At 41.2% G+C, this 72,089-nt stretch overlaps 1 protein-coding gene and 2 non-coding genes across 6 annotated transcripts; all 3 read right to left on the bottom strand.

Moving 5' to 3' along the window:
- Positions 1-4,959: 4,959 nt before the first annotated feature.
- On the bottom strand, positions 4,960-5,041 carry TRNAL-UAA (transfer RNA leucine (anticodon UAA)). The gene has a single exon. It is a non-coding gene; the product is annotated as a tRNA-Leu (tRNA).
- An 18,943-nt stretch (positions 5,042-23,984) lies between these two features.
- STX11 (syntaxin 11) lies at positions 23,985-68,807 on the bottom strand. 4 transcript variants are annotated; one of them, XM_049653034.1, is made up of 4 exons: positions 68,550-68,807; positions 68,283-68,463; positions 64,503-64,794; positions 23,985-26,719 (listed from the first exon to the last, which is right to left on the bottom strand). In XM_049653034.1, the coding sequence occupies exon 4, from the start codon at positions 26,712-26,714 to the stop codon at positions 25,851-25,853; it is 864 nt and encodes a 287-aa protein (XP_049508991.1). In that variant the 5' UTR covers positions 26,715-26,719; positions 64,503-64,794; positions 68,283-68,463; positions 68,550-68,807; the 3' UTR covers positions 23,985-25,850. The 4 variants fall into 4 exon arrangements, with proteins under 4 accessions (XP_049508991.1, XP_049508990.1, XP_049508993.1 ...); XM_049653033.1 differs by lacking the exon at positions 64,503-64,794 and having other exon boundaries at positions 68,550-68,806; XM_049653036.1 differs by lacking the exons at positions 64,503-64,794; positions 68,283-68,463; positions 68,550-68,807 and adding an exon at positions 60,400-60,494.
- On the bottom strand, positions 41,213-41,316 carry LOC125939238 (small nucleolar RNA U13). The gene has a single exon (XR_007462989.1). It is a non-coding gene; the product is annotated as a small nucleolar RNA U13 (small nucleolar RNA).
- Positions 68,808-72,089: the final 3,282 nt, after the last annotated feature.

Raw genomic sequence — 72,089 nt, 5'->3', positions numbered from 1 at the left:
ATAGATGAACAGTGAAATATACTCCAGTGGGTTTCAAGGTTGGTTGTTTCTTTCATGGGCATTTATATAGTGCATCCAACGTGCTAGAGCTACACTGTTAGGCACAGTTTGTGCTTCAGTAAGGATCCGGTACAATCACTGCCTCTCTGCTCAGCATTCCGATAAGTGGTTCAGAGACATCAAAATCTATTTAGATGAAAATGAAACCAGGTAGTTCACAAATGGACCATGTGGGTCATAATGGCCTTCTATCCAGCAGTAGCGAAGATACAGAGAACCTGGAATTATGTTCTCTGACTCTTACATGGCATCTTTGTAACGGAACAGACTCATGAAAATTCAAGGCATTGTCAGTTATCTCATCCGAACAATTAGCAAATGTGCATTCAACTTGTTCATTAATTAGCTGCAATTGTATCTAAAAGCAAAATGTGACACAAAAGGAATAATCAAGATCTCCAAATTCCAACTTGGTACTAAGGACAAAGAAAGCTTCTTGTTCAGGATTTCTCAAATTGGGCATGACTTCTGTGTTTTAAAGTTAGTGGCCAACCCAAATCTTTATTCCTCTTCAACTTCATAGTTTCTGAGTTTGAAAATAAATATTATATTGAACTAAATATGATGGATATGATGAGATAAAGGCCATATTCACACAATGAAAATAATGAATGGCTCATGCAAATTGTGTCAGTGATTCGCGAATCTTTTCAGTGGAAGATTTATTATCAATGATTGAAAGAGAAAAAAGAAAGTCAGAATACTGGCTGGATTAGACATAGCCTTAATGTGCTCCTAAACACAGTGACTATGAACAACAATTTATCAGGATTTTATAGTCCCTATAAGGCAGACAGAATTTAACACATAAATGTGCCTCAAATTAACCAGTAGGTGTCACTGTTTAAATATATTGGCAACAGTCTTCCACAGAGTTCTGTGTTAAGCCCAAAAGGAAATAATCAGTTTTGAATAAGTTACAACTAGTTCAAACCAATAAAGAGAATGCTTACAAATCCATACCCTTAATTTATAACCCAAATTAAGTAATGACTTAATTTCTTATTATTAAAATAATTATTGGAAAATCAGTCTAGGCTTAGTGGTGGTAAACCTACAAATTGTTCAAATTTAAATTCAAAATCTTTTAAGAATTAAAAAAAAAAGAGTCTAATATAACAAGGCTATGTTTCAAAGGAAAGTAAAGATTTTGCTACATTGTAAGACAGGATTTCAATTTTTAAGAGCTACTGATGTTCTCTGGCTCTATATGTGTAATTTTGAGTGAAAGAAAACATTACTTTTTTACATCTGTTGAAGAAGCTGGTGTATAATTGTATCTACCACCTAGGTACAATGAGTCTTGTATGATCTTGTCTGTCAAAGGAGATTGTGAATGTAAAAGTGTTTTTGAAAAATTGTAAAGTGGTCTTCACATGCAAGGTAAGACTCCTTCCAACTTGCACAATGTAGTTCTTCTGTACCTCCCACAGTGGATGGCTTCAGAAAAGGGAAGACAACTGAGAGATGTGAAACACCTACTTCTGTGAGAAGGCAATATTATGAGAACAATATTAACTAACATTAGTAATATTATTAATAATACTTATTATGATTATTATAATTAATAAGCCATTATTATAGTTAATTCAGCCTTACAACTATCCAGTGGGGGTAAATATTATCTTCCCAATTTTGAATGAGAAAAGGGAGACTAGTACCCTAAGAAAATTGGCAAACCTGTCTTACCCCAAAGCCCCGATTCTTTCTACTGAGTCACCACACGATTTGAACTTTTATAAATCGAATCGCATTCTCCATGTCTGCTGCATTAAATCAAAATTCAGTTAGTGGGGCGCCTGGGTGGCTCAGGTGGTTACGTGTCTGATGATTTCGGCTCAGTCCATGATCTCACGTTTCATGAGATTGAGCCCCGAGTCCGGCTCTGTGCTCAGCACGGAGCCTGCTTGGGATTCTCTTTCTCCCTTTCCCACAGCTCCTCCCCACCCCCTCAAAATAAATAAATAGATAAACATTAAAACAAAATTTTAAATTCAGTTAGAGAATCCTGCTAATCAGAGAAAACCAGTGATAAAACATTTTGTAGAGAAGAAAATAGTAAAGCAAAAGATTCCATCTAAATTGGCATGTGAAGATCATGGCTAAGTAGGCCATACAACTAATCAGTAGAAAACTTGTGCAGTGCGCTAGGATCTATCTGATAGATTCTCTTGTTTCTAGACCAGCAGTCTTTCAACATCCTTTCATCCATCTTTGTGGCATCTCAGAGTAATCTGGCAGAATCTCAGCAGTCTCATAGAAGAATATTCACGAGTTTTTTACCATCTCAGCTAATGCACAGTAACTGGTTAATACAAACTAGAAGCCTGACCTACAATATAGTTTTAAAGAAACAAAGTAAACTCCACACTGCTTTTTGCCTATTCTTGCCAGTAGTGTTCTATATTTGTGCTTGAACATAGTAATACAAGCACTTAAATAAGCACAGGTCCTTATGTTCAGGCTGGAAAAGTTTCAAATCAATATAGTTTATCTCTTGCTTGGCCTTTATGGTGGAAGAAAGAGGTAGACTGAGTTCAGCTGACCTGGCTATTGACTGAATTAAATAATTTTCACCCAAAAATATTCCTTCCAATTCAATATGCCCCCCTCTCCCAAACCTATATAGATGGACCAAGAGTTTCCATGTTGATAGAGATACTTCCAAAGGCAACACTAATCAGGTTGCTTCTTGTTTCGAATCCTTCAGTGGACTGCAGAGACCATACTTAGCACGGTTTCAAGATGGCTTACCCCACCTGCACCTCTCTCCTTCCCCTCCCAGAGCCCTACTTCTCTTCCTTCAGTTCCCAACTAAAGCTGACTCTTCTGGTAAAGAGTTCGGGCTTCCCACACTGCTCCTTTAGCATCGGACATAATTCATGTTTTCTCATTATAAGCGTGATTCATTAAAATCTCTCTCTCACTAACTGAGCTCCTTGAGACAGATGCTGAGTTATTTATCTGCACATCCCAGGTGTCTAACAGTGACTGGTTTATAGCCAGTTCTCAGATGCTGGCAGGATGCTCATTTCTAAACTACTTAGACACTCTTTTCCTCTTTCCTTCCCTTCTTGAACAATTCAATCTAAAGCTGTTGATAGGCTCAAGCAAGGTAAATTTTACTTTGGCAGGTGGCAAGTTTAGGGAATTACAAATATGGATAGAAAAACTAAAACAAAATCTGTAATGTTGCATCAGAATTGGAGGTATTAGTATAAACTCCTGGCTGTAAATAGACAAATATAGATGTGTATACACACATACTTCCTAATTCTGTCCACTCAGAGGGCCTGGGAACAGTAACACATCAAAACAATGAGCTTGTCTAGCACTAAGATCTTGGTTTCTAATGACTTTTCTCCTGGGAAAAGGGAATCAGGGATCTTTTGAAAAGGGCTGACTCTGGGCCTGGGTCACAGAAAATAGAAGGTAAGCATGGAATATCTTGGACCAGGAAGGATGCAAGTGCTAAAGAATGATGCAGACATGTTAAAGGTCAGCTCCGATGGATTTCCACTGGCCAAATCTGGGACACTGATCATTGAACAAATATAGAATGGATTGCAACCATTTATTAAAATAGTATGCACCATAAGTGCATACTTACATTACTTATGATTCCAGAAATAACTGAATCAAATGGAAAGTTTGATGAGTAAGAGGATATTTTTATAGCTTCAAAACATTTCCCCCAAATATATATTAATTACAAAGGGGGAAAGAGTGAATTTATAGTGGTGAAAGTTGGCAGAGAGGCTTAATCAAGTGAATTCAGTTCAGTTAACAGGACACATCAAAATCACTCCCCCCCTGATGGGAGTGTGAACACCGCATCACTTCCGCCATACTCTTGCTACAGAAGCACAACCTGAATCTAATCCGACAAACCCAAGCTGACAAAGGGACATTCTCCACAGTGATTGGCCTGTCATCTTCACAAGTGTCAAGATCATGGCAGTCGGGAGACACTGAGAAATTGTTACAGATTCAAGAAGCCTAAGGAGGTGTGACAAGTAAATTCAGTACATTACTCTGAACAGGAGAATTTACTATACACGCCAACTGGTGACTGAAAGAGGTTCGGGAACTAGATGTAGTAAATTATCAATATTAATTTCCTTATTTTAATGGTTGTATTGGAGCATCTAGTCGGTATCTTACTAACCAATGATTTTTTTTTAAGTGTTCTTTGCACTGTAGTTGCAACTTTTTCCTCTAGGTTTTAGATTACTTTAATCTACTTTAATTTACTTTAAATCTAGGTTTGAGATTATTTTAAAAAGTCTTGAAAAAAAAAAAAAAAGGAAGGAAGAAAACAACGAGACCATGCCATTGGTATTTTAAAATTCTAAGCCGGATGCAAGCTAGAGTCCATTTTAGAGCTGGGGTGCCCACTGTCTCCGCCTTCAAGGAGCTAATGGAAGAGTTGTGCGCACACAATTCATTTTGGCGAAACGGGAAAAGGTGGTTTAGCCTTGACTTTTCGGCGGAGGGGGCTAACTGTGCTCTCCCATCGGAGGCGCCCACCCCGCCCGGCCGGCCCCGGCTCCGCAGCGGGGAAGCGGGGCCCGCTCCGCAGCCGAGTCCCGAGTCCCGAGTCCCGACCCCGCCTCGGCCCCGCGAGCCTCTGACGCCGCGCAGCCCCGGCCGGGGAGACGCCCTCCGGCCCCCGCCCGCGCTCCCGCCCAGCCCCCGCCCACCCCGCGCGCGAAGTCGTCTTCCGCCCGCGGGAAGCGACGCCGAGCGTTATGCGAGTCGGAGGGAGGTGGGAGAAGGGTGCGTCTCTCCCAGCCAGAAGACAGAATTCTTGGGCCCCAGGCGTGGTGTGCTCAGTGAAATGTATACTTTAAAAAGAAATAAAATTTTTAAGTTAAAAAAACCGTAAAAGCAAACATCTACCAGGAGTGGGGTTCGAACCCACGCGGACATTGTCCATTGGATCTTAAGTCCAACGCCTTAACCACTCGGCCATCCTGGTACAGGCGAACGGTCTGCATTTCACTCTTCCTACAAGCCGTATTCCACCGTCCTCGAACCCTCCCGGAAGAGTTTCTGAGGAGACTTTGCCGCTGTTTTCCCGGTTTTCCCACCCCGAGCTGGAGCGACCTCCCCGCCAGGGCCTCGGTTTCCCGCCGCCGCCGCCGCCGCAGCTCACTGTTGCCCCCGGCCCGGCGCGGCAGGGAAGGCAACTGCATCCGAGTTCGGCGCGCTGGCGGCGGGGACGCTCGGCTGGTAGCTCCGAGCAGGACTCGGGCCCAGCCAGTGGTGCTTTCGGTTTCGAGGTGCGCGGGCGCGGGAAACAAACACACTAGTAAACTTCTGGTTTCCCAGGAGCACATTTTGGAGGCGCGGGGGCCTGGCGGGGCAGGGATGGAGCCCACAGGGTGGGGTTTCGTTCGTTTTATTCCAAAGTGAATAAACTTCAAGGAATGAGTTGCACGGGCAGCAGCAGAGTTCTCGGACCCCTGTGCTTGTGGGCCGCGTTTCTTCTTAACAAGTCACACAGGAAGGAAGTTTTGTAGAAATTTGTGTCTGTACCACAGGCGGGGAGTGTGGCACAAGTGGCCCTCCCCGCTGGCTGCCGGCACCAAGGCCGCTGGGCCTCTGAGGGCCCTCCCTCTGTTCCCACGACCCACCCGTGCGCTTGGAAGTTTGCGTTCTCCTCACTGTTCACTGCTCTCCCTTCGTTCTGTGCACAGGAGATTCGGCTTGTCCTCTCACTTCCTTTACCAGGACGGCCATTGCATTCCCCGAGCCACCCCAGGACCTCGAAACTACCACAGAGCCACGGCTCGGGAGCCTGGGAATCGAGGACCGTCTGGCAGCCACGCCCTTGCTCCTGCAGTGCAGGCAGCTGTCTTTGCCCGAGAACTCCTATCAGCCTGGAGACTGCGCAGACTCACCTGTGTGGGACCTCACCGACTGGCTCTTCACCGGCTAGGTCACATTGTAAGAAACGCATTGTCCTGCTATCTCCTGGAATTCCCGTGAGCCCCCCGGGGACATTGCCGTGACCTGGGGAGGCTCTCCCCCAGCCTCTGAGTCCCAGTCGAGAACCCTGACTGCCCCTGAGAGGCCCTGAGGGTAACGACTGGTGGAACTGCCCCCTCCGCACTTTGCCACATAACCCTTGGCATTGCTCTAAGCTCTTTACATATATTATCTAGTTTGATTTAAAACAAAAAACAAAAACAACTCTATATGGCAAGCGTTTGTATCACCATTTTCAAGTTGAGAGGCCCAGTTACAAACTCACTCCAATGTAAGAGGCCTCCTAGACTTACAGCCTGCACCTCAAGGGCATTACAGAGCTTTCTTACCACCAATCTAGCCATCAAATCCTCCACGATCTTCTGGAACATGGCAGTATACTATCTGAATGATATTTTCATTCAACCCCAGACTTAGCCTCCCAACGACCTCTAGTATAAAACCGTTCTGAACTGTTTTCATTACAGGGTACCCCTCAGCAGTGCCTCTTCTGCAGCCTCAAGACTGTATTAAATTTCTGTGGCCACTGTTTAAGGATGGGCCTGGAACACAAGTTAGTCTAGTCAGAGTTACAGATCACTCAGAGCTATTGGAGAAGAGAAAATTTCAGTCTGCGGTGGGACACACGGTATTTTTCCAAAGAGGACCACGACAGTACCTCCCATCCCACGTGTTATTTTATCTTCCTCCACTGTGATTTTGACACCCGTACCATCAATACACGGAGTCTGTGTTCTTCCTCGCTAAATCAGGGAAGCCTTGTGTCTGTGGCAGACAGATGCTAGTGACTTCTGAGGTCATTCACCTTGTTCTCTTACGATGCTTGCTCTGGGAACCCAGCCGCCATACTGTGACAAAGCCCAAGTAGCCACATGTAGTTTTTCCAGCCAACAGCCCCAACCAACGGTCAATATTAATTGCTGCAAATAGAAGCGAGCAAGCCTTCAGTTGATTTCAGCACCTAACCATCAAGTGACCTCGCCATTGAATCTTCCCAGCTAAGCACTGAGATCGTGGAGCAGGAACAAGCTATCCCTACTGTATCCTTTCCCAATTTCTGACTCACAAAATCTATGGGCAGAATAAACATGTTACTGTTTAAGTGTGGGGTTTTTTTTCTTTTAATGAATAGTTAATAGTTAATAATTAATAGTTAATAAAAAATAGTTAATAAAAATAGTTAATAGTTAATAAATAGTTAATAAAAAGCCTGAGACTAATAAACTGGAATACTGTTATGGAGCACTAGGAGCACTACACAGAGATAGGCTGTCTGGGAATAAAGCCAACACAAGAAAGCAGAATCCCGAGATGAGGAGCCCAAGGTGTGAGTCCATCATTGAAGTCCTTTCCTACCCCCTTACTGGAAACTAGATTCTGGGCTGTGCTGCCCCTTTGCCAAATTGACATCCTACATGGGGCTCTCTGGGTAGAGGACAAGTTCCAGTCCCCAAATCCTAGCCACAAGGGAGGTTAAGAAGGAAAGTTCTAGCTTCTACCTTAGGAAGCAAGTCTTAAAATGGAGGAAATTCCCCAAACATGAGAAGGGTGTTCAAAAGATGCTGGCATCTGCAAGGCATGACAAATACCCACTTGAGCGTTGGAACAAAATGTGAAAAGCACTGTGCAGTGATGTCTGTAATAACTGAATATTAGAGAGCAAGTGACAATATTAAGGCAAATTTTGCAACACTGAAGTGGCTTCATGTTCAGGAAATTGCATTTGACATACTTCTTATGGGCAAATGTTTCAGTGTGCATGTGTTTATTTATGCCATGATATTCTTTACGTGTTTTTTGATGTTCAAAAATAACGTTCACAAATGTTTCAACACTCCTCCCTTCAAGAGATGGAGCTTAAGTCCCTTCCCTTTCAGTGTGGGCTGAATCTACCGACTCATTTCTAACAAATAGAATAAAACAGAAGAGGTTTTATATGCAACCTCAGAGACTAGGTCATCAAAAGTCACTGCTGCCGTTGTCTTGGTTTCTTTCTCTTGGATCAGTCCCTTTGGAGGAAACCAGCTGTCGTGTCATGAGCCGCCCTTTGAAAGGCAGCAGCCAGCAAGGTACTGAAGTCCCACACGAGTGAGCTTAGAAATGGATACCCCCCACCCAGTCGAACCTTTCGATAACTGCAGTCCTGCCAACATCTTGACTACAACTTTATGAGAGACCCTGAACCGGAACCACCAGCCAAGCCCTCATTTCCTGACCCTTGGAAACTATGTAATATAATAAATATTTATTGCTTTCAGCAGCTACGTTTTATGTTATTTTTATGCAGGTATAGATGTCTAATAGACTACCCAAAGTTAGTTTTTCTGGCTTTGATGACGTATTCATGAGCATATATTTTGTTTTTACATAGATATTGTAAAAGAATAATCTTGCTGACCCCTATGCAAACACTGCAGTTGGAGTTCCTTTTCCCATTTGTTCTTAACCTCTTGCATGGGATCACCCGTACTTGCCAAGGGCACCCATTTACTTTCCCTTTTCCCCAGAGTCCTGACATGTGGCTTCTACTCTTACTTCTCTCTTTCTATTTCTCTTTTCAGAATGAAGATATCATGCCTAAAACAGACTCACATTGTAAAAGTTAAAGTTAAAACCCCTTTCCACAACCTTTGAAATCCCAGTCATACTAAGTTGGGACCCCTTGTCCTTTGACGATGCTAAGCCATTTTCTGTCTCTCTCCTGCCTTTCCCATGCTGCTTTTATCTGCCTTATTCTCCTCCATGGCTCCACATAACTCCTCCCTTCCCACCGCACATATAATTGTAAAGTGAAATGAGTAAGTATAAGTTAGACTTACCTGCAAACATGAGTGTACAAAATTTGGGAAGTTCCAAATTAGACTTTAAAAGCATCCTTCTCACCCCGTCTGATCTTGTTTATTTTAATGAAAACTAAGGTATGTTTTTAGGAATAGATTATTCTTGGTGACAAGATTTTCTGGTTTTTTTTTTTTAATGTTTATTTATTTTTGAGAGAGAGAGAGAGAGAGAGAGAGACAGAGTGGGAGCGGAGGAGGGGCAGAGAGAGAGGAAGATACAGAATCTGAAGAAGGTTTCAGGCTCTGAGGTGTCAGCACAGGAGCCCGATGCAGGGCTTGAACTCAGGAGCCCTGAGACCATGACCTGAGCTGAAGTCAGACGCTTAACCAACTGAGCCACCCAGGCGTCCCCAGGATTTTCTAAGTACTCATACATTTAAATTTTTGCCTCAAATTTCATGAAATATAGTACACATATATTCTATATAGTAAGCAGAATATAAAATAGCTTTTTTTTTTTTTTTGTCCATAAGCAAGTGTTGTCATTATGACAGCAACAATTTATCTGAGTCTTAGATAAAACAAGAGTTAGCAGGACATCATAACGTAAAGGTACTGTTTAGACTGTGGAATCAATAGACCTAGTTCAAATTCTAATTTTTTCTTAGCTATGTAGGCAAAATACTTAACCTCATCAAGTCTTAGTTTCCTCACCTGTAAAATGAGAATAATAATGTCTACTTCAGAGAAATGTGAGAATTCAGTGAATTAATATATGCAAAATATCTAGCAGTGTGATTGGCTGGAGGTAGGCTCCTGTGGTATGGTAGTCCATATTTGCTACTTTTTGAACAGCCATTCCCATTTTGAATTCAGGCAAAGTAGACATTGCCCCCATCCCAGGGGACAAATTATTATTTGTCAATTATTATTTGTCAAATTAGTATTTGTCATCCATTACACCAAGAATGAATCTGGAACAGGGTGAGGGGGAGAGTGGGTAAGTGATCCAGTTCTGGCCAATGAGAGATAAGAAAAGTTGCTTGGGAGTTCTGAAAAAGATGCTCTTTCTGGATAAAAAAACACGAAGGTTGGGAAGTGAAAACTTGTGCTATTTCTTCCCTTTGCCTCTGTGCCTTCAATGAGATGGTGTGAAGGTGAAATTATTGGGGCTGCGGTAGCCACTCTGTGACCATGAGGAGACAAGCCTAGGGATAAGCAGCTAATGCCCAAAGATGTCAGAGGGACAAATTAGAAAGCGACCTTGCCCTTAAAGACCTTATGAGCCACAGCCAACCAGAAATCCGCTTCTTATACAAGAAAATTAACATGTCTTTAAATATAAGCCAGTGGTTCTCAGAGAGTCAGAACCACTGGGAACTTGTTGGAAATGCAAATTCTGGAGCCTCACCCCAACTTCTCCTTGAATGCACACCTGAATTGGGTAATCTGAGGCAGGCTAGGGTTTTAGAGTCTCCTTTATCACAGTAGGGTTTCTGCCAAAGCATCCCTGAAGGTTCACACAGTATGTGTGGGATGGATGAAGGGCTCCACGGTTTTCCCTGGAAGTCGCTTCCTCAATTGATTCCCCACTGTCGGCTTGATTTCTTATTATCTACCTCTTTCTCTTAAGTAAGTCGTTCTCCTGAGGGTGTACTTGCTGTATTCCTGTATTTAAAAAGGTGTATAAATTAATTGTGTGGAAACCTACAGCTGCCTTCTCCTAAGGTGTGTCATCCTTAATAGAATCTTTACTTTGACTTTACCAGAAATCTCTCACTTCCTAGCATCATGCTAACACCCTTTTATTTCGACATCAGTTGAATGCTTCAACGTCCAGGTTACTTCTTCTTTTTTTCAAGTTTATTAATTTATTTTGAAAGACAGTGTGGGGGAGGGGCAGGGAGAGGGAGAGGGAGAATCCCAAGCTGCACACTCAGCACAGAGCCCAACATGGGGCTTGATCCCATGAACCATGAGGTATGACCAGAGCCAAAACCGAGTCAAATGCTTAACTGACTGAGCCACTCAGGCACCCCTCCGGGTTACTTCTAAACACATTCTTTTTTTTTCCTTTTATTTCTTTTATTTTCTTTTCTCTTATTTCATGTTTTATTGAAGTATAATTAACATGCAGTGATATTAGCTGAATAATGAGTCAACAATTCTATATGTTACTCAGTGCTCATCATGATAGGTGTACTCTTAATCTCTTTCATCTATTCCACCCGTTCCCCCATCCACCACCCCTCTGGCAGCTACCAGTTAGTCCTCCATATTTAAGAATCTGCTTTTTTGTTTGTCTCTTTTTAAATTTCTTTGTTCATTTGTTTTGTTTCTTAAATGCCACATATAAGTGAAATCATACAGTATTTATCTTTCTCTGACTTCCTTCCTTTAGCATTATACCTCTAGATCCATCCATGCTGTTGTGGCAAGATCTCATTCTCTTTTATGGCTGAGCAATATTGCATTGTATGTATACTCCATCTTTATCCATTCATCTATGGGTTGCTTCTATATCCTGGCTATTGTAAATCATGCTGCAATAAACATAGGGGTGCATGTATCTTTTCAAATTAGTGTTTTCATATTCTTTGGGTAAATACCCAGTAGCAGAATTACTGGATCCTATGGTAATTCTATTTTTAATTTTTTGAGGAAGCTCTAAACTGTTTTCCACAGTGGCTGTACCAGTTTACATTCCCACCAACAGCACACAAGAGTTCCTTTTTCTTCACATCCTTGCCGACACTTCATTTATTATCTTCTTGATTTTGGCCATTCTGACAGGTGTGAAGGGATATGTCATTGTGATTTGGATTTGCATTTCTCTGATGACTAGTGATATTGAGCAACTTTTCATGCATCTGTTGACCATTTTTATGTTTTCTTTGGAAAAATGTCTATTCAGTTCTTCTGCTCATTCTTCATTAGATTATTTGAGTTATTTGGCATTAAGTTGTAGACGTTCTTTATATATTTTGGATATTAACCCCTTATTGAATATGTCATTTGCAAATATCTTCTCCCATTCAGCAGATTGCCTTGTCATTTTGTTGGTGGTTTCCTTCACTATGCAAAGGCTTTTAATTTCGGTATAGTCACAATAGTTGAATTTTGCTTTGGTTTCCCTGCCCGAGAAGACATATCTAGAAAAGTGTCTCCACGGCCAATGTCAGAGAAATGATAGCCTATGTTTTCTTCTAGGAGTTTTATAAATTCAGGTCTCACATTTGGACCTTTAATCCATTTTGAGTTTACTTTTTGTGTGTGGTGTGAGAAAGTGGTTCAGTTTTAGTCTTTTGCATGTAGTTGTCCAGCTTTACCAGCACTATTTGTTGAACAGACTGTCTTTTTCCCATTGCCTACTCTTGCCTCCTTTGTCATAGATTAATTGACCAAATATTCATGGGTTTATTTCTGGGCTTTTTATTCTGTTCCACTGATCTATGTGTCTGTTTTTGTGCCAGTGCCAAACTGTTTTGATTACATACCATTGTCCTAATACCCTTTAAGTTGAGTTAGATGCTTCAACATCCAGTTTACTTTTAAACCCATTCGTTGTCTCAATTAGATTATTAAGAAATAGAGATTTTCATTATTATTTAAATTAGTGATCATAAAATGTTATCACTAAACACCATCAGCACTAGGATATTTTTCTCATCTAAAGGTAAGAATGAAAAGCCATCTGTTTGCTTACATTGGGGATTACCAACTGAACAGTTTTAGATACCTAAGCCTGCTATTCTTCTGGATTCCAAAGAACAGACTGGCTGTGCAGGTGTGAAGTCAACGCCAAAACTGACTCTCTCCCAAAATTGTTTGTGGTGAGGCTTTTCGGACAGCTCTGGGTCAAAGTTACCACAAAGACATGTGAGTTGACAGGGAACATGGCACAAGGAGCAGGGGGAAAGGAGCTTGTGTTGGCTGTACCTCCTATTTCCCAGTGAACCGGAAGTCAACTACTGAGAAGTCTCTGGGGGAATTTTGCCAAAGACTCGTATCTTGCTTTCAGTGGGGCTCTTTACTCCTTCTCCTCTTTTGCACCTCATCTTTTGTTTTCCAACTTTATTATTAGAGACAAATTTTGTTTTAGGGAGTGATGTCTCAACCTCATGTCATTATGAGAAGCACTTTACATGTGTTACCTCATTTAATTCATTTTATCTAATGTCCCCATTCCTAGTTTAGTTCTTCATTCTTTACGTGTTCAGCCTCTATCTTGTTTGCCTTCCAGTGTCTTTATTTTATATTTCCTTTTAAAAATATTATTATTTTTACGTCCTTTAGAATTTATACTTATTTCTAGTTTAGTTGAGAATTGTTTTTACAGCTGTGTTCATATTTTTATTTTACTTTACATATTGTAGCTTCTCATTTTTGTTTTGTAATTAAATGTGATCATTGGATCTTCTAACAGATTGTTTTAATTACATTTGTATTTTAACCCTTATATTTTAATTTTGACATTTTCATTTATTTTTCTCTCTTTCTTGTGTTATTTTACTTCAAATTTTTTACTGTCCTTAGGAATATTTATTTTACTTTGCGTTTTTGGCTAGTAAGAAATATGGCCTCGGGAAGAGGCAGTGAAGAAAGAAAGGACACATCCTCAGTCTCCATGGGCTTCACATCAAGGAGAGGGACAATCTTACAAAAGGCAGGGTCTTCCAGCAGCCGCTCAGGATGAGGGCTCAGACTAGATTGGTTAGATATTACAGGGCAGAACAAGCTTAGAAAATGTTAAACAACGGTACACCCGAAGTATACATAACATATGTGTTGGGTGACCATATAATTTATCATCCAAACCCAGACACTTGTGAAAATGAAAGAAGGAGCCATTAAAGATGATGCTGGGGGGAGGGGGGCTGTGTCGCTCAGTCAGTTAAGTGTCCGACTCTTGATTTCAGCTCCAGTCATGATTTCACGGTTAGTAAATTCGAGCCCTACGTTGGGCTCTGTGCTGACAGTGTGGAGCCTGCTTGGGATTCTCTTTCTCTTGCCCCTCTACCCCTCTTCTGCACTCTTTCTCTCAAAATTAAGTAAATAAACTTATTAAAAAAAAAAAACAAAAACAGAAACATGATACTGGGGCACCAGGCCTGCAGAAGCTATCCTGAGTAGCTGACATATGTAAAAGAAATATGTGTGAAAGTTCAAACCAAAATAATTAATATCAGCTCTGCACCTGATAGATATTTACTGAATGATCAACCACATTAATATGAGAAATTATACCAGTTTAAATGTAAATAAAAATCTAGGGATGTCTGGGTGGATGAGTCGGTTAAGCTTTCAACTCTTGATTTGGGCTTAGGTCATGATCTTAGAGCTCATGAGACTGAACCCTGTGACAGGCTCGGTGCTGATGGCATCGAGCCTGCTTGGGAATCTCTACTCTCTCTGCCCCTCTTTTGCTCTCTCTCTCCAAAAATTAAATAAATAAACTTTAAAAACATGTAAATCAAAGAAACAGTTCCTGATATGCGAAACACTTTCTTGCTGGGTCAATTAAGAAAGTCCAGACAGGAAATTGTAGCAGCTTTAACACCATGCCTCAAGTATCCGGTGCACATTTTGGATTACACTAACCACAAAATAGCCCACAAATACTAATCTCTCTTTCCTCCTCTTCTTAGTACTGGCAACAATTTAAATTTCATTTCACTGGGTTGTGAACAGTGAAGGTGATTCTGATGTTTGCCTCTGTATCTGGGAGGATAACGATCCCATTAGCTGAAGAAGGCCCACGGGAAGAAGAACAGAAGGCAGAGTCTGAGGAACCCGTGGGACATCCACGAAGAGAGGGCAAGTAGACAATAAGATATTAAAATCTGGAGCTCAGGTGACAGGTCTAGACTAACGGTACAGATTATTGAGTGAATGGCTTTGGCAAATGTCCCAGGGTCACGTGGTGCAGGATGGACTTGCGGGCAAAGGTGGGGCCCCACGAAGATGCCCCTGTCCTCTTGCACCACCCCATAGTGTAGTCTGCAGGATGCATCGGATACAGTATGAGCCGAGCCCTACTGCACACACACACACACACACACACACACAATACTTTTCAAAGGTGAGAATGAGAGCGGTCTGGCAAGCAAGAGAACAAGAGTCTAGCTTGGGCGCCAGCTGCTGGGGGGGTGGTGCGGGGGGCGGAGGAGTTGCCTGCTCACGCCAACAGCACTGGGGTCCCTTGGGTCAGGCTGAACCTGTGCACTTGCTCCTTGTTAGACAAATTAAAGGGAGCTGCTGGAGCCACCGGTGGTCAGTCTTCTCTCCAGAAGGTCTGGAAATTATTACCATAAGATAGCAAAACCTTGGGATGGATGAGACAGCCCCCAAAGAATGTACAGAGAAGACAGACTCAAGGGCAGAATTCTTGGCCATTTCACATGTCAGCGTGTGGGCTAACTCAGCTGACCCAGTATCCTGAGACATACGAGGTAACTGTGTTTTTGTGCTACCAGGCACTGGGGAGCAATAACTTCCCTCTCCCTTTTCCTCAGTTGCCTTAACTACAGGGATGATTTATTAGAGCTGTGTGGTGGGCAGGTGCAGGGGTGGAGAAGGCCAATACCGTCAAGCAGCCCACATGGGGTGTGTGGCCTTTGGCAAATTGTTGCCTCTTTCTCTTGTCAAAGAAATCAAAGGGGTTGGTAATATAAATCTAAATGCATGAATTTTCCCTTTCATTTCTGCAATACAGTTGAAGGAGGTAAGTCAGTTGTTCAGTTGCTACGTGACGTACCTTTAATTCCATGAATTTTCATCTGAGGCATAAACCACAAGTATTGACTTTAAGACTTTGTGAAAATTTGGGGGCGCCTGGGTGGCTCAGTCGGCTAAGTGTCTGACTCTTGCTTTTGGCTCAGGTAACGATCTCATGTTTGGTGAGTTCGAGCCCCACAGTGGGGTCTGCACTGACAGTGCTTGGGATTCTCTGTCTCCCTCCCTCACTGCCCCTCCCCTCCCCTCCCCCCCCTCACTCTCTCTGTCTCTCTCAAAACAAATAAATAAAACTTAAAAGAAAAGACATAATCTTTTTTAAAAAAAGAGAGACTTTGTAAAAGTTTTGAAAATGGAAATATATGTTTCAATGTTTCTTCTGAGTAAAATAGTAGACCAAACGAAGAAACAATAGGCTAAATGGCTTTAATAGTATCCTTCTGTTTTATTTTTTGTTAAAGAATAATGCAAGAGTAAGATGAAGACAGGGTTGGCACTTTTATTCTATCAAACTGTGAGAATGGGCTTTTCATTTTATTTTGTTTTTTTGTTTTTATTTTTTGTTAACGTTTATTCACTTTTTGAGAGACAGAGACAGAGTGTGAGCAGGGCAGGGGGCAGAGAGAGAGGGAGACACAGAATTGGAAGCAGGCTCCAGGCTCTGAGCTGTCAGCACAGAGCCCGATGCGGGGCTCGAACTCACGGACTGCAAGACCTGAGCCGAAGTCGGACACTTAAGCGACTGAGCTGCCCAGGCGCCCTGAGAATGGGCTTTTTGTAAAAAAGAAAAAAGGAACAGGAAAAGAAATTAATATGCAAATGAATATAAAGGCTTTGAATTATCAGAAATCTGCAAAGACTTTTAGGTGTTAAGACAAATTTCTGAAATTTTCATCCCATTTATCACATTGAAGTTAAGCCCAAACAAATTATATTAGAGGGTATCATAATACACAATTTTACCATGATATACTCACCAGGCATACACAGAGGAAAAAAAGGAAAGCCTACCAACCTCCAGTTTTAACCACTGCCAGCCAAGCAAGTCCTTGATGCAGAATTTCTCTTTGTTAGCACATCGGTGAAAGTGAATTAGGTTAGTTCACAGGAAAGTCTACTTTTAGTATTTGCAGCCTCCCCCGTCTAACTTTTGGTCCCCTTCTGACGTGTCCGCTAATTCCATTCTGCCCTTCTGGATGTCCAGGGTTAACTTGCTTTCTGACCGACCTTCCATCTAGACAGAGGTCATCCTTTCTCCCTTTCTTTTTATTTTAAATGTAAAACTCATTCACACTACTAGATTATTCCTTCCAAAAATATGTCCGGTAAGCCTCTTGTTTTCTTATCAAGGAGGAAAAGGTTGCTCATCACCACATTCCCAACGTCCAGTGTGTTCAGCCAGTCCATTTTTGTGCAGCACTGAAACTCTTCACGGTGTGAAGAGAGGCAACTTTTGCTAATTAAGCTTTGTGGAAATGAGAGAACCCTTTGCAGCGCGCTGTCCAATATTGATCATGGCCAATGCAGGGTGTCAAACACAAGAAGTTTCCCTCGTGATGAGTTTGTAACATTAAGAGAACAGGCACTTTCATTTCCCAGACAGTTTTTACTCTCTCCTGGAGGAGTGCATGTTTTAACATCTGCCCCTGAGTCACACTTCTTGTTTGACAGGTTTCTTCCATGAACCGGATTACAAAATGAGACGAAGATTACCAAGAGAAACGCTGTTACCTCATCGCTGCCCTTTTAAGGGTGCGTTAGACCAGGGTAAACCGCAGGGCAGGGCCAAAGAAGGAGCCAGTTGAACATTCCTAGCAGCAAGAGAAATTCCTCTCTTTGTCACATGGTGGTTAAATAATTTCCTTTTATCTAGGGGTGGCATTCCTTGTATATCCTCTCTACCCCTGGAGGCTCTCTTCTTGATTGGTCCCCAACTGTATTTGGAAAGAGCTCGAGCACCAGCGGCTGTCGGCTGGAAGGCACCTCAGCCTCGCAACTGCAGGCCTAGATCTGCGAGGTCGGCTTCAGCAAGGGCAGAGTGGGGGCCTTGCAGCCTGACCGAGCTCGCGGATAAAAGGAAGGGTAGTTTAGGGTCATTGCAGTCTCTTCTCGCTCTTCAACTCTGCAGGGAAAGGAGAGGCTCACAGTTATTTCTTTCACAATGTACACGTAGTTGAACATTTTTTGTACTGGATAAGCATTATAGATCCCTAAGGAGTCTGTATGTATGTCTCCTAAAATACTTAGAATGGACTGAGCCATTTCAAGGTATCCTCATATATAGAGAGATTCAGTGGCTGAGGACAGTTCAGGGCTGATGACCAAAGCCATCACCCTGAAACAGCCTTCAATGACCAGGAATCAGGAACTAGGTATTTTGTTTCAATTACCCTACTAGAAACCACAGTGGAGAGGAAGGTGTACGGGTGAAACTCGAGCCAATACATTTTGTCACAAAATTTAAAAAATACTGTTTGTTTTCTATGGCTGAAAGAATAAAAAGAAAATAATGCCTTCCAAAGAAAACTTACTTTTACAAGCTTCTTTGCATCCAGCCAGAATCTGTACCTTGAATAAGGCTCTGCCTCAAAATATTCAATCCTGGGCACAGTTTGCCATCCATCCCGCTGCCTTCGCTCCCTGTGACTCAGACCTTCATTCTCTCTCTGCGCAGCCCTTTCAGATTGACCATTATCTTGGATGATCTGCTTCCTCCCATGTAGTTTTTTTCCAATCCCGTTGCCTCCCCCTTCCCACCAAGTCCTACCCCTACTCCGAGGACACTGTGCCCCCACAGTGGGCCCAGCACCTTGCTCCCAGCACTGTGGGCAGGGGGGACTAGATATTGGGCTTTATGCTATAAAATAAATGCAGGTTTTTTTTTTTTTAACGTTTATTTATTTTTGGGACAGAGAGACACAGAGCATGAATGGGGGAGGGGCAGAGAGAGAGGGAGACACAGAATCGGAAGCAGGCTCCAGGCTCCGAGACATCAGCCCAGAGCCTGACGCAGGGCTCAAACTCACGGACCGCGAGATCGTGACCTGAGCCAAAGTCAGACGCTTAACCGACTGAGCCACCCAGGCGCCCCTAAATGCGGTTTTTAAAAGTAGACACAAATTCATTCGTAACAGAAAGCAAATTCTGAATATTTCTATTTCCGCATTCAAGCTACAAGCATTTGAATACCTACGAAGCCAGATACTATGCAAAACACTAAGATCAAAACACAAATAAGATGACATGGTCTGCTCTTAAAAATCAAAAAGCAGGGGCGCCTGGATGGCTCAGTTGGTTAAGCACCCAGCTCTTGGTTTCAGCTCAGGTAGTGATCTCATGGTTCATGAGATCCAGTCCCACATTGGGCTCTGTGCTGACAGTGAGGAGCCTCCTTGGGAATTCTCTCTCTCCCTCTCTCTCTCTGCCCCTCTCTGGCTCACTCTCTTTCTCTTCTTCAAAATATATAAATAAACTTAAAAAAAAATCAAAAAGCAGTCTAGCAGAGGAAGCACAGGCTGCTTGGTGAAGAGAGGGAGAACATTGGCCAGAAGAATGCCCCTCTGTGAGCACACCAGCATAATGAGGGATGGGCGCTGAAAACCATCCATTTCTGCAGAGCCCCTCTGCCCGCTCCATGACTAAGTACTGCAGGGACGCCGAGGCAGGCGTGATTTTCTCTGTTCCTCTCTAACACATTTCCCCATATAAAAGTTTCGCATGTGTAATCCCTCCCTGGAGTCAGTTTCTCAGAGCATCACACTTACACAGGGGGCAAGTCCTGGGAAGTGGTCCAGGCAGAGAAACAGCCCGCAGGAACAGTCAGAGCTTGAGAAGAGAGTGGATATAATGAAGGGTGAGAAGGTGAGGCTAAAGAAGCAGCTGGGGCCTGAATGCTTATCCCAACAGCAAAGCACAACCATCAGGGAGTTTTAAGCCAACTCAGGACATGAACGGATGAATGCATAAACAAAAATGTGGTCTATGTAGACAATAGAGTATTATTCAGCCATGAAAAGGAAGGAAATTCTGGCACAGGCCACAATGTGGAGGAACCTTGAGGATGTTATGCTAGGAGAAACTATCCACTCACAAAAAGACAAATGAGGTATGTTGAGTGGTCAAACTCATAGAGACAGAAAGGAGAACCGTGGTTGCCAGGGGTTGAGGGAAAGGGAATGGGGATACGTTGTTTAATGGGTACAGAGTTTCAGTTTTGCAAGATGAGAAGAGTTCTGGAGATTAGATGCACAACAACATACGTATACTTCCCACTGCTAAAACTATATACTTTAAAATGGTGAAAGTGGTAAATTTTGGGTTAGGGATATTTTGCCACAATTAAAAAAAAACCCAACATAGTAATGACAAAGAGAGAGAGAGAGAGAGAAAGAAAAAGAAAAAGCACTATGGCTATAGTGTACAGACTGGATTAGGAAGGCAAGACTGGAAGCTAGAGACCAGTTAGAAGCTGCTAAAGTAACTGAGGCAAGAGGGGACAGTTGTCTGATCTGGGCAAGTGGTGGTGTGCATAAGTGAAGTGTGTGGCTTCCAAGAGAGCCAAAGTGGGAGAGAGACAGGCTGCTGCAGCAAGGGTGCTGGCTTGGGCAGTGGGTAGAAAGTGATCGATGATGCCACCCGCTGCCTGCATGATAGGGTGAACAGGAAGAGGTGGGGTCAGGGAGCGGGGAAGATGGCAGGATCCGTAGCATTAGAGGCTCCAGTCGGACATCTAACTGCTGATGTTTGCTAGGTGCTTGGATGTACAGACTCAAGCCTCAGCTGAAAAGTCGGGGCTGGAGATCCAGATCCGTAAACTCCTAGCACTTAGAAAGGTGGTATTTGAGACCCTCGGAGTGAAAGAAATAGCTCCGGGAATTTGGCCTTGGATGCAGACTCAGCAATGACAGCTGGGAAGAAGGAGAGACACCCGTGAAGGAGACTAAAAAGGGAGAGCCAAAGGTAGAAGAAAAAGTGCAGAGCCAGAAGGCCAAGAAAGAGCTTATTTTACTAATGTTATGGAGATCAGTCAAGGAAAATGATTCTTCTCTTCATGCAGTTTGTACTTCTAGGCTGACATCGAAATGAACATGCACAGAGAAGCTTAGTAATATGAGAGTAAGAAATAGACCCTTGCAAATACGTAACTTTGTCAAATATTAGAGGACTGAATTCTTAGTTCCCACCTCTTAGAAAAAATAAAGTGTTAGTAATACTACTTCACAAGATTATCATGAAAAAAAAGTAAACTGAAAGGTGTTATACTGATGGATATTATGTCTACCTGTTGTGGGATGGGACCACTTTTGAGCAAAGTGTGGTTGGATTCAGACTAGTGCCAGAAGTGTACATAAGTTGAAGGTCAGGGGGAAAAAGTCAGCCAGGAAGGCTTGCAGATGAACAGCAGTCAGGTTGCGAAGTCAGAGCAAGCCGCTGAACAGAAACTAGACGATCAGATAGGAATGCATGAATAGTGGAGAGTTAGGCAAGGTGTAAAACCCACACACACAGTGGACAAAACAAGGAAACAGCGGGGGATTGAATGTAGAACAGATATGAGGCACCATCTGTCTCCCAAGAACGCTTAGAAAACAAGCACTGCTCAGCCTCAGCCAGTGAGCTTTGTGGTAGGTGTGGATACTCACTCCTTCTTTCCCTGCCTCCTTCCATAATACATTTATAGTGGCTTAGAAGAAATTCCCAAGTGTGACAGGATCTGTAGGAGATATCAGGAAAAGAGGGCACATAACTGGAGACCACACTGATGGAGGAGTGTAAAGATCCTGACATAGAAATTTAGAAACACATGCGTTACATGTCTGTTCCTGTTAAATGGCTCTTAGTGCTCTCCCGTTTGGGATAGCAAAACTAAGCACATGTGAAGCACTGGGCCCATCTGAAAACACAGAGATAAGGATATATCTAATTTTCATGCTCTGTTATTTGTATCCACTATAGAATATTATGAGATGCTTGGATGCAGAAGAAAGGATATGTCTAAAGAGTTGGCTATAAGGCCTTGAAAATGTATAGATACAGATTCAGAAAAGTGAAAAAGGTCCAAGAAGTGGCTTAAAGATGCTTTTAATTAAAATGGGATATAAAAATACTTTCAAAATACCAACGAGAAAATGATGGTGTTGGGGAGTTGTTTCCTACTCCTCACTTTTCAAGATATCATTGGTTTTAAAGCATCGTATGTAGTCTCACCCAGATCATCAGGTCAGAAAGCTGTTTCTCACCAGTATACACGTAATCTTTACAACAAAAGCTTCTAGTGTATATAAGGACGTCATATCCATCCTTTATAACAAATGTTGGTAATAAAGATGCTCAATAGTCATATGATGGTGAGGTTGCATTCCAGATCCTACTCATTTCCCATTTCTAATAGCCCCTTTGTATTAATTGCAAGGTCTTTAATTCTTGCTATCAAAAGCAAGTTAACTGTTACTTTGATGGCAACTGGATGTTTCAAACCATCATCCTGACTACAAATGAGTGAACTGCATGCTGCACTTAGAGGCACCTTGCATATTTCAAAGAGAGGTGTAGAAATATGTCCTATGGTGGAAAATAGAGTGGTGGGATTTATACATAAAATCCAAGACTACAGCTGCCCCTCTTTTATCATTTTTAACCTACACACAATCTTCAGTAGTTTCCTGTCAAGATAGAAACTTTACATTGTAAAGCTGGAAACATATGTGCATGTGACGTTCAACTATAAAGCACCGGGACTGCTTTTCAATAAGTATGAAGCACTGGTACAAGAACAGAGTTTTCTTTCAAGGCCATTACCTTGAAAGGCCATAAATTTCCTCCCATGATGTCACGGTGCAAACGCTTTTGAGTTATTGATCAGCTTTTAAAAAATTCAAACTCGGGGCGCCTGGGTGGCGCAGTCGGTTAAGCGTCCGACTTCAGCCAGGTCACGATCTCGCGGTCCGTGAGTTCGAGCCCCGCATCAGGCTCTGGGCTGATGGCTCTGGGCTGATGGCTCGGAGCCTGGAGCCTGTTTCCGATTCTTTGTCTCCCTCTCTCTCTGCCCCTCCCCTGTTCATGCTCTGTCTCTCTCTGTCCCAAAAAATAAATAAAAAACGTTGAAAAAAAAAAAAAATTTAAAAAAAAAAAAAAATTCAAACTTATGTTATCCTGGATACTAACGCATCCTAGTGAGCATCTCTCCTATTTCTGGCATTTCTGGAGTTGTCACCACCTATAATCTGTGGCCATGACTGTAAGGTTTGTCATTTGGCTGGTAAGGAGGTGTCAGCGCATATGTTAAAATAGCTTTAGAAAAAGATTTCCACCTTCAGCTGCTGGAGGACCTGTTGCTCTTTATGATTGGTTCCTTCATTTTATACATTAAATGGTGTGAGTGCATGAAAATTAGCAGCTTTGCCACAAAGTTTTCTTCTTGCCCAAGGTCAGCATTCAGAGTTCACCAAGAGAGCATCATGGGATTGGGTAAAGCGAACTCTATGCACCTGTTGGTGGCACTGGAGCACCCTTTCCAAGGGAAAAGGCCAGCATTGCATACACTGTTGGGCATGGCAGTCAGAGCCACGAAGGGCTGCAGGAAAACAGGACAGGATGTGGGGAAAGCCAACAAATCCCTTCCCTTTAGTCTGTTGTGACCTGGCCTCCACAAGCGAACGTTTTCTGGGGCTTTCTGACTCACAGCTTGGGAAGATCAGGGGAAAGCACTTGCCACACTGAGCAGAGCAGCTGCTTCCTGCTTAACTGGTTTTCGAGCGGAACATCTACTACTTTTTCAGAAAGTGTTTCGATATAAGAAGGAATATAAATGCATTGTGAAAATGGTGTTTTGTTGTAGGAAAAAAAGCCCTAATATTCAAAAAAGATAGGTCTTTGTTTCTTTATTCCATTTTATTAAAGACTATCAACAGAAAAATACAAAGTTATTTCCCCTCAGAAGTGAAAAACTATTAATTTACTAAGTCAGTATCAGCTCTACTAGTCTACCAGAAAGTTATATCATAACAATAATTAACATAAATAGCGTTTACTTTGTACAACAACTGTATGAAGTAGCTCCTATGATGTCCATTTTACAGATGAGGAAACTGAAGCACAAGGAGGTTAAGTAATGTGCCCAAGTCTTAACAGCTAGTGTGTGACAGGGTCAGGATTTAAACTGAGCGAGTGGGGTCATGAATCAGTGCTCTTAACTACTATGTGACACTCAGAGAGTTACTAATAAGCAGGAAGAAAAATTCTTACCTTGTCATAAGCAACAGTTCACTAATCTCTTAGTATATGAAACTGTATTTTTTACCTAATTTTCCAATGTGAAATTTGGGGAATTAAAAAAGACACACAGCCTGCAAACTCGTTTACTTTTATGACTAGTTCTAGGCAAAGAAAATGCTTTATGAGCTTAAACAAGTCACATTCATGAACTATCCTGTCTTGAGAAAACTAGCTGGCGGTTTGTATTCATAATATCGCGTCTCTACAATGAAAGACAGAGCAATGGAGCTGTGTGAAGACTTTTTTCCCTTAGGGAAAGGAAATTCAGTTAAAGGTGAAACATATCCCTGGGTGAGCTGAGAAAGAAAGTTGGAGGCATCTGAGAGGAACCCAGCGGAACTTGGTTTCCACAATGCTCGTATTTAACCACGAAATTAAAATTAGGCGCAGGGCTAGATTTTCATGGGCATCTGCAGGTTAGTCAGCGAGTTTCAAAGAGTTCACACACTCTTCCTTCTATTCCTTTAAAAATTTCACTGTCTGCAGGACCTGAGAGTTTTGGCTGCTGAGTAAACTTGCTCCTGTATTAAACAATGACATAAAAACAGTTAAGAGTTGACTCCAAAGAGAAACAGGAAATATGGCAAATGTGGGTAAGGGCATTACAAAGTTTGCCAACAAAACCAAATTTCTAAAACATGACGATTTGCTAAGCTATTTTAAGTAACTCAGGACAGAAAGCTAGACACCCACAAGCTAATTCTTTTTCATTTTGTCCCCTTTGAATCAGAGTTCCAGGCAGATGTTGCAGCCTAATGCAGCCAGTAGAAGAATTCTTAAGAAGAATAATTGAAAAAGTAAGATTTAAACAGTCAAGGTACAAACACACAAAGGGGTTATTATAATGTAATGTTTATTAAACTAAATTGAAAAAAAGATTTTTATTTTAAGTTACTCCATTTCAGTACACAAAAGAAATGGTCCACAGTAAAACAAAAGTAATAGTTTCAAGAATGTTGTTTTATTATCTGTAGTTCTGTATGCATTTTAGCCTTTGATGCCTGTCTCTACCACCATAACCAACGCAGAGGGGTTCAAAAGAAAATTGTGACACAAACTAGATCACAGAGATGGGAGTCAGGTAAACTCAAGCAAGCAAACCAATACCAACGACCAGTAAAAGTGCTGCTCTGGATATTTATAGACCATATTTACAAAAGTCAAGTTAAACTAATTGGTCATTGTGTACATGCATTAATATTAGTCCTTTACATTTATATATTTATGTGTATTTGTATTATCAAGTAAAAAGATACGTTTTAAATTATTTATGAAAAATATATAAAATGTGAGTGATACATACTTCCATTTGAGTGCTTGTTCAAAACTCAGTGCTTAAAAATATCCAAAATATATCCTGACAGGAGATATTAAAAGTGAAAAACATAAGGAAATAATGAGTGTTAAATATGATTTTAATAAGTAGGGAAGGTGGACAGAAAGAAGATATACATCTAGGCAGGAACCACACAGGATAAACCAGACGAAGAATCAGAAATGAAAGATGTACGGTTTTCCCCAAGATCGATGTCCTGTGAAACTGGACAGAACCAAGGGACTTTCAGGATAAGGTAAATGAATTTTAAGTTTCGATAATGAATTCATGCCATCATCAGCCGCATCACCAGCCGATGCAGAACCGACTTCCTCCTAGAGTTTCATTAGGAAGCGTTGGTGCCTTGGACATTTAGCCTACACGGTAAGCTGCAACGTCAGTTCCTTATTTGGCTTCCGTTAAGAGGAAAAGCGTGCCATGTGCCACATAATGACCTCACCCAACTTCAGTAGGGATCTGCTTTACTGAAGAAACACTGGATGGCATCAGCCATCCTCCCAAACACAAGCTGGGCTGGAATTCTCGCACCTCAAGATTTTTTCTTCCTCTGAGGACAGAGGTCCAGAAGGATTGGGGCAACTCACTCCGGTGCAGAGGGCCCCCAAATCTCCCCCAGTGTGCTTCCCAGCCATTTCGGTCGCCGGTGTGGTGTGGTGGCCGGGGCCAACCTGCTAGTTGAGGCAGGGGCAGCAGAAGCAGCAGACGGTCCGGCAGGGCTTTTTCTTCGCGTGCTGCATGGCCTTGCGCACCTGCACCTTGGCCTGGCCGGTGTAGTCGACGGTCTTCTGCACGTTGAGCTCGATGACGTTCAGCGTGTCGGCCTGCTCTTCCACCAGCACCGCCATCCGCAAGAAGAGCTCGTGCACGTCACGGATGCGGCTCTCCAGCCGCAGCAGCTCGCGGTGGCGGCTCTCGATCTCGTTGAGGGCCGCCCGCGCGCCCTTCACGTCGGCCAGCAAGTTCTCGGAGAACACGTCCCACTTGCCCTGCTCGAACATGTCCTCGATCTGGTCGCCGGAGACGTCCTTGCCCATGATCTCCAGCTGGCGCTGGATGCGGATCTTGCAGTTGTCGCGCTGCTTCATCTCGGCCTGGTTGTACTCGTCCATGGCGCGCTGGAAGGTGCGCATGAGGGCGCTGTACTGCGCGCGCGCGATGCGCGCCACCGCTGAGTGCGCGCCGTGCTGGGCCTCGGCCTCCTGGCTCAGTGCCTTCATCGCGCACAGCTTGCGGTGGATGTTCTCGCCCCGCGCCTTGATGTCCTTGGCGATCGTGTTGGTGTCCCGCTTGATGCTGCTGAGGCGCCGCATGGACGTGAGGAAGCGGGCGTTCTGCTTCCCCAGCCGCTTCACGTCGGTCATCAGATGCTGGTTTTCATCCTGAAGGTCCTGGATGTTTCGGTACAAGGACTGCAGGATGTGGTCCGTCTCGAACACCATGTCCTCATGGAGCGGGTCAAATTCGTCGTCCCCGTCTGGGAACTGCTGGTCATAGTTCTTGGTTACCTCCAGAAGTTCGGCCAGCCGGTCCTTCATTTTGCCTGCAAGTAGAGACTGGGGTTAAATTCCTCCAGAGGAGTCCAATATTTGCATCGAGAGAACTGAAGCTTAAAATAAAGAAATGTTCTGCACAGCACTTCCAATTCTTTATCGCTGGGTGTGGGTAACTAACACGCTAAAGGAGCTAAATATTCTCTGACATGTTGCTTACAAGTAAAGGACTAATATGACAGAGAGGCATGAACACAGTCATACTTTATAGCCCATAAAGCATGTGCAGTTCATTATTACAGGTGCCCAGAACTCAATCAGCAATTTACAATTTTAGATTGCATTGAGAACCAATCACTTTTTCTTGCTTTATGTTTTCCAATAATTGCAAATCAAAACAGACAGAGAATAAGGAAAAATAAGAAAAGATTTGGAAGGATAAAAATGTTTAAATAAGGACAATCAAGGTTACTTACAAGGCTGTGGGGCTAGCTCTAAGTGCCCTCTGGTTTTTTGTTTGTTTGATGTTTGTTGTCTTTTTCAGCACCAGTAAGCATCCCCAATCCCATACATCCTGACGATTCTTAAAAGTTACCATATAAATCATGACTTAAATTTTTTTCTCTTAAAAATGTTATAAAAGTAAAACACACTTGAGTAAAACAACAAAATAAAGACTAAAATCTAATAAGGCAGTACAGAATTTGAGAGTTGAAATTCCCTTGCTCCTCTGTTCATTGATACATACTTCAGTTTGAGTGTTTGGGAGGAAAAAATCTGAGAATATATTCTGATGGAAGATATTAAAAGTGAAGAGATAAGGAAGCAGTTAAGTGTTTAATGTAAGTTTAATAAGTAGAGAGGTGAGCAGAAAGACGACACACATCTAGACAGCAATCACATAGCATAACCAGATGAAGAGTCAGAAATGAAAGACATTCAGTTTTCCCCAAGGTCCTTAGTGGTTAAGCGTCATTAACACAACTACTTAAAATTTTTTTATATGGGAAGTTTCAATCATACATAACCCTCGTAGCAATAATATAACACACTCCCATTTAACGATCACACAGTAGCAATATTTGCCACTTTAAATGGCTTTTTGAAACAAGTCAGCAGCTCAAGCAGAATTTCCATGTTTTCATAGGGTGGTTCTGATTATTTTTCTACTTAGCAAGTTAAAATAATGTTCTCTATGTCCACATTTTTTTCCAGGAAGTGAAAAATTTTAATTTTTAGTTGCATGTATATATGCCAAAATAATGAACATTTTCCCCTCATGAACAAGATTTTGTGGCTACAAAGATTCTTTCTGCTGTATAATCTGCAGAAAAGAAGGAAAACATAGTAGCATGTAATGTATACTCCATCTCTGAGGCATCTTGATCTCAAATTAAAAGCTTCTCCCAAATTGAAGTAATTAATTTTATTTCACCATGGAATGCTGACAAGTTAGATTTAGTGATAAATGGGAAATGGGTGAAATATTAACCATAGCCTCTCATCTTCCATAAGCATTATTTATACAAATCAAGCAGAAGTTTTATTCCAAGATGGTGATTTTTTTTTCAATTTTTTTTTTAACGTTTATTTATTTTTGAGACAGAGAGAGACAGAGCATGAACGGGGGAGGGGCAGAGACAGAGGGAGGCACAGAATCGGAAGCAGGCTCCAGGCTCTGAGCCATCAGCCCAGAGCCCGACGCGGGGCTCGAACTCGCGGACCGCGAGTTGAGCCGAAGTCGGACGCTCAACCGACTGAGCCACCCAGGCGCCCCTAAGATGGTGATTTTTAATATAACAAATTATCCTGCTTAAAATGCCATTTCTGCTATCTGGTGACAAAAGTTAATACCCGATCTCCCCAGTGATAGGGGAGTGACTCTTCCAGAGGCAGGACTGAGGGGCAGAAAAAAGACCTAGGCTGAACCAAAACGATGCCATCCCATAGTTTGAATTTCCTAATATCCAAATATTTCCTCACTTTGAACAAAATTTAAAAACAAACCACAAATTGGGGGAAATTGTAATATATGGCAGGTAATGGGTTAACCTACTTAATACATTAAAACCTTCTGCCATAACCAAACAAAACCAAACCACTTGCCCAGACAAAGAAAATGAAAAGGCAACTCCTACACGAAGAAATACAAATGCTCGAGAACATAAGAGGTGCTGATATGTATCAGGTGCTTACTGTAATGCCAAGTGCTTTCTAGGCACTTGTCACATGATACTCTCTTCACTCTTCATACAGACTCCATGAACTAAGTGTTGTCATTATCAGAGATGGTGAGTGAGCGCAGGGAGATTAAGGAACCTACCCTTGGGTGCCAGGAAGTGAACAGCTGGGCCCCAGAGCAGTCCCACTTACCACTACATGAAACTTCTTCAGGAAATATATAAAAGTGAATCAGGACGGACTTTACTACTAAACAAGGAAATGCAAATTAAACCACTGAGATTTTTTTTCCCCACCAAGTTGGCAGGATTTAAAAAAAAAAAAAATGATGATGATGTTTAAAAATTGGTGAGGATTCTGGGAACTCCGAAAAAATGCTGGTAGGAGAGAAAATTGATAGAATCTTTCTGGACGGGAGGTTAGCAATTGTATCAAAAGCTTTTAAAATGTGTATTTGTTTTGTCACATATATATTTATTCTAAGGCTACATGCCAAGAGTGTGTGAAGCTCATGGCTGCAAGTATGTCCCTCACCATGCAGTTTTTACAGAAATTCAGAAATATTTTAAATGTGTAAAAATGAGCTATTGGCTGATAAACAATGGCAGTTCAGGAGGCTAACAGTATGGGAGTGTAAATACCATCTCAGGTAGACAAGGTAGGTAAAGGGAAGAGCCTGTGCACAACCACACACACATCCTGAAACAAAGACTTAAGTAATCTATGTCAAAATGTTAATAGTTGTTTTCTTTGAATTGTGGCATCATGAAAGATTTTAATTACTCCCTTGTGCTTTTCTGGGTTTTCCAAAATTTTTACGATGCCCATGTAGATTTTATAATTAAATAAAATCCCACAAGACTATAAATATTATTTGCTTGAAGGACTAATTCCTTAAGGTCCTTCTTTGAGACACATGCATTGCAATCAGTTAACACCTGATGTGACCTGGGAAAAGAACTTCAGCTAGAAGGTGTGGAGTTAAGATGTATCTATCTGCTTAAGTTAATATCTAATACAGTCTACTATGCAACAGGTAGACAGTACAGAGAATGGATGAATTTTGATGACCAAGGTAATAATAGGTGTCATCCTTGCTTTCTGGCCAAAAATTGGTTGGCACTACTGTAGAAGGTAATTGGGTGGTTAAGGTAAAGCAACACACACCACAACATCAGGAATCTGTTTGTTGGTTTACCACTAGTCCTAGACAGGTCCCATGCTCTGTATTACTACCCTAAAGCCAATAAAATGCTACTGGGGGGGAATCATCTCATTCATAATATGAAGAGAAAAACACACTTTGATCACACAGAAAATGGCCTTGGAGGAAGATGTTTAGAGCTAGTCATTCCTTCTCAAGACCTCAAAACCATAAAGGCATGGATTCTAAATCAAGTGAAGGCCTAAGTTCATTTGAACGCTCAAGTCCATAATCAGGTAAGGAGACAGAAAGAAACAGTGTGGAGAATTAAAGATTCTCTATGGGGGTGTAGACAAGAAGGTGGTCTTTACCTTGCCTTCCTGCCCACCTAGCCTGACCCAACCCACCCCAGATGAGTTACTCCCACTGACCCAGAGGTCTTCTGCCAGGGAGCAAGCATTAGGAAAACTACAAGGAAGTCAACCAAAATCCTAGCAGAGAACACAAGCAGTAACCTGTTTGACATTGGCCATAGCAACTTCTTATTAGATATGACTCCTGAGCCAGAGAAACAAAAGCAACAATAACCTATTGGGACTTCATAAAAATAAAAATCTTCTGCACAGCAAAGGAAAGAAACAACAAAACTAGAAGGCAACCTCTGGAAGGAGAGAAGATATTTGGAAATGACATATCCGGTAAAGGGTTAGTATCCAAAGCATACAAAGAACTTATAAAACTGAATACCCAAAAAGCAAATAACCCAGTTTAAAATAGGAAGAAGATATGAATAGACATCTTTCCAAAGAAGACATACAGATGGTTAATAGACACAAAGAAAGATGCTAATCACTCATCATTAGGGAAATACAAATCAAAACTACAATGAGATATCACTTCACACTAGTCAGAATGGCTAAAAGCAACAACACAGGACACAACAGGTATTGGTGGGGATGCAGAGAAAGGGGAACCCTTTTACACTGTTGGTGGGAATGCAAACTGGTGTAGTCGCTCTGGAAAACAGTACGGAGGTGCCCGAAAAAAGTTAAAAATAGAACTACCCTATGATCCAGCAATCGCACTACTAGGTATTTACCCAAAGAATGCAAAAATGCTGATTTGAAGGCATACATGTACCCCAATGTTTATAGAAGCACAATCAACAACAGCCAAATTATGGAAAGAGCCCACGTATCCATCGACTGGTGAATGGATAAAAAAGATGTGGCCTATGTACACAGTGGAGTATCACTCAGCCATCAAAAAGAATGAAATCTTGCCTTTTGCAACAACGTGAATGGAGCTAGAGAGTATTATGCTAAGCAAAACAAGTCAGAGAAAAGCAAATATCATGTTATTTCCCTCATATGTGAAATTTAAGAAACAAAATAGATGAACATGGGGTGGGCGGAAAGAGAGGCAAACCGGGAAACAGCTTCTTAACGATAGACAACAGAGGGTTGGAGGGAAGGTGGGCAGGGGGATGGGTAAAACAGGTGATGGGTATTAAGGAGGGCACTTGTGATGAGCAGTGGGTGGCAAACACAAGTGATGAATCACTAAATTCTACACCTGAAACTAATATTACACTGAGTATGTTAACTGACTCGAATTTAAATAAAAACTTGGAAAAATTAAAAAGAAAAAAGAAATTTAGAAAACACAAAAATACGGGGCACCTTGGTGGCTCAGTCAGTTGAGCATCCGACTCTGGCCCAGGCCATGATTTCACGACTAGTGAGTTCCAGCCCCACAGGGGGCTCTCTGCTGTCAGCACAGAACCCGCTTTGGACCCTCTGTCCCCCTCTCTCTGCCCTTCGCCACTCATATGCTTCCTCTCTCTCTCTCAAAACTGATAAATAAAAAAAAAAAAAATTAGAAAAAACAAAAATAGAAAAAAAATGTCAACCAAGAAGCTATTTCTAAGACTGTCCCCCAAAAGGTTAAAATGTATTCCTTGCTGTAGTCACACCAAAATATAGAAGCAGGTACAGAAACAACTTCAAACTAACCTACACATCCAGTGGCTTGATTCTGTACTGTGAGATCCTAAAAATGAAACTAGGGAAAACAAGAAGGGAAAATCAAACAATTCTATTGACTGTCCTATCTCACTGTGATGAAGAATAATGTAACAAATTTTAGTAAACTGTATTCATAAAGTTGCTAAAATAATGCTAAAATGTGCTTTGATTCACAAAGAGATGAAGAATTCAAAGAAATTTTATGACCAACTACCAGAAATCTGCTTATGTCTTCTAATTTTTTCAGGCATGCATATCATCTGTCTGGAGAACAAGATCCCACAGGGAAGGAAGGGGAAGTTTCCTAAGCCTTCTTTCATTGGGCAGTTAGATAGAACTTATGTACAAAAATATATAGGAGCAGAGAAGTGGTGGTAGCTCAGTAGTTCTCACACTTTAGGAAGCGAGAGACTCTTCCGGAGAGCCGCAAACAGTACAGATGCCTGGTCCCCTGGAGTTTCTGACTCAGTACATTTAGGGTGATCTCCAGGTGATGCCAGTCCACACCCAAACTTGTGACCCATTCCATAGATAATTATCATGGCAGTTTTTTATTCATGAATATAATGCAGTTCTGGACAACTTATAATAGCAGGTTGGGGCAATCTTGAACAAACTCAATAGGGAAAGGTTCAGAAAGACAGGAAATGAAAGATTCAGAAGGTAGGTCTCTGCATACCTCCAAAGGTCAATGAGTGGGGGGTATAATACATACATAGTCTGTATACTCGGTGCTACAAAGAACAACTATGAAAGTTCCTACTTGCCTGTAAGGGAACCGTTGTAAACACAACACATGGTCATATTTCTGTAAACACAACATGGTTATATTTCTGATCATAAAAGAAAAACTTTACGCCTACTTATTCTAAGGGGAACAAGAACAAACCTGTTCATACATGGTTACAGCTAAATTGTATAACCCACCCAAATTCACATATTGAAGCCCTAACCCCAGCACCTCAGAATGCAATTGTATTTGGAGATAAGAACTTTAAAGAGGGAATCAATTTAAAAGAGCTCTATAGGGGTGCCTGGGTGGCTCAGTCGGTTAAGTGTCTGACTTCGGCTCAAGTCCTGATCTCAGGACTATACACAGTTTGTAGTTTCAAGCCCCACATTGGGCTCTGTGCTGACAGCTCGGAGCCTGGACCTGCTCTGGATTCTGTGCCTCCCTCTCTCTTTGCCCTTCCCCTGCTTGTGCTCTATCTCTCTCTCTCAAAAATAAATAAACATTAAAAAAAATTTTTAAGGTCTTTATATAATCTATACATTATACATTAAGCAATATATACATTAAGCAAATTTCGCCTATTACCAGAAAACAAAACCTTTCTTTGTTTCACAGCAATATGTTAAAGTATCTTTGCAAGCAGTGAGAAACTTCAGACATGGGAATACACAATTCCACGCAGGGCAATGTACCAACCATGTGAGGTTTATTATGAAACTCAACTTGTAGATTTCAGGAGGGGAACAAACCCAAAAGCACAGAACGGCCGTCCTTTCTGTAGTTATGACAAAGAAATGTTTTAGAGACTTTATTTCTCTTTACTTGAGTTCAGAAAGTTTAGGATTCTTGTTTCAATAGGAACTAAATAAAACACATTTAGAAAGAGAGACACATACACACACATAGGCTTTGTATACAGTTATAGCTATTAATGAAACTAAAAAGATCCTGCCCCAAGATAGATGTTCCAAATGAGGACTTTTGAGTAATGACTCCTTACTGCAATAATGAAGTGCCCATGGTCTTATTTTCAGATTGTACAATCTATAGTTCCTAAGTCCTGGTTTTAGAGCAATTTTTTAAGTCTTGTAAACATAAAGTGATGATTACAAATCAGAATGTGTCTTTATGCCTAGGCCCACCACTGGTCCATACGGCACCTTCATGAGCCTTTGCGCAGGGACCATATGACATCCTCGTGAATGCTAGAAGAGTGCCCCCTTCTCTGAGTGATGCAGCCCTACACCAGGGCACAGCATCTGGCAAACTGGGCATGGGATGGAATTCTAGTCTCTCTCTGCGGTGAATCATCTGGGTATGGGGCGCAGTCTGCACGGCCCTGTATGGTTGCTTTGAACACTCCTTTCTTGGCCACCTTGTCCAGTCCCTCCTGTCCAGGCGGCACCACAGACATCTGGTGGGGCCAGGAGTCCCATAGGTCCTATGTCATAGTAAGTTAGCAGTCACCTTTCCAGACACACCATAGGAACACAACCCTTAATCAGCAACAAGTATACTTTCCCAAACAGGTGGATTCAGATCCACAAATAATTTCACTCAAATGAGTAAAACCTGGTATTCTGCTCTGTTTCCTGATTAAAAAAAAAAAAAATGGCACAACTAAGAGGTAAAGATCATTCTTTGAACTTCTGAAAATTATAGGCTAAAATAGAAAGAGTTCCTAAAAGGTCTTATCTTTTTGCTGCTGCTCTAAAACAAAAAGTTGCATTGGATCCAAAGTGCATTGGCAAGAACACAATTGTTTAATTTCTTGGGGTTCACTCAAAGCACAATTTCAGAGTCTGAGGAGTGGGAGTCAAGATGGATTACAATTATAAAACTCTGAGCCTAGAAGAAATAATAATAAATGTCGTGTTTCCTCTCTAAAGCAAAGCCAAGAGTTTTTCCAAAGCATTTTGGGAGAATCTAATCTAAAAGAGCAGATAGTCTCCACTTTTCAATCACTCTACTCATTTGATGCTCCCTGAAATCTTTGCTTTTCAGTTCCCTCAATCATACTTTTTGGCCAGTGTCTGAAGCGAGGGCAGTCTGATATGCCTGGCCAATAAACAGCCAGTGGGGATTTTACTTCCAGCAATATGCTTTTGAATGCATTCTGCAGATACACACTGTACATCAAAGCAGCCACTCCTGTATTCAAATCTGCATCTGCATTCTGCTCTATGGCTAACATTTATCAGGTATTTGTAGAGTGCCCAACACAGCACGAAGCACTGTGCAATCCCTGTGAGGCCCTATTGTCATCCCTGTTTTTACAGGTGAGGAGGAAACTTGAGGCCTAATGAGTTAAACAACTTGCTTAAAATCACAAATTTCATAAATGTGGAGCTGAGGCCTGAATCCAGAAAATGTGACCACAAAAGCTACACTAGCTTCTTTTTCCAGAGACTTAGAGTGAACACTTTGAAATCTTTAATCTTCTGGGAACTGTTTCCTGTCTTAGTGCATTTGAACTGCTATCACACACCACAAACAGGGTGGCTTATAAACAACAGAAATTTATTTCTCGCAGCTTTGGAGGCTGGAAGTCTGAGATCAGGGAGCCAGCAAGGCTCCTGGTGTGGCCTGCTTCCCGGTTCATAAATGGCTGTCTTCTCACTGAGTCCTCACAATACAGTAGGGCCAAGCAAACTCTCTGGGGCTGATTTTATAAGGGCATTAATCCCATTCATTCAGACCTCATCCTCATGGCCTAAATGCCTTCCAAAGTCCCACTGGGGATTAGGATTTCAACATGTGAATTTTGAAGGACACGAGCATTCAGACCGTATCCCCTTCCCTAGTTGAGGTTTTGTAGCTGCAACAATTATCAGCATCTAATAACCTAGATCTGAATGAACACATGAACACATGAAAATCTTTTCACCATTAGAACCATCACCTTCTTTCTCATAATAATTTCCTTACATCAAGAGTTTCCCCAACAACACTGCAATGTTTTGGCTATTAGAGCCTCTGTTACTCTATCAGGCAAGAGTAACTCATCACAACTTGCCAAAAGTCCACGGAATTAACACTCGTAGATAATTCTCTTATAACTGATTCACTGTAGTTAGGACTGACATAAGTGCTTGAAATAACGAAGCACTGATACTTGGAAATACGAGTTTTACAGTCAGGAGCATGAAAGTGATAACAGAGGAAAACCTAACGAATGAGTTTGGTAAGGGAGGGAGTGAAGAGAAGAGCACTCCAGGATCAAGGTTCAAATCATCCGTACAAGTTTTTCCAGTCTTATCTGTATTAGCATTTACAAACAAAAACAGCTGCTGTATCCTATGACTGATTTGGCTTTGGCCCTGGAATGTGAACCAAACTTGTGCCTAGGAAAGACAAAAGAAAACATCAAGGGGAATAAATGTTGAGTCCAATATATCTTTGATTAAACTTTCATATTTTATAACTATTCCATGGGGTATTTTTTAAAAAAGGAAAACCGATCGAGTTTTTGAGAATCATTAATGACCTTTTCTTTCCCAACTCATAATGTCGGTTAAAGGACAATCTCACAGAATTTTTACATGTTTTTTTCATATTCTCTTTCTCGTAGACAAAGTCCTATGAGCCACTGATTCTAATCCTGTTGGCTGTTTACTCCTCTTCAATTCTTCAAGGAAACAAATTGTTATTTTTAGTTGACAGTTTTTACACCCGCACAGAAAAATCTCAGTTATCCAACATCATCAATGCAGGTTTTTCCATGTAAGTGACATTTACTTAATTGAAACTCTCCCTTCAAATGTGAAAGGTGCTCACTCATTTTTTTGTTGGAAATCCTCTTCTAACATGCATTGATAGGGGTGTCTAGGTGGTTCAGTCCACTGACCATCTGACTTGGGCTTGGGTCATGAGGTCATGATCTCAGTTTGTGGGTTCAAGCCCCGCGTCTGGCTCTTTGCTGATGTCTCAGAGCCTGGAGCCTGTTTGGGATTCTGTGTCTCCTCTCTCTCTCCCCCTCCTCTACTTGCTCGCGTGCATGCTCACGTGTGCGCACTCTCTCAAAAATAAATACACATTTGTAAAAAATGCATTGATGTATTTCATTCCTTAAAGAGAGGATACTGGATACAATTGGCATTATTAACATCTTTGAACTCTGTGGTGATACACTTTCATTTGTTTCCAAATGTTTCTCTTGCCTCAGGGTTAAAATGTCAAACCTTTCCTCAGATATTTCCATGTATATACTGCCACTGATATTCCTCTCATTCCCTTTACAGGTTGTAGCAGAAATTTGGTAAGAAATTAGATAAAAGCCAAGCATTTAGCAACGGTAAGCTACACGTGGGTCAGCAGCCCCTCTGGAAGCAAACCTACTAAGTAAAGAAAGGAAGGAAAAACTAATGTCAGTGACAAGCTGAGTGTCCAATATGAGTCCGTCTGTGTACCAGACAACTGATACGCAGTCCATCAACAATCTTCACAATAACTTTGTGAGGAAGGTAACAACATTTTCAGTTGACTAGGAACTGGATCCCAGAAAAGTTAAGTTCCTTATCCAATTCAGCCCATCAGTAAGTTAAGAAGGCTGGGATTTAAGCCCACATCTGTCCAGATCCTATGTTCATGTTCTGTCCACTCAATCCTGTGCAGAAGCTGTGTGAAAATAAAGGAAGGGAAGGAAAAATAAGATAAAAACAGAGAGGGAGGCAAACCTTAAGAGACTCTTAATACAGGGAACCACCTGAGGGTTCCTGAAGGCGGAGGGGGGGTGGTTAAATGGGTGATGGGCATTAAGGATGAGCGCTGGGTATCATATGTAAGGGATGGATCACTGGGTTCTACTCCTGAGGCCAAGACTACACCGTATGTTAACTAACTTGAATTTAAATAAATAAATAAAAAGGGGTTGAGGCAGGGTATGTGGTATTAAGTGTTGTTAAGAAGAAACATTTGTCATCACTTGGACATTTCCCTCCCTGTAGACATCTCTCTCCACCTCCGCCAGCCAAGAGGCACAGAGTTGCTTATCCAGTTGGTGAATCTGGAAGGAGAAGCTGCCCATGGTAGCCCAAGCTGTTCTTCCTTCTTCCTTTTGAAAGTCGGCTTACCACCGAGAACCGAGAACTGGTGTTCTGTTTTGCTCTGCTCCCGGGTGGGAGTGTAGAGGTCAGCTGCTGCGGAGGGCAAGTCCATCTAATTCTAGGTTCAAGGACATACAGCAGAGTTCCCCACCAATGAAGCCACTTCCTCCAACCTGGTATTTATTGATAACAGAAGTAACACTTTGGCCTCTGGGTGCTTTTTCCTTCTATTTCCATTGGTATGGAAATCAGATGGATAAAGGGAAGTTATTTGTGTTTCCTCCTCAATCAACCCCATAATTATGTCAGATAAAATCAGAGAAGCAGAAAAAGACTTTAGTGACTATCTTGCACCATACCTCAGTTTTAAAGATAAGGAAAGAAACGCTCATTGTATTTAAGTAACCTACAAATAATGGTGAAGAGATGGCTGTTAGCAAGGGGGGAGAACTCTTATGGAATAGACATTTCCATTGATAGCAAAAATATTCTACCATATATAAAGCATTTTCATGAGCCTGGCATATACTGGAACCTCAATAAAGGAAACTTGATAAATAATTGCTATTAATTTTACTAATTTAATACCACATAGTCATCATTTCCATGATGTGATGACCGTCCGCTCACATGCTATTTTCTTGACCCGACCTCCCAAGTGCCCCATTCTCTTTCTCCAAATTTGTACATATTCTTTGTGGAAGATTGAAACAAACATTCACTGCACATTCTGTGCAGCTCTTCCAGTCAAGACATATAGACTATTTCTCAACTCCTCAAATTTGTGGCTATGGGACTTGCTTTGGCCACTGGGACATTAGCAAATACGATGATGTAAGTAGCATCTTGGAAAGCATTGTGCAAAAGGGCTTTGCCATGGGGAGCCCCAGTGCAACACAGCAAAAACTACCTGATACAGAAACTGGTACCTAGAAGTAGCACACTGTGGTAACAAAAACCTAAAACATTCAGCAATGGCTTTGGGACCAGACAGTGGGTGAAAAGCAGTGAGGTAGCATTTAGCAAAAACTGGGAAAATGGCATGCAAAATGTTAGTGGAGGTGGGGAAGGTGATGAGGAAACTGCAGCAGTCAGGGGAAAGACAGCACACATTACGATGTCGCAGCAAGACAATGGGCAAAGCCACCGTCTGTGGCAGCACAAAAGATCGAAAATGCACACAGTGAATGTTGGATCCAGCTGCAAAGCTCTCCAGGCAAAAGGCTGAAAATGTCCGTTGAGTGCTTCTAGCTGCATATAAGGTTCTGCAAGGGAGACATGAGCTTAAAAAAACAAAAAACCAAGAAAACAGAGTGATCTAATTAGTAAGCATTATGTAGAGAAAACAGAGAAGAGCCAGAATTCATGAGTTTGGAAAATAAAACCGTTTACCTCTAGTCTCTTCAGCTGGAAGAAAAGATTTTTATACTAAGAAGTGGCTTCAGAGTAAAGACCTTTGTAAAATTTAATGTGGTGCCTAGAAGGCCTTCTCAGCTGGGCAAGAGAAGGGCTCTGAGACTCCCAAAGGTGTTATTACCTCATGGCAGCCTGACACTCAGCCCAAAGTAAACAGAGATCTGTCTTGAAAACAAATGTGGAAGTGGTTTTAGGGGCATGGACTCTATGGGATTCTTGGGAAATCCAGGTTGTTTGTTTTTTTTTTTTTTTTTTAACATTTATTTATTTTTGAGACAGAGCATGAGTGGGGGAGGGTCAGAGAGAGAGAGAGGGAGACACAGAATCTAAAACAGGCTCCAGGCTCTGCACTGTCAGCACAGAGCCCGACGCGGGCCTCGAACTCACAGACTGTGAGATCGTGACCTGAGCCAAAGTCAGACACTTAACCGACTGAGCCACCCAGGCACCCCATGGGAAACCCAGCTTTTAAAGAGAGTTTTACTGATAAATACAGAAACAAGACAGAGATCATTCAGAGGAAAGAGGCCTCTGGGTGCCTGCTTTTCTATGAGCAGAAAGTAGGCTAAAGAATCTATTTAGAAGCAGAAATAAGCCATTTCTCATGGGAAAAGAGGACTGTTTCAGAAGGTGGAGCCAAGAGCAGGGGAGAAAATAGATATCAGTGAACTAGTCCTGAGAAGCAGAACTGGGTCTTAATCAACCACCCCCTGGCCCAGGAATGGAGGGACCTAGTAACATGGACCCGGATAGAATTGCCGTGGAACTGCGATTGTTGTGTATCCTGTTAATGTGCCTCTGGTTTTGTTTTAATGGATTACGTATTTTGGTTGTCCTTTCCCTATTTCATCATTATAGGTTAGGTGTGTATGGGGAAACATTGAAAGAGCTGTACCTGCAGGGGTCCCATCTGTGTCCAGATTAATGCAGATCATGGATAAGCCTCGACTTAGAAGCTGATGCCATAATATGAGACTTCTGGGAATCCCAGGGTGAAGGGGAGCATAGGAGAAATGTGAACAAACTTTGCCAGAGGCAGACTACACATGATTGTACAAAAAGGGCCACAAATTCTTAGCTGTACTTCTCAGCAAGAAGTTGTGTCTATTTGTCTACCTTTTGTGGACTTGGCCATGAGACTTGGCCACTACCAATGTGGACTTGGCCATGAGACTTGCTCTGATCAAGAAGACAGTAGAACGTGGCAAAGAGAAAGAATGAAATATGGCCCTTTGTAGCAACGTGGATGGAACTGGAGAGTGTTATGCTAAGTGAAATAAGCCATACAGAGAAAGAGAGATACCATATGTTTTCACTCTTATGTGGATCCTGAGAAACTTAACAGAAGACCATGGGGGAGGGGAAGGAAAAAAAATGAGGTTAGAATGGGAGAAAGCCAAAGCATAAGAGACTCTTAAAAACTGAGAACAAACTGAGGGTTTTTGGGGGGTGGGAGGGAGGGGAGGGTGGGTGATGGGTATTGAGGAGGGCACCTTTTGGGATGAGCACTGGGTGTCGTATGGAAACCAATCTGACAATAAATTTCATATATTGAAAAAAAATAAAAAAAATAATAAAAAGAAAAATAAAAAAAGAAAAAAAAGAAAGAAAGAAAGAAAGAAAGAAAGAAAGAAAGAAAGAGGACAGTAGGACAGTAGAAATTATGATGCAAACAGAGGCTTGAAGAGCATAGCACACTGGGGCTTGCTCTCTCTTGCTGTGGGGAACATGGAAGCTGCCACGTGGAGGCTCAGGCCAGCCTCCTGGAGGATGAAGACCACACGGAGAGAGAGGCAGCCCCCAGCTCACACACCAATGCCTCTATATGACTGAGCTCAGGCGACCCGAGTGAGAGAAACACCCAGTACTTACTCTCTGCCACACAGTGCTGTGGAAGCTTTATATGAATTATCTCATCTAATCCTATGACTATAAGAAATCACAGTATGATTTGGGGGGGTGGTTCGTTATACTGACAAACCATCTCTTTCTTTTCACGTCAGACAGGTAATGTGCTGACGTCGTAACAAGGTTTAAGGGTGGCGCATGTCACAAAACAGCGTGAGCACCCAATCATCATGCTTATGACCTACAAGAGGATCTCGAACCACCTCTCCTCTAAAGAGAACCTAAGAGAATGACATGAATCCTGGATAAATCATAATTTTTAAAAAGCAAATGTTCAGGCATTAAAATGAAAGTTTGGGGGTGCCTGGGTGGCTCAGTTGGTTAAGCGTCCGACTTCGGCTCAGGTCATGATCTCACAGTTCGTGAGTTTGAGCCCCGCGTCTGGCTCTGTGCAGACAGCTCGGAGCCTGGAGCCTGCTTTGGATTCTGTGTCTCCCTCTCTCTCTGCCCCTTCCCTGCTCATGCTCTGTCTCTCTCTGTCTCAAAAATAAATAAACATTAAACAAAAATTTAAAAATAAAATAAAATAAAATAAAATAAATTGAAAGTTTGTTGCTCTGAGTTTTAAAACACAAACATAAGTAACATGGACCAACGGACTGTCCTGATGGTGTATGTCCCCTACTTGGTGATCGTGGCTCCCTTACCTACTTGGATTTTAATGCAGTGCACATTTACAATATTCTGTTCATATTGTACACAGACATTAATATAAAGCATACCCAGAAAGGAGCATGTGTCTCTTACCATGTCTGAGGACAGCCTTTCTTTCCTTTTGAAGACTGTGGTCATAATCATAGTAAAGAGAGAGAGAAAAAAAAAGATGCTAAAAAAAGGTTATCTCACACACAAGCAGCCTCTGCAAGAAAGGGCCTGCAGAAACCGTTTAGTAATGAAGGGTGCTAAGCAGGAGTTCTTGAACAGTGGGGGTAGGACAGTGCAAAGAGACCAGGCACTTTTAACCTTGGCTGAGTTTCATTCTGATAAGAGATTCTGAGAACTTGAAGAGCCAGTTCTGAAATGGAGGTAGATGGTTTCAAGTGTATCACAAGTCTGCCATTCAGATTGCCAAAATAAAGAACACTGGGCAGACAAGGTGCGCTTTCCAAACATGACTTTACTGCCATTTCCCACACCTTCCTTTGTCATCTGGGACCGGAGACGTTTCTGGCTATCATGCTACAAAGAATAAAAATTAGTGCGATGTGATTGAGGTTTCTAAGGAGCATCAGAAACTGATGACGACCCTATTAATCTCTCAGCGTGTTAAAGGCAATCAGTTTATTTCTTTTCAGAGTTGTAGAATCTGCTCCGAATTCCACAGACACTCCGGGAAATGTAGGAGACTGGCAATCCACCCCTGGGTCTAGCCTGGACTGCCTCACTGCCTTCAGGATTCCCAGAAGTGAGAGAGGGCAACACCTAATAGATGAGTGCTTTTCAAACCTCCGCTTAGGTCACATTTCTTCTCTCCACCTTATCTTCCCCAGGTAGAAATATCTTCTGCATGGGATGGTGGACAGAATTAAATGAGACAATCCACAGAAAGCTCTTCAAAGAGTGCCGGGTCTAGTAAGCTCTCTGCATACGCTACTTGCTATTGTCTCTTCTGTGATTTTTAATTCACTCAAAAACCCAAAGGATGTTCAGCAACCATTAGTATAAACAGTGCATTTACTGATACACTATCAATAGTTTATTACCCGTCTCGCCTACAGTCATAAGTAAACATTAATATCTGTGCATTACTGTGTTATTTGGGGTTTTAAATAATTTTTGTTCCAATTCTTTCACTGTGAAATCTCTTTTTTCTGAGTATGAAAGCAACACATGCTCTTTCTTTTAAAGAAGGAGGAGGAAGAGAAGTCAAATGATGCAGAATGGAAATTTAAAAATTCATATCTTCTAATGCTACTATATGTAACTCTATAAAATAACGAGGGATAAGTCTAAAACATTTTCTTCCAGACTCTTCTCTATTTATAGAGTTGTGAATACTTAAGATGCAGGCTTCAGAACTGACCTTGACCCTGTGACATACGCAATGGCTTCTTGCTAAACCATAGGAGTACCTGGGGTTTCTTCCCACCTGGGGCCTCCCTCAGGGATACAGGCCCACAGGCAGGTCCTGCTGTACTCTGTACCACCACCACTTCTGTGCAGGTGAAATCAGGAACAATGAAGACAACTTGGAAAGGGGAAGGAAGTTCTAAAAAGAAAGAATCCTCCTGTTTTGCTTTCATATTTAAGAGTCTCAAAATGGTTTCCCCAATGTCACATACCCCAGAGATTGTGAAAGAGTCTAGAGGTGACTAAGTCAGTCTGAGGACTGACATCTTCAAGATTTAGTGTTTATAAAGTCAGTGACCAGGTTTTCTTTTGGGAGCAGATTACCAATTAAAAATTTTTTTTCATGTATTTATTTGTTTATTTATTTTGAGAGAGAGAGACACACACACACAGCATGACCAGGGGAGGGGCAGAATCACAGCGGGAGACACAGATCTGAAGCAGGCTCCAGGCTCTGAGCTGTCAACACAGAGCCTGACACGGGGCTCAAACTCGTGAATCGGGAGATGATGAGTTGAGCCAAAGTTGGACGCTTAACCGACTGAGCCACCCAGGTGTTCCAGAGTAACAATTTTAATTCAGTAAACATCCATCGAACATCTGCCTCATGTATGTCTCAGAAAGGTAAGCCCTATTCCCCACCCCACTAGTAAAATTTTGTTCTTAGTAGTGGTGGGCTTCGTTTTGCCTTTCAGTTGGATACAGGAACATGTAGGGAAAAGTCTGGCTCCTCAGCTCACTGATATGAGTCCTGACGGCAAATGTGGTGTGGGAGAGAGGGTAGTCCGCCAACTGTCAGAGGACTTATGCCAACTTCCATCCCCAGCTGTATAAAGTTGAGCAAAACATCTCATGACTCCCAGTGTCAGGTTCCTCACCTATAAAATGGTTATGACACTACCTGCCTCATAAGGGTCTTTCTGGGGGGAAGGGATCATTAAATGATGTAAATAATACATGCAAAATCACTCTATAAATTTTAAACTATTTTACAAACATGGTATTAGACATTATTATTTTGCACAATTGCCATGCATAGTTTATTTCACCAGATTATGTATTCAAAATACTATAAGTACTACTCCTTAGAAAACATATACAGATCATGTGATCTAAAACTATCCTATAAAACCACACACAACTATTCTATCACCAGTTTCTGTATTATTCTGATTACTCAGGAGATAGAATATTAATGCCTAATTTTACTCAGAACCACAAGAAAGAATGAATTAGATGTTTTTCTTTTTTATTTTTAATATTTATTTTTGAGAGAGAGAGAGAGAGGCAGAGCACAAGCAAGGGAGGGGCAGAGAGAGCAAGGGATCCAAGCAGGCTCCTGGCTCTGAGCTGTCAGCACAGTGCCTGACCTGGGGCTCGAACTCACAGACTGAGAGATCATGACCTGAGCCGAAGTCAGACGCTTAACCAACTGAGCCACCCAGGCACCCCAGATGTTCTTCATTCGCTGTATGAAGGAGGGCCAAGAAAACAAACTCATTTACAATGAAAATTTTTATTTCATGATGAGTATCTTACATTTTGCCTATCAAAGAAGACAAACAGCGGCTCCTTGTAAAACAAAACTAACAAAATATAAAGCAGGATCTGATCAAATTTCTTACACATTTACCCCAATATAAACTCTTCCACAAAAAAGCCATGCTGCTTATTGCTATGTAGAATCAACAGCTAAAGGTGTTGACCTTTTAATATTAACAGAATTTAAAATTTCCCTTATTTCAGAGCTTCTATTTTGGATAAAAGGAAAGTTGAATCTTTACAGTGATATTGGTAACAGTCATAATTGGAATCAAGAGATAGACCCTTCCTGTCCAAAATTGCAGAAAATTCTATCCTGAAGAATAACTGGATCTATTCTCCTATGCACAGACTGTCAATACCCACGTAGAATAATTTCAACAACCATAAAATGCGTAGAATTTTAAATATCCTAACTTTCTGTTGAGCGTTCATAATTCGATTTTAACATTATAATAAAATATCTCAATCTTATTAGCTAAAATACATACATCAGCATACAAATGATGGCACTAACGTTAGGCTTATTTTATTTGTGTGAAACAAGTCGGGCATCCTGTTAGCTAGCTTTTAAGTAACATTCATAAAATAGGCTATGATTGCTGTTCTTGTGCACATCAATCAAGACACGTGCGTTTGCATGGGCTACTGTGACAGACTTACACGTTTCTTCAACAAGTGTTTAGTGAGCACCTACTATGTGCCAGGCAATATGAGAGGACAAGGTTAGCCCAATGAGCAAAAGAGATGTGGTCTCAGTTCCTTAAAAGTATTTTATAAGATAAGCAACAACGGCAACAAAAAAAGCTTATAGAAAGCACTTTTAAAGAAAGACATGAAAATCCAGACATGTGAAATAGACCCCTGAATTATTTAAAGCTGAAACCAAAACTGACTTAGGCAACTTCCTGATTTTTGACACATTTAAAGACAGGACTATGAAGATAACAAGGGAGACACGTCTTCAGTTTTCTGTGCAATGACAAAAATTTTCTTAGTTTCAATACTGGGTGTCAACTATGGGAGTTCCAATACTGGGAGTCAACTGGACTCCCAGCTCTAAGCAAATTGGCATAGCACCACCCATCTCAAGGAGTACTCTGTAAGATGCCTGACACACAGTGAGTGAATTCTCAACCAAGGCAATGCTTAGGCTTTTACTCCTGGTGGGGAACATACATGCTTTCCGTGAACATCAATAGTAAAATTTGTAGATGAGAACTGAGATGTTTGCTTTTAACTTACTGCAGCCTAAAGAAACTACACTATGGCCATTTTATCCTGTCCTCCTTCTAGACATGCTCTCCAATCAGAGATGACCCTTACCCCTCCCCATCCCCTATGCAAATCCAAACTTGCCCACTTAAACAGCCCAGTCTTATGTTCCAGTCTCTATTTTTTAAGGCAAAGGTAGCTATTTTGATGAATATATCTGCTAAGTGCTTTTAGCTTAATCTACCATTTATTCCAGAAAACACATTTCTATTTTCAAAGATGACCCCTACATTCTGGACAAAATGGCAAAGTAAACATTATTTCTGCTCCTTTCCAAAATCCTACCCAAAGAACTTACACAAAGGCATACACTGACAAGGAAAAAGATCAGAGAGAACAGAGCAACAATAAAATTCTGGAAATTATAAAGCAAGTGGACAAGGGATTACTAACCTAGCAAGGAGTTAAAACATTGAATCTTAAGCTAACAGTAGAGAATGCCAAGAAACAACCTAAATTACACCATTTGATAAATACCCAGGAATCAGAATTAAAGCCTGAGTACCTATGAAAAAGGAGGTGATAGTGGGGGCTAAAAACAGAGTTTGGTTAAAGCCTTTTTAAGAAGGGAGAGGACCTATCATCCTTTGTCCTTCCTTAGCAGGTCATTAGACAGGCTAGACTCTGACTCTATACCAGGTGAGAGGTACTTTATCTGTAAAGAGGAGGATGAGATTAATGTTTTTATATGGAATGTGGACCTCCAAGTCCTCTTTCTTCACCTACTGTCCAGCACACGGACCCATATCATAGGCAGGAGGATGAAAAACCTTTTTCTATAAAGTACAAAAGAAGAAACAGGGGCGCCTGGGTGACTCAGTCAGTTAAGCATCTGACTCTTGATTTTGGCTCAGGTCATGATCTCATGGTCATGAGTTCAAGCCCTATGTCGGGCTTCACACTGAGGGTGGAACCTCCTTGGGGCTCTCTCTCTCTTTCTCTCTGTCTCTGTCTCTGCCCCTCTCCCCACTGCCTGAAAAAATAAACAAACATTTTTTAAAAAAGAAGAAAGAAAGAGGTGAAAAACAATTTAAAAAAGGAATTTGGAAGTCCAGTACTTTAAATTCAAATTCTGAATAACAGAAATTTCAGAGAGAAGACATCATACTGTGGTGGTTGGGGATAGGGGTAATAGAAACAGATCACCTACAAAGTACCTAAGGTCAAAAAAGCTTTGGACTTCTAAACAGCGACGCTGGAAACTAAAAAATAATGGAACAGTACCTTTAAACTTTTGGGGAAAATGTATTTTCAACCCAGAATTCTATACTCAAGCCAAATCATCAATCAAATATGAGGTAGAATAAAGACATTTTTTTGGATATACAAAGTCTTAAAAAAATATTTCCTATAATCTTTCTCAGAAAGAGACAGGGAAATGCCTTACAACAAAACAAGGAAGTCAAGCGAAAAAGATACAGACTCTAGAATCCTAACCTGAAATTCAACAGAGGACAGAGGCAGAGAGCACCCCCGGATAACAGCAAAGGGAAATTCTGTGATGACAGCTGTGCACTGGACTGGGAGGCCATCTGTCTAGACTAGGTATAGTAGGCTATAGGAGAGATTTCTTCAGAAACATGAAACTCAGAATTCCTGATGGGTCCAAATTTCTTGGGAGGAGATTTAGACAATTTGGGATTGAATAGGTTGTAAGTATAAATTAAACTAACAACCCCAAACAATTATGTAGTTATAGGAGAGTAATCCTGATATAAAACATGGATCTGCTGTAATTGGTATTTCCATAACCACAAGCATATAATCGTTACATATTGATGTAACTCAAATTAGGATTCAGCTGTACTGGGAGGATGAATACAGTTCTTGAAGGAACAAGAGTGGTGCCTGTCTCTGGCAGCAAGGGCTGAAAATGAGCTAAATCATCACCTTCTGCACAAGGAAATCAATAGATGATGCCCAAAATGGAAAAATCAAGAAATAGTAATAGAAGCATATTATTTAGAGATACAAATATAAACACCAAAAGAATAAGTAAACGTAGTTGAAAGTGGTTCCCTTTGGGGAGAGGGAAATAAATGAAATAGAAAGGGACAGACTTTTTTTTTTATCAGACTTTCATTTTTCATTACTCTTCAATTATGTGTGCATGTTTGATACAATTAAAAACTAGAGAAAGGAAGGAAGGAAGGAAGGAAGGAAGGAAGAAAGGAAGAGAAGCAAGCAGGAATAAAGAACGCTATAGGCTTTCTGGAAATTCAAAACACCACCTACAGGGCAATGCTGTGAATTCTGGCAGCAGGTAACCAGGAGCTCTCCATCCTGCCTGCGCACTTCTTTCTCCCTGTCTTTCTCACATAACCACCTCTTTACAGATTCCACTTGAGAATGAGCACTTAGACACAGGTATTAGTGGAATCTGGAATTCCCCCCAAGTTAATTTTTTGATTGCACTAAATCCAAAATTCTGACCAAGGTTTAAAAAAAATTCTAAAAAATAAAGTGATCCTTAAATAAAGTTCAAATAAAGTTCAAATTTTTATAAATTGAAAAGAATATAGCACTGGTAAAAAGAGGAAAGCTCTTGCTGATATTACCACTTGCATAAGACCATAGTTAAAAGCATAATAATTTTGCAAACATAAAAATTAGATTAATGGACATGAATACAACACTAAGAAATAGACCAATTTTATACAAAATCTTAGTATATGGAAAGAAGCCATCAAGAAGTAATAGTGGAGGAAAAAAAAATAAGCAACTAGGCTGGTATAATTGACTAGTAAGAATTGATTCCTCTCTTAATTGGGTGATGGTCATTGAGGAGAGCACTTGTTGGGATGAGCACTGGGTGTTATATGTAAGCCAACTTGACAATAAATTATATTCATACAAAAAAAGAATTTATTCCTCTCTAAAACTTACTGGAGACCCTACGATACACCTTAGGGACATTAAAGAATTAAAAATGCAAAATCAATAACAGAAACACTAACAGAAAGTGAAGTTGAATATCAGTACTCTGGGAAAATGATAATTTTCTTTTTTTTTTTAATTTCCTTTTTTTAAGTTTATTTTATTTATTTATTTTGAGAGAGAGAGAGAGGGAGAGAGCAGAGAGAACATACATGCAAGGGAGAGGCAGAGAGAGAGAGACAGAGAGACAGAGAGAGAGAGAGAGAGAATCCCAAGCAGGTTCTGCACTGTCAGCACAGAGACTGACTCGAAGCTCAGTCTCACAAATTGTGAGATCATGGCCTGAGCCCAAATCAAGAGTCGGATACTCAACCGACTGAGCCACGCAGGTGCCCTGAAAATGATAACTTTCCATGAGATGTGAGGCTATGGAAGAAATCTCAGAGAAAAAGATAACCAAATTTGACTAAATAAAATGTGAAATCTCTCTGCAACAAAAAGGAGTAACAAATACTAAGGATTAAAGCAAGAGATTGGAAGAAAATATTTGCACAAAACATAACAGACATTGTGTAGGTACTTGGTATTGTATGCAGAGACACCCCAACTGGTAAAATAACATGGCAATAAATTATCGAGTAAAGTATATAGAAAGACATTTCACAGGAGATAAAATATTCTCAATAAAAATATGAAATATTTATTATCTGCTATTTGGAAAATATATGCAAATTAAAAATAGTACATTAGACTTATTAATTTATCCAGAAATGAGTGGGAAAATCAGAATATAAGATTTATCTATGCTTTAGCTACTAGGACTAGATGGAAAGAATACAAATGAAAAAACATATTGTGTACATGGATGGCCCTAGCAGGCAGTATATTAAGCGAAATAAGTCAAACACAGACAGACAAATACCACATGATTTCACTTGCATGTGGAATCTAGAAAACCAAACAGATGAGAAAACAAAAACAAAACAGAAACATACTCATAAATACAGAGAGCAAACTGGTGGTGCCAGAAGCATGGGAGGTGCTGGGATGGAAGAAGTAGGTGAAGGGGATTAAGATCTACAAACTTCTAGTTATGAAATAAATAAGCCACAGGAATGTAAAGGACAGCATAGAGGATGGAGTCAATAACACTGTAATAACATTGTACAGTGACAGACGGTAACTACACTTATTGTGGTGAGCATTGTAATGTATATAAATGTCAAGTCACTATGTTGCATACCTGAAACGAATATGATATTTCATGTACTATGGTTCAATTAAAAATAAAAATTTAAAAACCCTTATGCTGTGCTCACGCTGTTATCCGTGGTATGTATAGGTATCTAGATATCAACAAAAAGGAGAAAATGTCTGTAGCACTCTAAGTTTCGGCAAAGGGCAATTAATAACTTGACAAATTTTCCAACTAAACAACAACAAATATACACCGACAGGATGGAATGTTCCTCTTTTCAGATGAGTTGACACTATTATAATTTTGATTCTTTAGGGAACAAGTTGTAAAGAGTTTCATCTTCTAGAGTTCTCCATTTTCTAAAGGAGAAAATATTTCATTTCACCACCCTAACCTTTTATTTAAAAATTCCAATTCTTAAGGAAAATATCAAAGTTGAACGAATTTACAGTTAACAAAGTATTCCACAAAATTCATAGTGGCCTAACTTATAACCTATACTTCAGCAATAAACTAAGTTTGAACTATACAAAATAGAAGCAAAAGAACAAATGTCAAGAATTATTTCCAACCATTCAGACACTCCCTATATATAATATTCACTGTAAAAGCAAGACAAAAAATTAGAACATAAATTAAGTCATACTTGAAATAAACCAAGGAACATGCCAAGGCATGGGAAGAAAGACGTAAGAAAACACGGTAAATGGTCATCACAGGACATCACATGCCGTCAGAGTCATATTTTGAGACTGAATTATGTTGTCACTTGCACAATGATTTTTAATTCTGATTTTTAGTATCAATGTTATTCTAAAATGTTGGATGGCGTAGACATGTGTTTAAGTTGACTTAGGTGAGACCCAGCAGAACATTCTACACTTTTGTCTACATCTCGTAAGTGCTGCTTCATGATGACTTAATCCTCCCCTCCCTGCCATCAGTCAACTGACTGGCATTTTTAGTACTTAAAGTAGACATTCACAAGATAAATATGCCCGTGTTAGCCCTTGGTGTCTTTGCTTTGCGATGTCAGGTTAAACAAGAAATATGTTCTCAACAGAGAACCAATCTGGTTACTTTCTCAACCCAAGGATCCCTTCTTAACTCAGATACCACATTCAAGGTTGTTTATTAAATGTAATTAATGTAAATAAATTATAAAGAAGAGCTGCAGGAGATTCAAAGATTGAAAAATCCAGAAATCACAATCCCTGCCCTCAACTAAGTCTGTAAGTTATGGGGAAAAACAAGCAGGTACAGAAATAATACAAGGGAAAGAACGGGCCAGAAAAAGACAGAAGAGCCCAGTAGGAGCTGCCACACCAGGCAGAGGCCACATACTACAAAAACCACTGCTGCAGGAAGAAGAGAAGAACAGACACTGACCACTGAGCAAATGTGCCTCAAACTGGGTCTGTAACAGAACCCAAGGCAAATCTGTCAAGCACCCTCCTGGGCCAGAATCCTCAGATTCTTAAAATTAACTTTTAAAAAGTTGTGATATAAAGCTCATGATTTTCAGAGCCCTAAATTTATCTTCTTTTACTACATATTAAAATATTAATTAACTTTGGGCAATGGCACATCGAATGAAATGCAAACCGACTTCCTTCTCTGTTCTTTGCTATCTATTTTAGTCATTAAATGAAGGAGTGATTTTCTTGATCTCTCTTCGTCAACACGTGTGCTTACACACTGGACAGGCAGAAAGACAGACACGTGCGCACGCGCACACACACACACACACACACACACACACACACACACACGTGAAGGATCGGCCGATTTTGAATTAGACCGAAAGATTTTCCTTTGTTAAAAAGAGGTCCTTTGTCTTATCACCAAAGCCAGCCTCATAGCTCCTATTCCTGTATGTTTCACAAGAATGGGAAACTCTCTGACCTTAGACTAAGCTGGAGGACTGATTCTATGATCTCACACTTTGTGGCACTTCCTCTTTCCTGATATTTATTGTATTCTATTGTTAATTGTTTTACTGTCTATCCTGTCTGCTCGCCCATAAGTTCCAGGGGGTCAGGGGCTATACCTGCTGTGTTTGCCATGTACCCCGAAGCGCCCAGCATATAGCATCATATTGTCCTAGGAATTTATCAGACTCTTCTTTAGGCGACTAATACTTCCTGCAATGACCGGACTCAGAATCAGTAGGTTTAAAAGTGCTTTTCCCTTTGAAGAACAGTAATTATTCCCAATTTCAATGAATAAGATAATGTATTTTCCTGTTCATAGTTCTCTCTCTCTCATCCTTTTGTATGGTCATTTAATTAAAAAAAAAATTTTTTTTTAAGAGAGCATGTGTGCATGCCCATGCAAGAGTGGGAGAGGGGCAGAGGGAGCAGAGGGATTGAGAGAGAGAGAATCCTTTTTCCTTTTAATTTTATAAATGTTTATTTATTTTTGAGAGACAGAGAGAAACAGAACATGAGCAGGGGAGGGACAGAAAGAGAGGGAGACACAGAATGCCAAGCAGGCTCCAGGCTCTGAGCTGTCAGCACAGAGCCCAATGGGGGGCTTGAGCCCATGAATCATGAAATCATAACCTGAGCCAGTCAGACACTTAACCAACTGAGTCATCCAGGCACCGAGAGAGAGAGAAAGAGAGAGAGAGAGAGAGAGAGAGAGAGAGAGAGAGAGAGAGAATCTTAGGCAGGCTCCATGCTCAGCACAGAGTCCAATGTGGGGCTTGATTCCACAACCCTGGGATCATGACCTGCGCCGAAATCAACAGTCAGATGCTCAATGGGCTGAGCCACCCAGGTGCCCCTGTATGGTCATTTAAAGTTAGCAGACAGTACCTCAAAGCTTTATCTGACATAAAACTTCTTGGAACCTTCTTATTCTCCTAGAAAGTTTTCTGATTCCTATAAAATCACTGATTTCCCCCCTGTGACTATTGAAGGAATTTGGCATCTCTCACCCAGCTACTAAAAGGCCAAGTCAGAATCATCACTCTCTTTCCAGCAATCTGGGGCAGATGCCAGCCAAAGAATTTGGGGCAGGCTCTCTTGGCCACACCAGGATTTTGCTATGAAAGATTAGGGGTGAGTGTCATTATATGAAGCCTGCCAGGCGGCCCCCTGGTTTTCATTAACTTCTTGCTAATTTGAAAAATCTCAATAGGCTTGGTCACCAGCAAAAGCATAAGAGTTTGGGTCTATGGTTCTCAAACTATAACATGTATAAAAATCAGGTGGGCGAGTTTTTTGAAAATATCAATTCATAGGCTCCACTCTCAAATATTCTGTTCCAATAGATATCAAATGTGAGCCTGGACTCTCTGTTTTTCTATTTTGTTGTTTGGTTGGCAGGGGCGGGGGTTTGTTTTTAGAGATCCCAGGTAATTCTGGTGATTATAATCTACAGGCTACATGTTGAGAGTCACTGGACTGTTCTGGGGTTTTTCAAAGGCATAGAAAAATGAGAAAGGGAAGAAGGGAGAAAAAAGAGAGAAAACGTAGCTTAATATCCATTCAACAATGTTACGGCCCTGAATTACAGCAAAGACTAGCATGCATTCCACTTCTGTTCTGGGTCCAGACAGATAAGGGCTTCCCGTTAGCTGTGGCGTCAGAGGTTACTTCTCTACCAGGTACCACCACTCCACCCATCCTGGCCCTCCTTCACCAGGCTCCTAACCTTCCTGGGAGTAAGGCTACTTTACCTTCCTGCTGCCCAGTCAGCCATTCTAAATCTTTAAGGGCCTTGGAAAAAATGCCAACTTTCTGGGCTCCACTCAGCAGGGCAACCGTCTGGGCCAGAAAGACACGAGCAAGGCCCTTGCAGAGAAAAACATTCCCTTCCGTACAACAGTTGTGGATGATGTGAGACTCTGATCCCTTTAGGACCAAGGCCCTCATTCTCCCAGTTGCCAGAAATGTTGACTACCGAAGGCTCACAGCTCGAGGAACTGCCCTTGACTGAAGGAAAGCTGCTCGCTCCAAGACGGCACCTTCTGCCTGGTGTGGCCTGCAACCAATGACCTGTTTAGGCAGGGCATTCAGATGACCAGCTCGTGTGCTGGCAGAGCAATTCTGAAGGGCCATTCCAGCTCCAAGGCTGGGCCCACCACTGTACCTGCACTGCGGTTCAGTTCCTCCCTCTGCATAATCCTGCTGCTCTCTCTCCCTGACAAGCGCTGTTCCCACAGCACCTCTCAATAAACCCCCTGTACGCAAATCTCACAGTCTATTTTCAGGAAACTTGAACTAAGAGAGTGAAGTTGCCTTTTTCAGTCAGGTAGCGACAGCACAGGAGTGGGCGTCTGCACCTTACTTCTAGAGAAATCGGGTGGTCACTTAATTTCTCCAAGAGTGTCCCTCCTCATGTATAGACCTCAAATACAGATAACAACAATAATACTTTTTGCCAGGCTTTTATGAGAAGGAAAAGAGGAAATATATATGAGAGTATTTTGTAACTAATGAAGAGCTGTATAGTATTATCAGCTAGGCCCTGGTTTACCATGCAGTAATCAGGGAAGGCAGGAGGGATTTACCAACATGATATGATTCAGCTTACACACTGTGTCCTACTTTCTCAAATCAACAGATCTGTGTCACTAATCAATACACCTGGGCACGTAATAAAAAAAAATTAGAAGTAAAACCAGGTGACACATGCGTTGCTGCAATCCTGAAACTGAAACAGTAGACAGAATAATACTTGTTTACTCCGTTTCCATATGAAGATAGCAACAGAGCAATTTCCACTACTCTGTAAAGTCGGAATTCACATTTTTGCCCAATAAGTTATGCAATGAGTAATGGAATATCACTTTACATCCTGGAGCAGAGAAACAAGTAAAACAGCTGGGTATACAAAAGGAGGAATACTTTTCCAGGCAACTTAGTATTTTCTGCATTACCTGGATACTGTAGCCACTGAAAAGAAACAACAAAACAAAACAGTACACAAATCAAGTTGAAAACATTGAGTTAGCTCAAGGAGGATAACAAGAAATTACCAATTCTAAAACTATGCTTTATGTTAGAAGTTACCAAATTATTGAACGTTACCAAGAACTTACATGAGATATACAAATAACGTCTAGTATTTACAGATGTAGACGGCGTGGTTAACAAATGACTTCATCTGACAGATGGTTTTATTATCAGCAAAAGTCACGGAATGGTTAAAACTGGAAGGAAGCTGACAGACCTATGAAAGCCCCCAGCCCCAGTGATTCTCTGCTTACAGAGAAACCACAATCAAAATGAAGAAGCAAGACAGACCCACGTAAAATACTAACCCAAACTCTTCCCTTTCTTATTATTTGAGCACTGAATGAATTACAGACAGGTATACAGGGATTCAGACCAAGGGGTAAACATGTGGGCTAGATCAATCCAGAAGGCTTCATGTCAGTCTCATATATTGAGAAGCTATAAATACCTTGATTTCCTGTTAAATCTGAAGAAATGCTGAATGAAACTTTTCCTTCATGCATGGAGAAAATATTTTAGAACTTCAAACTTAGAGAGGAGTTTGCTGATTCTGTTTAGGTAGAATAATAATTCAGTGTTTACAATCTTTAAATAGTCCAAAGTGAGGCTTGTGAGGAACAGATAATTAGACCCTGATTCCTGAACAAAAATCATAGTCTTAATCCAACTCGTGAAACAATGAGAATGGTGAAGAGCTGAGGCCAGGTTTTGAGGGGAAGGAGGGAGTTGGGGTTGTTTATCAAAAACACCCTTATCAAGACCAAAGGAATCTACCTGAATGCTGAAAACAGAAAACAAGCCCTGTGGGGCACTTGGTGGGTCAGGCGGTTAAGTGTCCAACTTTGGCTCAGGTCATGATCTCACAGTTTGTAAGTTTGGGCCCCACGTAGGGCTCTGTGCTAGCAGCTAGAAGCCTGGAGTCTGCTTTGGATTCTGCGTCTCCTTCTATCTGCCCCTCCCCTACCTGTGCTCTCTCTCTCTCTCTCTCAAAAATTAATAAACATTAAAAATAAAAAGAAAGAAAACAGGCCCTAATCCCTAGAAGTACGAGCCATTTTGCTCAGTTAAAGTCAAGAGGACAGGGACACTGCCAGCCAGCTTCACTTAATAAGGTTCTGGAAGTTAGAGACAAGAGGGGCAGGTAAGCTTCAGGGTGAAACCAGAACAAAACAGGCCCTAGAAGGCAGACCACAAAACAGGAGTGTAAGACTTGAGTTATGCACCTGCCTGAATTTTGTTAGTAATTCTTGTACCATTGGACCCTGTTCTGTAGATTAATACCCCCGGGCCAGGCTTTCTATTTCCCCTTTCTATTTCAGCCTTTCTAGTATCCCCAGAGGAATACTACAGATTTTAGCAACAGATCATTGACTGCCTCTAAGAAACACAAAGCAGTGAACATTCAGTGTCTAGGGAGAGTAGTAACCAAGGCAGCTCGGAAGACGTAGTTGTGGAAGCTCTGGGAACTTTCAGCGAGAGTGAGTCTTCATAAAAGTGTTTTAATTCCCAGGAGAAATTTTCTGATTATTCTAGGTCTATTCCTAGATCAACCAGATATTCCTTGGGGTGAACCAAGGGGGAGGGGTGCCATGCAGCACAACAGAGCCTCTGAGGGCCCATTTTATATATCGGGCTAACCCTGAATGAGGAACAATTGTTGGCGTCAAGACAGTGACTCCAGTTTGAGTTTGCCACAGTGTCTGAGACTTCATTCGTTCACTCATTCATTCATTCATTCTTGGAGATACCATAGCAAAGCAGTGTGGTTCAGAATGTAAGTTCTGGAGCTAAGCGCTTGGGATCAATTCCTACCTCTATCAATTACTAACATTACACTTCATTCACCTGTCAAAAGCAGTCAATTATAGCACCCATCTCACAGGATTTCAGTGAGGAGGAAAAGACCGAGTTCATATAATGAGCCTAGAATTGTGCCTGGCACCGATAAACATTTTAGCTATTGTTGTTGTTGTTGTTATTATTCATTCATTCAAAAACTTAATGAGCACTGATTATGTGCCAAGCGCTGAATGAGGCCCTCATTTAGCACACCTATTCTTTCACTTACATCCCACTCTTAGTCATTAACTAGGAATGTAGGAGTCATCCTAAACTTCCTCTCACTGCCCACCTCTAAAGATGTAGCCAAGTTCTGCCTATTAAACACGTCAGCTCCTTCCCTCTTTTCCACTCCTCACCATCACTGCCTGACTCAAGCCTTCTCCAATTTCTCTTCTCAAATATTATAGTAATCTCCTGTGTGTCCCCTAAGGCTAGAGTTGTGTTCATCCAATCTGTTCTCCATCTTGATTCTAAATTGTCTTTCCAAAACACATATCTGACGATATCATTCACCTGCTGAAGTCTTCCATAGGATAAAGTCACAGGTCCAACATGGCACATGGGCCTTTGTGATGCGGCCCAATCTGTCTCCCCAGCTCTCACCCCGTGCCACACTGACCAGGCTGGTGTTCCCTGACAACACAATGTTGATCCTTCTGCTGGGCTGACTATCCCTCCCTCTGCCTGAAAACTCCCCCTTTTACATTAAGGCTCATTATTCAATTAATAAATACTTCCTAACACCTGCCACCAGTAATGCCTGTACCAAGGCCAGGGAGTACAGCGATGAAGAACACACTCAACCCTTTCTTCCCCATAGATAAAGTAACTTTGAGGCCCTCAAGAGAGAAAAGAAATATGGAAATTAGAGTTATCTCAAATTTAGTATTGTTTCCCTCACTAGCTGCATACCTTACAGAATTGTAGAAATTGAACAGATTTTGGCATCAAGTCCAAAAGTACCTCAGGAGATTTCAGTCTCAACAGTAAACTGTGACGCAGTGGGTTTAGTCATTTTGACTTGTGCGGCAATAGTGTGTTAGAAAAGATTGATTTGAACTATAAAAAACAATGATCAGTAGGTTGCTTCAATATGGTGTTATAAAATTATAAGCCATTAATTAGCTACTCTGTTTTTACTTTAAAAAAATTTTTTAACATTTATTTTTGAGATATAGAAACAGAGCGTGAGCAGGGGAGGGGCAGAGAGAGAGGGAGACACAGAATCCAAAGCAGGCTCCAGGCCTCTAAGCTGTCCACACAGAGCTGACATGGGGCTCAAACCCACAAACTGTGAGATCATGACCTGAGCCAAAGTTGGATGCTTAACCAACTCAGCCACCTAGGCACCCCACTACTTTATTTTTAAAAGGTGAGTAAATTATAAGTACCTGTGATTGTCTAGGGGTAATACCAGGCTGGGTTTCTTTTTACCCACGAAATAATATGAAATATGGTCATCAAACACTTTAAAAATCATGCCTTTCCAATTAATACATTTTTAAATCATTCACTGAATGAAATGCTTACTGAATAAGCACAACAGGCTGTCGACAAAAGAGGTGATTAAATTTAAAACTTTACTCATTCTTTCAGCAATGAGGAAACATCCAAAATCTGTTCATTCAAAATCTCAGATCTGCACAAACACCAGTCATATTGGGACAGAAGCTCTACTGTGGGCATAGATTGGTCATAGCTCCCATCTCCCTCGTTGGCTCTTCCAACCTTCCACACTAGTCTTTATGGCCCTTTTCAGCAACATCCTGTCGTATTCACAATTACATAACCAGAGCTCTGTGAAGAGTGTGGCACAAAGAAGGTGCCTGATAACTGTTTGTTGCGCTGACCTCAGCTCAACTCGCCTCCAACAGAGATGCTGTCCTCTTCTCCACTAAGCTTGGAGACAGTACAGTTCCTTCCCAAGAGCAATGGGACCTCTCAGCTTAAATATTTTAATTTCTCAGCTCCAACTGGTATCCACCGTCTTCAAAAATTTTCACGTGGCACTAACTTACTAAAGACAAACTGTCCAAATTATTTGGATTCAGAGAGTGACATTCAATCACTTTGTATAATGGCATATTTCTACCATACCATACCATTGAAAGTATTAACATACAGTTATTGAATAATGAACTTCATTTTCTCTTGGGCCTCTGTGGCAAAGCACATGATTTCAATGGTTATCTGACATCAGCCTAGTGACCCTAGCTGGTATGCTGTACCATCAGGCACTTTAGGAAACTGAAAACTTGAACTGTTACTTCCGATACCACTAGCTCGAGTTTAACACTGAATGCATTTCACATCTGAATCTTCCTTTACACACACCCAGAGCAAACCTCACTTTTCAAAAGTTCATTAACAAAGACTCAACTTAAAAGAGCAGCCCTGTGACTCATCTTTGGATACCCGGGTGGAAATAACAACTCCTCCCTTTGCTGAGAAACGGCTTAAACAAGTGCATGAGAACCACAGGAAGTAATAACAGATCTCAGCTAGTGTCAGCGAAGTCTAGAATTCCCTCCCGGGACGGTGTGGTTCTTGAAGTCACGTTGCCACTACTTGTCTTCATTCTTCTAAAAGAAAAAAGTCTTATGTGGGCTTGGAAGGAACTATTTCAAGGCAATATCAATTTCTTCGTATTTCCTGGCTCCTGAGTCATTATGTCAAGTTCAAGTCAAGAAGCACCCATTCGGGTGTTTTTGAGAAAGCGCAAGCTAAAATAGGGAGTGAACAGACGATCACACCGAAGTAATGTCCCCAGTAATTCAAAACAACCTCAGCCTTTCGACTTAAAACAAAAGTAGTCTTACTTAGAGACTTTGTGCCAGAAGCCTATCAACAGGTATCTGAAAGAATTTCTGTGAAGCCCTAAATGCGCAGTCCCTTGCCCACTGGGAGAAAAAAAATCACTCTGATGTACATAAGAAACCCAAGGCCGTGTTTCTCGAGGCGCGAAAAGGCGGCGTGAGCACCGGGGCCAGACCCGAAATCCCTCCCCGGGACATCCCTGGACGCCCCATCCAGCGAGGCCACCCCGACGCCCCCCCGCAGCTCTCGGCGCACAACTCAGCGGGGCGCGTCCTCGCTCCTCCTGGGGCGCTTAGGGAGAGAAAAAGAGGCACAAGGGGAAAAAACGAACCAGGTACGGGACCGAGCGTGCGAACCGAGAAGCTATGTCCTGCGCGGGCGCCGGTCCCACGCTGGGCGTCGTGAGAAGGAAGGAAACCTGTCGCGCGACTCCTGGCGGCGGGGATCCCGGCGCCTCCCGCGGCCCAGGCCGGGGTCCTCCGCGGCCCCGCGAGCACCGCGCCGCTGCCGCCGCATCAGGGCGCCGCCGACCCAGCCCCCAGCAGCGTCGGCAGCACCCACAGCTGGGGGAGCAGGCCCCGCCCCGGGACAACGGCGCCGGCCGCCCGCACGCCCGTCCCCGCCCCGCCCGGAGTGCGAGAGCCCGGGGGGCCGGCAGCCCGGGGCCGCGCCGCTCCTGCAGCCTCACCTCGCCTGTGAGCCCGCGGACGGTCTCCGTGGCGGCCCGAGGCGCCTCACCTGCTCCCCGACCCTCCTCGCGGGGAGGGGCCCGGGGGCGCCGGACTTTCCCCAGGAATCCCCCTCGCGCCGGTGACGTCTGCCGGCCGCTGCGTTCCGCGGGGCGCGGCCGCGTGCGCGGGTTCTGAGTGTGGGTGTGGCCCCCAGCCGTGCACCTGCTGCGACCCGCGAGGCGGCGGGCCGCGAGCCCGAGCGTATAAACCGAGGCTGAGCACCGCCAAGTCAGATCCCTCTTGGACTCACCCGCCTCAAGTGGGCCAGAACCCCAGCTAGAACCCCAGCCGGCTTCGTTCATTCATTCATTCATTCAGTACCAAATGAGCGTCCACCCAAGGGCTGAGGATACTTACCGTGGTTAAAAATACCAAGACCGTGACTTCGAAGACCTGGCATTCCGGTGGGGAAAGACAAACACGTAAAGTGTACATTACGCTAAATGGTGGTAAGTACCTTGAAAATAAGACTGAGACTTAAAAGTTAGGGAATGTTAAACACACACAGACAATAAAGTAGTATTAGACCACAATCCGAAGTAAAAAGAAAATCCATGAGTTCCTAATGGTATAAGTAGTTGAATAAATAAATAAATGCTAAAGAGATCAATCTCCCCTGCAGAAGAATTCGTAAAAGTTTATGTAGATACTCGACCCTTAAGGACAAGCATAACTTCCCACTCCTTAAGTATGGCCTGCCCATAGTGACTTCTCCCAAAATATAAGTCGTAGAAAGGAGATAAAGAATAAGTTCACAATGGAAACACCACCTCAGCCAGAAGATCAAGGTCCATATTCACAGCCATAAATCATATTGATAGTATGTGCTCATGATATGATGTGATGAAAATGTCACTTTAGCTCTGTGGCTTTCCTCCCCCAAGCCCATGACCCCAGTTCTTATAAGAAAAATGTGACAACAGAGGGACATCCTCCAAAATACATGGCCAATATTTCTCTGAGCTGTCCATGTCATCAGAAACAAGGAAAGTCTGAAAAACTGCTACAGTCTAGAGGAGCCTAAGGAGACATGTCACGTAAATATATACATGAGATCCTGAATGGGATCCTGGAACAGAAAAGGGCCATGAGGTAAAAAGTAAGGAAATCTGAATAAAGGATGGACTTTCATTAGCAATATAGTATCAAGATTTGTTCGTTAGTTGTGATGGTGTGCCATATTAATTAGAAGATGGTAATAATAGGAGAGGTAATAATGGGTACGAGGTTTATGAAAACACTCTATACTGTCCTTGCAATTTTTCTGTAAATCTAAAACTGTTCTAAAAAATAACGTTTATTTAAAGTAAAGCTATAGGCACCTGGGTGGCTCAGGCGGTTAAGCATCCGACTTCGGCTCAGGTCATGATCTCACAGTCCGTGGGTTACAGTCCTGCGTCGGGGTCTGTGCTGACAGCTCGGAGCCTGGAGCCTGCTTCAGATTCTGTGTCTCCCTCTCTCCCTGCCCCTTCCCTACTCATGCTCTGTCTCTCCCTCCCTCAAAAATAAATAAACATTAAAAAAAAATTTAAATAAAAGTAAAGCAAATTAAGAGAGATTGAACGGTGCTATAATAAACTAAAAAAAAAAGTTTATTTCAAAGGCTTCGAAGATAAAAAACAAAACAAAACAAAAACAGTTGAAGGAGGAAGTAATGTGGATATTTGGGTGTGACCATTTCAGGCAGAGAGATTGTAGGTGTAGAGGCCCTGAGGCCGGAGCATTTTTGGCTTCTTGGATTAGTATCAAATTGGGTAGAACAGAATGGGGGGTGGGGGGAGAACAATGGATGGATGGGTGATGGAGCTAGGGTTGGAGAATGGAGCATGTAGGGCCTTGGTGGTCATGATAGCTTTAAAAGTTTACTCTGATTGAGAAAGGAAGACATTGAAGAATTTGTAGTAGGGGAGGGACCTGATAGGGTTTTTTTTTTTTTTTTTTTTTTTTTTTTTTTTTTTTAAATTTGCTATTGTGTTGACCAGTTAGGGGGAGAGGATGGAAGAAGGCCGACCAGTTAGGAAACCATGCTTGTTAATTTTATCTGTCAATTCCACTAGGCAATGGGGTGCCCAGGTATTGGGTAAAGATTATTCTGGATGTGTCTGTAAGAGTGTTTTAGATGAGATTAACAATTGAATCTATAGAATGAGTAAAGCAGATTGCCCACCCTAATATGGGTGGGTGTCATCCAATCTGTTGAAGGCCTGAATGGAACAGCAGGCTGGGTAAGGGAGAATTGATCCTGTCTAGGCCTGTCTTTGAGCTTGGATATCAACTTTTTCCTGCCTCCAGACTTGGCCTCAAACTGGAAGTTATACCATTTGCTTTCCTGCTTTTCAGGCCTTCGGACTCAGACTGGAATTATACCACCAACTTTCCTGGGTCCCCATCTTGCCTACTGCTGATCTTGGAAGTTCTCAGCCTCTGTAATGTTTCATATATATATTTGCATACAGTTCTGTTTCACTGGACAACCCTGACTGATAAAAAACTATAGCAGTAGAGCTGATAAGAAGTGGGCAGGTTCTGGGTATATTCCCAAAGAGAAGCTGACACGACTGGTTGATTAATTGGGTGCAGGACATGAGAGAGTAAAAGAAGTGAGTTAAGGTTTTTACTCAGAGCAATTAGAAGAAAAGAGGTTCCTTATGCTAACCAGGAAGACTGCTTGAGCAGGAAGTCGTGGGGTGGGGGGAGGAGAGGGGAGATTGCTGGGAACGAAGAGTTACATTTTGGACACTTTAAGTTTGAGTTGTCAAGAAGGCATTTGGATAGATGTGTCTGGGATGATGATATCAATTGGGAAGTCTTTAGTGTATCGGTGGTGTGCAGGTAGAATTTAGATGTCTGCAGTCTGAGCCATGGGGCACTCCAAAGGTCAGGGATCAAGGAGGATGAAGAATCAAAAAAAGGAGAATGAAAAGGCATAATCAGTGATACAGGAGGTAGACTAACAAAGAATGGTGCTCCAGAAGCCATGTGAAAGAAAGCAATGTTTCAAGAATGAGCAAACTCTATCAAACACTGCTAAAGTCGGTAAAATTAGGACTGAAAACTGAGCGATGGGCTTGGCCATGTGGAGCTCAATGCACACTTGATAAGAAAGATTTGGGTGGTGTCTGGATTGGGCCCAGAGAGAATAAAAAAAAGAGTAAATGGAGACAGAAAAACGAGGCAAAGGCTGGAAGGAAATACAAGGTCAAGAGGGAGATTTTTATTTTTAATTAGAAGATACACCTGTTTGTATGCTCATGGACATAAACCAAAAAAGAAGGAACAAGTGATGATGCGGGAGAGAAAAGATCATTACTGAAGCAATGTTCTTGAGCAGATGAGCAACGATGGAATCCAATGCACATGCAGTGTTGGGGTTAAATTGGAGAAGATAGAATTTTTTTCTGATTGCAGGAGGAGAGGCAGAATATATGGGCACAGATGCTGGTGAACGTGGAGGCAGGAATATGTTTTCTCAGTGAAGAGGCAAAGTTATTGGTGGAGAGTGAGGAGTAGAGACGAAAGTTTGAGAAGAGGGTAGTCAGCTTGAAACATCATCCAGGGGTTGTGAGAGAGTAAATGAACTTTGAAAATATAGTCAGATTGCTGGATAACAATAGGGTCCATTTGAAGTCGCAGATCATGGATATAAAGGGAGACCAGTCAGAATAGTTACGTGTTCTGACCAGTCTCATTTGCCTACTTGGGTACAAATAATGCTAGGCAGAGGTCTAGATACAAGCAGAGTTTAGTGTTGGCCAGCTGAATAGGATGGAGGAGAGAGGACAAGAGCATGGAGCATCTATGCAAGAGAATAATTATAAGGAAGGACCATTGCATTTAAACCAAGGAGGGAGAGAAGAGAGGACATGAATGATGGTGTTGAGGCAAAGTGGAAAGGTGTTAGGTTAATGGATTGGACGCTCCAGGGTGTCAAGATGTTGTGCAGTGACGGGGTTAGAAAGATTCAGTTGGAAAAATGCAAGTTGGTTATGAGGGAGTGGCATCTTTGAGACTTAGATTATGAAGGGATGAAGATATTGGTAATGACAAAGTCTAGACTAACCTGGCTTTTCTGCAGCTGATGTGCCCACCTCCTTCTAGGCTTCCAGGTAGGTCTCCTATGTTTTATAGATTTTTTTCTGGACAGGTTGGCTCTCACCTCCAGTCTGAACTATGAATATGGATGAGGACTCTAGGGTAAATCCAGATAAAGCACAAGGGTTCTGATTTCTCCATCTCCTTGCCAACACTTGTTATCTTCTTAAACCTATCTTTGATTTCCTCCCTATGGAAATTCCTCTCTATGCTGCTAGGCACATGATGGTGTATGAGTAAATGAACAGCTGTTGTTAGCCCTGTCAAAAAAGGAAATGAGGTTAAATGAATCAGCAAGCCCCATCTTGCACATCTTGTTCTAGATCTTCAGTGTCCATTATTGTAGCCACATGTAGCTATTTAAATTTAAATTAATTAAGATGAAGCAAAATTTCAAATTCAGTTCCTTAGTCTCAGTGCCATTCAGTGCATAAGAGCCACCGTAACTAATGGTTATTAGTGCCCACTGCATTGGACTGTGCAGAGTAGGAAATTAGCATGATTGCAGATGGTTCTTTGGTTACTATATTGAGCAGTGCTTTCCAGATCCTGCTAGCACCCTGTGCTTTGTCTCACAATTCATATTTGGATCAGCTTTTCCAGAATTGGACACCTTAAAATTTAAGATAAAGGTCTTTGGGAGGGAGGGACTATGCTGCCTAAAAAGTCTGTGGCCCCTTACTACGTAAATGGCTGCTGTGAAAAGTCTCAAATTTTTATGTTTTAATATTATATTTGGACTTTCAGTGATCACATGGTTCTGTCCCTCTTGATTATCTTTATGAACACAGATTTACTAAACTATTTAAATCTTTCTCTATGTGATTCAAAACTGTTCTCTACTAAACCATTGGTTTAATAAAATATTCTTAGATTCAGAATTGAGATTATGTCTCCACTTAATACTTTGCCAGTTTACTACTTTTTACCCAAAACTTAACACAATAATTAGAGACTGTCAGTAAATATTTGTTGAAAGATGAGTGAATGAATGACACAAGTGAGCTTGTGAACTTTGGAGCTCAGGGCACTGAGATGACATTTTAGAGGGTGGCACCCAGGCATAATGAGATTTAGGAGATCTAGCACTGTTTGTTTGTTTGTTTGTTTGTTTACTTGTTTTTAACAAAACATGGATTTTAAGCTACGGTTTTTTTCTTCCATTGTTCAAAAAGTAGCTTAAAATTTAATTCCTGTAAGGATCTTGTGCAGCGCATGTTTATAAAGCTTCAACTCTTTTATAAGCACTCACCACCAATAAATATAATAACAAGAAAAAATAAATTCTAGATTTTTATAATGTCAACATGTATGCAGGCATCTTCTGTTTGCCCCTTCACGTCTACTTTCTACCTCTCACCATCCTACGCTCTACCCTGGGTGGTTGATCTCTATGGGCTATTGCAATAGTTTCCTCTACCCTTTAACTTCTCTTGGGCTTGGCCAATAGGGGGATCTAGCAGGAGAGCAGAAGCAGCCGGATGGGGTCCAGGAATTTACTTGAAACAGAAGGGCTCTCTGTGTTCTCCACAGGTCACTGTTCTTCTAAAGTGGTCTGTTCTACATGATTCCCTCTCCTTCCTGGTTCTGAATATCTCTCCCTACTCATGATTCTCAGACCTGGGGTATCACATATAGAATACATATAGTTTCCAGTCTGCCTATGCCTTTAAATATTACCTTTCTTTATAAACCTTCACGGAATAATTCTAACTTGAATGTGCCATCTGTTTCCCGATGGGACCCTGATACAGCATCCTTTATCAGTAGCTAGACCACAGTGTCCAAATCCCTGCTCTGAAAATTTTATACCTACAGTCCTTAGAAAAATATTCCCTGATAATTTTAGCATCTTCTTATATCAGTGCACTGGTTAGCTTTATGAAGAAACCATGTCATATGTCATATAATATAGATTTTTCTCCAGCACACTCAGATTAGAAAAATACTGATTCATAGGCAAATCTTTTTGCATTTATCTTCTCTACATAAAATATTATTTATGGAAATACATATAAATAAGACTATAAAACAAGTCAGTTAATTTTTAAGATATTAAATATTTTAATATCTAATAAGCTTTAAATTACTTCTTGATATGGGAGAAAATCTATACCTCAGTACTACAAACCAGCCATCATTACTCAATATACACAGCTTACTGGAGTTTCTAACCCCTCCCTCTACACCGAATAATGGTGCCTGCCAAAAATTCATGTTGTAATCCAATCCCCAACGTGATGGTGTTAGGAAGGAGGACCTTGGGAGGTGATTAGGTCATGCGGATGGAGCCCTCAAGAATGAGATTCATGTTCTTATAAAAGTGGTCCCACGGAGCTCTCTTTCCCCTTCCGTCATGTGAGAACACAACAAGTAGACGGCCATCTATGAACCAGGAAGCGGGCTCTCACCAGACACCAAATCTGTTGGCACCTTGATCTTAGACTTCCCAGTCTCCAGAACTGTGACAAATCAATTTCTGCTATTGATAAGCCATAAAGTCTAGAGTATTTTTCCTATATAGTGTAAAGCCTACATGGACTAAGATACCCTTTGAAGCTCAGTGTTTAACTGTACAATTACTAGCAGACATCAGCTCATCTAAAAATATGTAAACCCCATAATGCTAATACCTATATTAAAGTTAACTGATACTTATTCATCAGTTGCAGTGTGCCAAGCACTATGCTAACATTTTCATATATTATCTTGTTTAATTTTCATCACAAATTGATGAAGTGTGTACAACCCAACCCCATTTGACAGGGGAAGAACGAGCCTTAAAGCCTCCTGTCCACTGCCACAGCACCAGCAAGCAAAAGACCCTAGATTCAAATCCTGGTGTCCAACACAAAAGTTCATGCTCTTAACCACCAATAAAGAATCCAAGAACAACATCAAAGACCACAGAAGAACTGAAAAATAAGGACTATCCAAAACAAAGGATTTCTCTTATCCGGTTACCTACCCTCAAAGAGCAATGTCTAAATCTATATAAGCTTAGAAAACTTACAAAAAAAAAATAAAAGAATGCAACAGATAACTCATAGAAAAGTAAATTTCTTATTGTCTAGTAAGCTTATTTTTCTGTGCATGGTATATAGGAGGGGTAGAAAATTAGTGGTGAAATTGTACTATTTTGGTATTAGCTAAATCTTATTCCTGCCTACAATTCGTGAAATGACATAGTTGTATTGTTTATTTTAACCCAAATTGCAATTATGTGAAAAATTTCCTCTGATATATTGCTATACTTGCAAGAGGCTTGAAGGTGAGCATGTACTGGCTGCTTTATTCATACAAATAGAACATTCTCTGTGAAAGAGAAGGGACTAAAAAATACTAGGTGCAGAGATAGTATAATTGATCTGCTTAATGACACTAAATGGTTTTTTTCTCAACTGTGATTTTGCATAACAAGTTACAAAACTATTTTAAGATGAGACTGTTACTCAATACTCACTTCTGGTAAACCCCTTTTTACACCATCCTCCTGTCCTGAGGAACTGATAAAAGTGAAACAGAAAAGCATAAACAGAATGTAGCAAATGAGCCATGCCTTTTATAGGTAATAGTTTAGTCGTAAGCCTTTAAATATTGATTTTTGAATTTGAATAATTAAATTTGTTCTCAACAAGCATGATTCTCACAAATAGACTAAACATTTTTATAATCCATATTTTGTTCATCTTGATGAATTTGTACCATCCATTTGGAAACTATGTATGTCTACACCAAAAAGCCTTACTTTGGGGCTGAGACATGGTTTTCTTCTCTTTTTCTTCATCCATTTCATCCTCTTCTTGCAGCTCCGCGACTTTGTTTTACTTTTCCCTTCAACACACTCTTCAGGTAGACTGAGTCCTTCCTCAAAGATGGTTTATAGTTTCTGTGAGTGCACGGACCACAGCCAGCATCCTTCCGTGACCCTAAAGAAAATTTAAAAGTACAATCTTGGCACCACAAAAAAACAAACATGTTTCAAATGATGAAGATGTCTTAAAGATGAACATACCAAAAGTGACACTGTGGAAACAGATCAAAGTCTCAGGTGTAAATTCACAGATTCAGTGGACAGACTTCTTGCAGGTGTCTACTCTTGGGATGGTGATCTTGTTGATGAGAACTTGGGGAAGCTGATAGATGTTCCTCTCAGTCCGCAGTTCCTTACCTTACTTATGTGCCCCGAGCGTGAGTAGGAATCTTTGGTAGGAGCTGACATGGCCTTGCATCACTAACTCTCAGTGTTGAAAGCAGGCCACTCTAGCTGATTTCTTTAAACCCTATTTTCTACAAGTTGGTGATGGACAAAGTTGAATTATGAAACAGGAAGAATTGCCACAATTCTACATCCCTAGTCACAAAGAAACATTTACAAAACATTTAATGCCCTCATGCCAATAGGAATCCATAACTGATTACAATGCAAATGTGAGTGCTGCATATAATCTATTCATGCCCTATTGTTTCAGGGCCCCAGGACATCATCTCTCCAACTTCAGTAGTGAGTAGACCCCTTTTCAAGGAAAAAGAATATATGATACCCAGTGTTGACAAATTACCTGAATATGACATATATTCAAGTATATGTAACTTACATAAACATGGTATAAATTCCTTATGGTTACAGCCTCATTAGGAAACTGTAAAATTTAAGCAAATCATATGCAGAATTTAAGAAACAAATGAACAAAGGCCAAAAAAGAGACAAACCAAGAAAGAAACTCTTAACTATAGAGAACACACTGATGGTTACCAGAGGTGGGGGTTGGGGGGGAGGATAGTTGAAATAGGTGAAGGGGATTAAGAGTACACTTACCATGATGGGCCCTGAGTAATATATAGCATTGTTGAATCACTATACTATAGTGCACCTGAAACTAATAGAACACTGTATGTTAACTATACTGGAATTCAAATTAAAAACTTTAAAAACTTGAACAAATCTACATATTAAAAGTATAAACTTAATATTAAAATAAGCAGCATTGATTTATGTTGTTTTGATGAAGCAAAAAAGTTATATCCTCTTAACAAATTTCAATTATATAAATTTACTGTTATCAATTATAGTCACAATGTTTTACATTAAATCTTCAAACCTTATGCATCTCATAGCTGAAAGCTTGTGCTTTTTTTACCAACCTCTCCCTATTTCTCTCAACCCCCAGCCCTTGGCAACCACGATTCTACTTTCTCTTTCTACTCTTTCTACTCTTTCTATGAGTTTGACTTTTTTTTTTTTTTTTTTTTTTAAGTTTCCATATATAAGTGGTACCATGAAGTATTTGCCTTTCTCTGTCTGGCTTATTTAATTTGCATAATGTTCACAAGGTCCATCCACATTGTCGCAAATGGTAACATTTCCTTCTTTCTCATGGCCCAATAATATCCCATTGTATCTATATAACACATCTTCTTTCCCCATTCATCCGTTGATAGGCACTTTGGTTGTTTCTAACATTTATTTATTTTTGAGACAGAGAGTGCGAGAGGGAGAGGGAGAGGGGCAGAGAGAGAAGGAGACACAGAATCCGAAGCAGACTCCAGGCTCTGAGCTGTCAGCACAGAGCTGGACACAGGGCTCAAACCTACAAACTGTGAGATCATGACCTGAGCCAAAGTTGGATGCTTAACCGACTGAGCCACATAGGTGTCCCTTAGTTGTTTCTATAGCTTGGCCACTGTGAATAATGCTGCAAGGAACATGGGAGTGCAGGTATCTCTTCATTATTCCATTTTCATTTCTTTTGGATTTATACCCAGAAGTGGAATTGCTAGATCATATGGTAGTTCTATTTTCAATTTTTTGAAGAATTTTCATACTATTTTCCATAGAAGGTGCACCAACTTACATTCCCACCAACAATGCACAAGGGGTCCCCTTTTTGCATATCTTTTTCAACTTGTTATCTCTTATCTTTTTGATGGTAGCCACTCTAACAGGTGTAAGGTGATATCTCGTACTTTTGATTTGTATTTCCCTGATAATTAGTGATGTTGAACACCTTTTCATATGTTGGTCATTTGTATATCTTCTTTGGAGAAATGTCTGTTCAGTACCTCTGCCCATTTTTAGAATATTTTGTTTTGTTTTGTTTTGTTTTTGATATTGAGTTGTATGAATCATTTATATGTTTTGGATATTAACCCCTTATAATATATATGATTTGTAAATATGTTCTCCCATTTGGTAGGTTGCCTTTTTATTTTGTTGATAATTTCCTGTGCAAAATCTTTTTATTTGATGTCATTTCACTTGTTTATTTTTGCTTTTATTATGTTTGCTTTTGGTGTCAAATCCAAAAAAAAAAAAAAATCATTGCCAAGAGTGATGTCAAGGAGCTTATCCCCTATGTTTTCTTCTAAGGAGTTTTATGGTTTCAGGTCTCTCATTCAAGTACTTTGACTTGGTTTTGTGTATGATGTAAGATAGAGGAGAGTTTCATTCTTTTACATTTGGTTGTCCAGTTTCTCCAACACCATGTCTGGAAGAGACTAGCCTTTTTCCATTGTATATTCTTGGCTCTTTTATGGAAAATTAGTTGACCGCATATGCATGGGTTTATTTCTGGGCTCTCTATTATGTTGCATTGATTTATGTGTCTCTATTTATGCTAATATCATACTATTTCTGTGAAAAATGCCACTGGAATTTTGGTTGTATTGAATCCCTATCAAACTGCTTCCGGTAGTATGGATATTTTAACAATATTAATTTTTCTAATCCATGAACACATATTATCTTTCCATTTATTTTTGTCTTCTTCAATTTCTTTCATCAATGTCTTGTAGTTCTCAGTGTACAGATCTTTCTCCTCATTGATTAAGTTTATTCCTCAAAAATCACTCATTTTGATGTAATTGTAAGTGGATTGTTTACTTAATTTCTCTTACTGGCAGTTCATTGTCAAGGTGTAGGAACGCAACTGATTTTTGTGTATTGATTTTGTAATCTTCAACTTTACTGAATTTTTTAATTAGCTCTAACAATTTTTGGTGGAGTTTTTAGGATTTTCTATGTATTATATGTAATCTGCAAGTAGAAAAAGTTTTATTTCTACCTTTCGATTTGGATGGCTTTTATTTCTTTTTCCCACCTAATTGCTGTGGCTAAAGCTTCTAGTAACATGTTGAATAAAAGTGACAAGAGTAGGCATCCTTACCTTGTTCCTGATCTTATAAGAAAAGCTTTCAGCTTTACACCATTGAGCCTGATGACAACTATGGGCTTGTCACATGTAGCCTTTATTATGTTAAGGTATGTTCACTCTGTACTGAGGTTGTTACGAGATTTTATCATGAATCAATGTTAAACCTTGTCAAACGCTTTTTCTGCATCTATTGAGGTGATTGTAAGATTTTTATCCTTCACTTTGTTAATGTGGTGTATCATGTTGATTAATTTGGAGATGTTTTATCATTCTTGCATCCCTGAAATAAATTCCACTTGATCATGGTATGCCATCTTTTTTATATATTGTTGAATTCAGTTTGCTAATATTTTGTTGAGGATTTTTCATCTACGTTCATCAGTATGGCCTGTAATTTTTTT

Source organism: Panthera uncia (assembly GCF_023721935.1).
Source record: "Panthera uncia isolate 11264 chromosome B2 unlocalized genomic scaffold, Puncia_PCG_1.0 HiC_scaffold_24, whole genome shotgun sequence".
NCBI lineage: Eukaryota > Metazoa > Chordata > Mammalia > Carnivora > Felidae > Panthera > Panthera uncia.
The sequence above is the reverse complement of the archived record's forward strand: the minus strand, read 5'-3'. Positions and strand labels throughout refer to the sequence as shown.

Excerpts from the sequence above, each read along its gene's own strand:
- STX11 (XM_049653033.1), bottom strand. The coding sequence starts at position 68,325 with ATGGATGAAGAAAAAGAGAAGAAAACCATGTCTCAGCCCCAAA. Across the intron at positions 26,720-68,282 it reads AACCATGTCTCAGCCCCAAA|GCAAAATGAAGGACCGGCTG; the intron begins GTAAGGCTTTTT and ends CTCTACTTGCAG.